Genomic DNA, 72,089 nt, shown 5'->3' with positions numbered 1-72,089 from the left:
TCTGTACCTCGAGCCTAATCATCGTTCTACGTATCGTTCTATCTACTTTATCTTCGTTCTACATATCGTTCTACATCGATTATCTTCACTCGACATGGCGATTATGTAATTTCTAAAGTTTTAGAGATTATGTAATCTAGTATTAACGATAAATCAAATGAGTTTAATATCTTATTGACTCATTAAATCCATGATTACATCTGAAGAAAATATATATGCAAGTATATTTTCATAAAGATTGTAATTAAAAATTCTTTCGTACAAAATGTTAATGATGAAAATATTTTAACGGGTAGGTAATACCCGAGGAATATTTAGATTTCACATTAATCAGTTACACAGTACATTCTGCGAATCTGATTCAACAGTCATTTACTATCCTACTTACATACGAACCGTTCACCACGAAATAACCATTTCCATTCAATTTCATATTGGATTTTGACTCTCAGAACCCAACAAGTGGCATAACGAAGAAAACATTGGACAAAATAAAAAGTGTTAGAAACAAACAAATTAACTATGATGAATTTTGTTAAGATTCCACGCTAACTGTTCCCAGCTAACTGTTCCTAGCTAACTGGTTACATTTTATTTAATTATCGCAATTTTATTTATCGTCATTTAATTTCTGTTATTTACTTTTACGCACTTTAAATCGGGACATATGTACACAATACGTCGGATTAATTCTGAGACAATACGTTGTACACGGGTCATGATATATATTTATTTATTTTACGCACTCTAAATAACGGGACACGTATACAAGGTTTCGACCTATCATATCGACCCATCTATATATATATTTCGGAGCAACCATAGACACTCTATATGTGAATGTTGGAGTTGGCTATACAGGGTTGAGGTTGATTCCAAGATATATATATGGTTCGAGTTGTGATCAATACTGAGACCGGTACACGGGTCACGATACGTATTAATTAATTCAAATATTATATATTAAATTATATATGAATATATTGGACTATTGGACTGCTAACTTTGGACCATTAAAATGAATTAAAATATTGATTATAACAAATGAAACTAAATAATTCTTCAAGTTTGACACTTGACTTCATCTTAAACTTCAATTGTATCTTGACGATTACGATCTGCGTTCAAACCTTTCATAATTCTTGAAAACACCTCAACCGAGAGAATGAACCAACCGTACTTCATCAACGGAAGGAAAGATTTATGCATATAGTTATGCACCTGAAAAAAAAAAACTCTCGGAAACTGAGTAAACGTTTAGCACATAGCTGTGTTAATTCCTTTAGTGTTATTATTACCCAAAATAACTCAGTAATCCCTTTTAAAGTAGCAAATTTTGTCACAACTCCAGCAAGTCAACTTCAACTTTTCAGTCGGACTAACCTTATTATAACCTTGATATATATGTGTGCTCCTTATTGTTACCGGGGAACCTTTTATATTCCACCATACTACCATAAGCGTTTAATCATCTAAAAACACAATTCTCCTGAAACCACCTCGGTTTGATAATCGATGACCCAGATCCGTTAACTTTGAAAATACTGATGAAGCAGCATGTTGTAGATGGTCTTAATGGCCAAAAGTTGATGATAAAGAAGGAAGTGTTAGGAACGCTCGATAGAAAATTTGGTACTAAAAATCGGATTGAGCACACCATGAAGGAGTCTGTAGACAAATCACCAGGATTAAACCTATACTTAACAAATCCAGACGATTCAGTATCTGACGAAATCTTTAGCTCCTTAATTAGTCTAAATCCTTGCGGACGAATTTCTTCATCATCTTCTGATCTTAAATATTTTAAATTCTAAGATATCATCGTATCTTTAGTTATAAATATCTTTGATATTTCTGAAGATACCTTCATAAATATCTTTATTAGAAAATTATCTATCTCTTCGTGCTATCCGTGTTACGTCATAAAGGAAACTATTTTAGTTTCTAAATTTCTTTAAAAATTCGAGTTTGAATTATGAATGATTTCCTAGAAAAGTGTTGGGAATTGAAGCATGAGTAGTATAATATAATGACGTCAGGCCAACGTGATTATATTACAGTAAGTCATGCTGAGTTTCTAATGAAACGTGATGATTCTCAGTACCATCATCATGTGCCATGTTACACAACTCTTTCATTCTACTTAATTTCTAAGCATATCACGGAAATATTTCCTTGATATTTCTGTTCTTCCGTAACTCCGACAATCTGCTAATAAATCGTGTGATTACATTTTATTTCTGATTAGAAGATTTCTTTAAACTCCTTGAATTCTGAAAAACAACCTTGACTATGTCAGAACTTAAGACGAACCTCTAATCACTACATTTCACTCTTTTGTGATAATTTCACTCGTACGCTTCACATGATCGAATCGTTTTATCCATATTAATCGAAAATGATAAAACTCTATTTATCCACTCATATTCGTCATGAAAACATACTTATTGTCAACCATGACGATCTCTACCAAATTTCGGGGACGAAATTTCTTTAACGGGTGGGTACTGTAACGACCCGGAAAATTTCGACTAATTTTAAACGAAACTCTCGATACGATTTAATATTCTTGACACGATAAGAGAAATCTGTTAGGTTGAGTCTCAAAAATTTTGAACCGTTTCATATATTCAATTGACCTTCGACTGCACTCGACGATTCACGAACAACTATTTGTAAATAGATACATACATACATATATATATATATATATATATATATATATATATATATATATATATATATATATATATATATATATATATATATATATATATGTGTGTGTGTGTGTGTGTGTGTGTGTATAAATGTGTATATAATTACTACCTGGAAATATATAAAAAGATATCTATATATAAAGAGATTACATATAACATATATATTTTGTAATTTTGAAGTTATTTTGTAAGCAAAGGTAACGCTCAATTTTCATTCGATTGATTGTAAACGAGTTAAAAAGGGACTTACATGATTTTTAAAATAAATGGTGATCCAAAAATGAGTTTTATAAATTGTAGGCTTTTATCCGCTATGGATTAACAACGAAACACGAAATCCAGCCCCTTTTACACTCAATTATTACGGCTGCTAAGGAATATCACATGTGTTCTCTTTGATTATTATATTTATTAATTTATATAATTAGTCATCCTAATTCTATATATATATATATATATACATATATGTATATGATAGATCACACCACCTCAATCATTTGATCTACCCTTCTCTCTCATTTTCTCTATCTCTTGCATCTGTTCTTGTTTTATGTATATCACCACCTTGCACCTACTACAACCTTCCATCTTCACCATCATTGAACCACTATCCTTTCTCTTATTCTTCTAAATCGGCCGGACCACTCAAGTCATCAAAATAACCACTTTGCAAACCTACGACCACCGTGGCATGTTATTTACGTTTTGCAACTCAAACCCATGACAACCATCACCTTCCATCTATTCCTCCCTCTTCTTTTCGTGACAAAACCGAGAACCACCTTCATTAGATCAACCATTAACCATCACTACCATCTCAATAGTATCACCTTCACCACCACCGAAGCTACCATCTCCGCCAAGTCCAACACCCAAAACTGCCACTACTGCCACCATCTTCTTCTCGTTAAACCATCATTGAAGCCATTCTATATATTTCTTTTGTTTTCGTTTGCAGCACCACCGTGACAATCATCGACTACCACCCTAGACGTCACCCAACCATCACCATGATTCAATCACATGAACACTTTATCACCTTGATCATCACCACAAAATGTCATCCCATCATCTCTCTCATCCGGTCTCTCTTCTCTCTCTCTCACTGTCTCTTCTTCTTGTTATTTTGTGAAACAGAGATCAAACCCGTTAAACTACTCGCCACCTTTCTGTTTCCATTTCTTGTTCGAACAAACTGTTACGGTACACTCAGCTGCTATGGCTTCCTGTTCTTGTAATCTTCATTACTATAGCCAAGTTATGAACACCCTTGAATAAATCGATGATGCCACAATTAGCTCATTTTCCTTTTGTCGGGCAAGATAAAGAAAAGAAATATATGTTCACTATTTTAAAAAAATTTGTCAACTTGTTATATCATTACCACATAATGGAACAAAAAGGGGGTTAAGTGGCCGACAACTTCAAATAACAAAATCCTCACTTCATTGCTTTATGTGGCTGCTAACTTTGTTTCTGTACAAATCGCAAAGCCATTGGATTCGGTTCCAACTTGGGCCGTTTATTTAATTATAGGATTGGGCTTGATTAAGTGGTTGGGCCGAAGACTAAATTTCTGTTGGGCCAAGAACATAATAACGTCTCACTAAATTTTTTTTATTTCCCTTCTGAATTCCGAAGCTGTATATGATGATGATGAATTGATGTTAATTGAATGGTGATTTGATAATGATATATGATATGATGATGACGAGATGAGAGTTTAGGAAAATTATGATTATTATGATTCCATGATGATGATGATCGATTAATTTTAGAGAAGAAGAAGATGAATACATAAATCGGGTTAAATAAAATTAAGTATGTTATTAATTCAGAAAAACCAAGATAGATGAGTGGTTTGTGTATGTGCCGGGTTAATGAGAGGTCGCGGGTTCGAGCCCCATCTCGGGCAGTTAATTCTTTTTAAATGCTAAAAAGGTATAATTTGATATTATTATTATTATTATTATTATTATTATTATTATTATTATTATTATTATTATTATTATTATTATTATTATTATTATTATTATTATTATTATTATTATTATTATTATTATTATTATTATTATTATTATTATTATTATTATTATTATTATTATTATTATAGTTACTATCATTATTACTAAAAGTATAATTATTTTTTTTAAAAACTATCATTTTAATTAAAATAATATTATTATTAAAATTAACATTTACATTAAAAATTATCAATTTTATTATCATTTCTAACACTAGTATTATTATTTTTTATCATTATTAGTATCATTAATTTATCAAATAAAGATTTTCTATATAAAAATATATTTATGACATGAAACATAACTACATTAATATCAACATTACATTACATATTATATTAAATGATAATTTAATGAGTAATTTTTATATTAAAATTTAATATGTTAAGTATTAGTTATATAACATATATAGATATAGATTAGAAATAAATTTATCTATATAATATATAATATAACAAGTATGTTAATAATAATAATATATATAAACTTGTTCGATTGCTATTTTGTGTTAATATACATACATGATATAGGTTCGTGAATCCGAGGCCAACCCTATACTTGTTCAATGTCGTTCTATGTATTTTTACTACAAAATACATTAGGTGAGTTTCATTTGCTCCCTTTTTATTTGCTTTTGCAATATATATATATTTTTGGGCTGAGAATACATGCGCTGCTTTTATAATTGTTTACGAAATAGACACAAGTACTTAAAAATATATTCTACGTTGAGTTGTACCACTGGCATACTTCCCTGTAGCTTGGTAACTACTATTTACATGTGGTATTGTAAACGCGAATCCTGTTGATAGATCTATCGGGCCTGACAACCCCAACCGGACTGGACGACCAGTATTCAACGGTTGCACAGTACTTCGTTTCGGTGACTACTCTTGGTACGGTGTAGTGAGATTTCATAATAAAGGGAATATGCGACGTGATTAAATGTTAAGTATGGTTACCAAGTGCTCAACCACTTAGAATGCTTTACATACACTTGCGAGTGTATTATGTTTATGATTATGAAATCTTGTGGTCTATTAATATATTGAAATAATTGATACGATAAACCTATGAACTCACCAACTTTTTGGTTGACACTTTTAAGCATGTTTATTCTCAGGTGCGAATTAAGTCTTCCGCTGTGCATTTGCTCATTTTAAGGACATTACTTGGAGTCGATCATCGCAATGGGACCAAATGTTGATGACTTTGTCCAGATGGATTAGGACGGGTCGTTTCATGTTGTTTGATGAAAGAGCAAAGTCTCTATGAATAAAGGCAAAGAAAAACTTGAGAAGTTACCCTGAAGAAGGATACCGGAAGAGCTAAAGAAAATTTTAGACAAAGTCTTAGCAAAATCCGCCTCTTTCGAAGAAAACTTTTACGGATTCCAAGCTGCCCTCTATTCAAAAATAGATACTCTAAAGAATCAAAGTCTATCAATTCTCTCAAAATCAAAAGATCTGGATTCCTTTCACCAATCCATAAATTTCCCGACCAAACCCTACAACCCATCTTCCTCTTGAAAGAATGGCTAGGAAGAAGATCAGTGCCGTCCTTACTTAACCGGTGGTGATATCGATGCTTTACCAAGCCTATGATGAGAACTGTTACACGACTGGCTTCTGAGCGACAATACAATGAGAATAGGACACCCTAAACACTTAAGTGATATGAGTGATCCGCTAGTGAGGAGCCTGATCATGTATATTCTACATCTGAGAGTTGGAAAGTACGCCTTTTTCACTATGGACGCAATTGAAATCTAGCGACCAAATCATCGAAGCTAGATTCGAAAGATGTAACGACTTCTGATGAAGGCATAATAGAAAGATCTACGGGTGGGGCAAGAGAGAATCTATTAGGAAGAACCTTATATTCCCGCTTTTTGCTTGAGGACAAGCAAAGCGAAGTGTGGGGTATTTGATATCAGCCAAAAAGTCACATTTTTACCCCCAATATTAAGCCCTATGTCATACCCCCAAATAGGGCCGGGGAAATACGACTTCACAATATCACAACACAAGTATGTATAAACGAGAACGACTCTATATGAGATGTTTTAATTGATAACCAATGTATTAAAGCAGCGAAAAGTATTATGTCATTACAATTGAATTTAAATGTTTTAATGCAATAGTATGAATATATAAATGCGAACTCCAAAAGCAGCCAAGTCCAAAAAGCAAATAATCTTTAGCAATCTTCACCTGAGACAAAACATGCTTAAAGTGTCAACCAAAAAGGTTGAGTGAACAACATAGGTTTAATATATATAGTTTTGGACCACAAGATTTAGTTATCAAAAGTAAATGCTGAAGTTATGATATCGAAACATAAACAAAGTTACCCCTGGACACCTTGAACTGTCAGTGTCGTAATCATTATTATGTAACCAAAGACCAACGGTCAAATGGTTAGAGACGTCACTCTCAATAGCGCTATTCACAATAACTAAGCTTACCAAAATTCCAGTAATTAACGATATCATGGTAGGGATTTAGCATGAATCAAAGCATGTCAGCACAGTTAAACAGTTTTCAGGTACTTGTGTCTAAGCGTAAAACAGTTTGAAAGCAAGCATGTGTCTCACCCCAAAGTTTATAAAACAGTTAAGTAAAAGTAAAAAGTGGGGCTATGAAGTTCACCTTAATAGCAGATAGATATTCCACGCAAGTTATATGATCGGAGTGTTGAACACAGAGATCTCAACCTAGAGATATCATGTTTGATTAGTTAATGTCTAATAGACATAAAGTTTGTTTATTAATATAGTAAACTATATTAACAGTGACCGTTTTCGAGAAAAGTTATATTTATATAAGTGATAATATACTTAGTGTACTTAAGTGTTACTATATAAATAAGTGTATAGGTTATACTAATAAGAGTATCATTAGTCTTTAATTATTCAACTATTATGTAAACTTATCATCACGTTACATGAATAAACATATCTATGTGATACATACATATATATTCTTTATTATTATTATTATTCATGCATGTGTTCATAACTATACAATATATTTATATATACATTAAGTGTTACATATAGATAGGTGTAAGATGATACATATATATATACTCATTACTTTTTATTATTAAGTTTACTAACTTATGTATCTTACATAATGCACATTCATACATACATTCACACGTACATATACATACTTATATATATACATACATATACACGTATGCGTATATTTACATATACACACACATATACATACAGTGTATACATGTACATACGTACGTATGCATACATGCATGCACGTACACCATGATCATAACTATGTTACGAAACCACAATCATAACCTAATTCTTTTGATCACAATCTTTATAACTTAACATAAAATCATAGGTTTTTAACTTAATAACTAGTAGTCTTTCTAACCAATATCAATTTATAATCTCTAACTATCTTTTCTAACTAATTAACCACCTTTCACATAAAATGATAACCATTATTATTATTACTAATCAACTTTAATTAACCTACTTAACCTTTTAATCACAACATCATTAACCATATTCCTACATAAAATCATACTATCTATTAACATAAAATCATAATCATTCATCTTTTATTAACTAGCTTGTTGTTAACCAATAACCCTAATCATTATCCTTTTAATCTTGATCATCTCCATAACATTCATAATTCTTTATTAACTTATTATAATACTTGATCAAAATCATACTTCATATTCATAATCTTTATTCATACTTACTAGTTATCTCATAAAATCATAACTAATTATAATACTTGATCCAATTTTTAACTTTTAACAACATCATTAATCTTTATCTAATTTAAACATACTTATTATTCATCTCATAACACAACATAAAATCATAACCTTTTATCTTAATACTTATATTTATTATCTAATAGATTTAAGTAGGAATTAACTAGGGATTATAGACTACCTTAGGCAAGATTGAGAGGATGATGATGATGCGAAACAAAACCAGAAACTGAAGCAGACTGCAGCAACAATGTCGACCCAATGATGGGTTCGTTTGGGTCTGATCAAGCACGACAGAAACAGCAGTAGTACAGCAACAACGGCTCGCTAATGGGGCTTTCCCTGGGCTGTTTGATCGACAGAAAGACAGGAAGTGCAGCAGCAGCAAAACAGACGAATGATGGCTAATTGTTGATGGTAATTGGCGATTGCACAGCAAGAGAAGAAGCTGGACAGAAAACGATTTGTAGGAAGGGTTTTGTGAGGTTTGGTGGTCGACAATGCAGGCTAGGTTGCAGGTTTATAATCGACAAAAACTTGAGGGAAAGCAGATGATTATGATCGACTAAATTTGCAGGAGTATACGTGGTGATTTATTCTGGAAAAATCACGATGGTTATATAAATAGATTGGGTTTCCTTAATGCACTCTAATTCTTGGGGATTAAGTATACTAATTAGAGTTTAGCTAGGATTAATTATCTTAGGGCTCAAGTTCATGAATCCTTCTTTTTTTTCCTACTCGCCGATGTATGATGCATATGATCTATCTTTCTTTTTTTTATACGGTATATCCTATTTATTTATATATATATATATATATATATATATATATAGATATATATATATATATTATTAATATTAGGTTTGTATTATTTTAATTACATTTTTATTTATTTATTAGTCCCTAATCTTGTATTAGTTGTCTTAAGTTCCAATTTGTTTGTATTAATTTTTATAGTTTTAAAATGTCTCATTTAATTTATGATGTATTGTTTATATTATTTATTTAGTATTAAGGTTAGGGTTTTAATATTCAATATTAAATGGGGTTAGGGTTTAGTAGTTAATAGATATGGTTAGGTTTAGGGTTTTATATCATATTAGGGTTTTATAATAATTACGATCATCTAATGAAAGTATAAATGTTCGTTTGTCGAAATGGATAACAACCCTAATGTTGATGCACAGAATATGACGTTGAAACCCTAAGGACAACTTGGTAAATTCGGAAGGGAAAAGTGAGGGTTGTTATACCCTAGAACAATAAAGATTCAAAATTTTTCGGCAAAATTATCGCTTTTTTGGTTGATTTTGTAGATTAAGTAATTACAAAGGCGATACAAAAAGAATCAAGTAAAACGGAGCTAAAACGAAGATTCTAGAGCGAAAACAGTGAAAGACAAGAAATCAAGTTACGATCCAGTGAAATCAGCTGACCAGGCAGACCAAACGGCTTGCCAAACGGTCTTTCTGGCTCACAAACTGCCTGCCAAACAGCCACAGCAAACGGGCACCTTAAACGGCTTGACTTGCCAAACGGCCTCTACAAACGGCCTGCCAAATTGCCTGCCAAATGACCTGCCAGCCGTTTGCAGGCAAAAATCAAGTCTATTTAAAGGGCTTTCTCCATCCATTTCAACACACACTCAATTTGTAATTCACTTTATATTTTCAAGCTTTTAGTTAGTTTTTAGTAGTAGTTAGCTTAGCTTTTATCTTCCGGAGGATATCCCAGCGAGTCCCTGCGATCTCGGGCATATTTCTTCGGCCTTTTCAGGTTTTTATCCGAAACGCTTGTCTTTTGTATTAAACATGTGTTCATACTTTTTATGTTTAATAATGCATTTCGATATTACCATGATAGCTTAATTAATCTGTATGTTGTTATAATAGAAGTTTGGGTTAGCGTAATTATGTTAATTTAGTACGATTACTGTTATAATACTGAACTAGGAAGTCTGATAGATTTGTAGGCTAGCATCTTAAGGATTGACCAACCTAGGTTGTGATCAAGACTTGTTCACCTAAATGAAATTAGCTACTTCATAGGATTAAGACCATTGGTTATACTGTATCTGAAGATTCTATGAACTCGGTATGGCCGGAGTTCTCGAGAGGCATTTAATTCGCTTTTAGGACACGAAACTTAGGAATTGAGACATGAATGACCTAGTATGCCTATTGATTGTTCCAAAGAGACCTCTTAGGAGCTGTTAAGATCTAGTTAGTGCCTTTACTGTGTGACCCAAGCCTATTGCATGTTCTTGTTTGATTGTTGCCTTAGGACTTAGCCATATCAACTGTTTAGGTACTCATTAGGTTTCTATCTGCTTTACTATCAGTATATCAACTGTAATACTGTATAATGTTTGAATTGATATGATCTCATTAGTATGATGGAATGGTTGCTAGTTTTCACTTAAAGTTTTACCAACTTAAACCGACGGATTCCTTCCGTTTGTGATCAGTGTTCAATCAACACGGCACGTTGTTATTCAGTTAACTAAACTGATAACGAGGGTTAGGATTAGAGCTCAACTCACTAATAAACCTAGTACTTTATCGAGGATAACTTTTGAGGTACAGCTACCTTTCAATTATACGACCAAGTGACATACTTCTCACTGCTCAAAGAGAACTCCGAGAGTTCAGAGATAAGTAGGTCTATGTAATTGGCTCATCCAACCAGATCTACATCATTTCAAGCATAGTTTTAACATAAGCATAATTACCTTTCCCTAACCCAACACTGATATCTTGGTCAACATTTCCCTGATCTGCAAACTCCGGATATCCTTCCACTTATTTACTTTTCCGCACTTAGGACTTTTAGCTTAAACCAACTACTATCCTTTAACTAGGTATTTTAACTAAAATACAATTATCCACTTGATCTTCAATTCGTTAATCCATAAAAAAATACGACACTAGGTTAACTTACACCTTCTACACTTTAGAAAGTAAAAGTAAATTTAGGCCCCGCACAATATAAATAAACAAAACTACTGTGTGCTACTTTGTTCCACTGAACCAGACATTCTGCGGCCTATCGACACCGCACGAATAAAACCGTCCGTTAGTAGCATATCAATGTCTCTTGTAAAAAACGTTGCTTACAATTCTATTAACGAGAAGACTACGTTTGGGTGCATTAACACACTTACAAACATGCATGAGAAACCTAATGCTGCTAATAAGGTTTTTCTCATGCGTCAATTGTTCAGCCAAAAGATGAAGGAGGGTGCTAGTTCTACAGATCATATCAATGATTTTAACAATATCATCTCAAGACTTGCTTCGGTAGAGATTTTATTTGATGATGAACTTCAGGTACTGATCTTGCTTTCGTCTTTGCCTGAAAGTTGGTCGAGTACCGTTACGGGGTTAGTAGTTCTACGGGAACTTCTAAACTCAAGTTTCAGGGGATTCGGGATTTTATTCTTGGAGAAGATACTCGTAGGAGGAATTCTGGGGAATCGTCAGGGTCACTCTTAAATACTAACAATAGGGGCAGGAAGAACGATAAGGGTACGAAGAAGGGTAATAAATTCAAGAAGAGGTATAATCTAGGGACCGAGAATAGACGGTTTGTTGGAATTGCCATCAAAAGGGTCACTTTAGAACTCAATGTAAGAATCCGGCTAGGGTGATGTTTACTTCTGGAGATACGGATGACGCTTTGGTGTGTTGTGTTGAAAATTCGGTTGAAGCTTGGATCATGGATTCGGGTGCATCATTCCACGCTAGTCCTAGTAAGGAGATGATGAAGAATTTTAAACCGTATCGGGGGAAGGTAAGATTGGCGGATGACAAACGCCTAGACATAAGCGGCATTGGAGACGTGATATTAAAGACATCCCAAGGATCAGATTGGACGTTGAAAGATGTAAGGTACATTCCGAATTTAAAATGGAAGCTTATCTCAGTTGGTCAATTGGATGAAGAAGGCAATCACACTATCTTTGGTGATCGCAAGTGGCAAGTTAAAAGGGATGGTAGTATCGTCGCATTGAGACATAGAAGGGGAACTTTATACATGGTGGAGGTATTCGATGATGATGAGGTTAACGTGACGAGTAATGTAGGGGCCGATTCTACTCTATGGCACAGTCGTTTAGGGCATATGAGTGAGAAGAGGATGAAGTTGCTAGTTTCTAATGGACAGATGCCGGATTTTAAGAAAGTGAATATCGGATTTTGCGAACCATGTTCCCTAGGGAAGCAAAAAAAAGTGTCTTTTGGGAAATCGGGAATTGCGCCAAAGAAGGAGAAGCTTGAACTTATTCATTCCGATGTTTATGGACCTACAATGGTCGAATCACACGGTGGTTCTCGCTACTATGTCACCTTCATTGATGACTCCACAAGAAGGTATGGGTTTACTTTCTTAAGGCTAAATCTGATGTATTTGCTACTTTTAAAGTGTGGAGAGCTGCTGTTGAAAACGAGACTAACTTGAAAGTTAAGTACTTGAAATCTGATAATGGAGGAGAATACAGCAGCAAAGAGTTTAAAGACTATTGTGTTGAACATGGTATTCGTATGTTAAAAACAGTTCTGGAAACACCGCAGCACAATGGGGTTGCCAAACGCATGAATCGAAAGCTCAATGAGCGGGCTAGGAGTATGCGGTTACATGCGAGTCTACCAAAGATGTTTTGGAAAGATTCCGTGAACACGAGAGCTTATTTGATTAATAGGGGACCCTTGACACCATTAGAGTTTCGAATTCCTAAAGAAGAATGGACCGGTAAAAAGGTGAGTTTGGCTCACTTAAGGGTTTTCTGTTTTAATGTTTATGTGAAGACCAAAGACATTGACAAAGACAAGCTTGATGCAAAATCAAGAAGATTTATCGGGTATGGTTTGGATGACATGGGTTATAGGTGTTGGGACAATGAGGCGAAGAAGGTGATTCGTAGTCAAGATGTTATATTTGATGAAAACTTGTTATATTGCACTAAGGTAACGGTTAATTCCAATGATAATCTGGTTATGTTTGATGAGTTTGTTGATGTGAATACAGGTTCTAGTGGGAGTTTGGAAACTATTGAATTGTCGATTAACGGTGAGGATCAAAACGAGGGGATGATTCGGAGAGTGGTGAAAGCTCCGAAAGTAGTGGGAGCTCTAATGGTGGAGATAGTGGCGATGTAACTCAATCACCACAACCTGTTATGCGACCATTGAGATGCTCAAGTTGAACTCCCGAACCTAATGATAGGTTTTCTCCATCGGCAAACTATTACTCTATACCAAAAATGGTGAACCCGCGAGTTATTTTGAAGTAAGACATTCTAAAGAATCCATACAATGGGAGCTTGCTATGAAAGAAGAGATGGGGTCACTAATAAAGAACAAGACAAGGTCACTAGTGAAATTACCTCCAAATAAAAAGGCGTTTCACAATAAATGGGTCTTTCGGGTCAAAGATGAGTAAGACGGGAAAAAGCAGTACAAGGCTCGGTTGGTAGTTAAAGGATTTCAAAAGGAGGGGGTCAATTTTGAAGAGATTTTCTCGCCGGTTGTGAAGATGACTACTATTCGGTTGGTTTTGAGTATTTGTAATGACCCGGAATTTTCCGACCAAATTATACTTATGAGATTAATATTTACATAAATTAAACCATACCAACATGATAAGCAATCCAAATTGTTGAGACTTGTGTTTTTGAAAAGAGTTTTACACAACGTTTGACCGTCCAATATGACCGATGATATCACGAACTATATAACATACGATAATTATACGTTTGTGTATATATATATATGTATTTATATATATTTAACATGATCTAAGGATGGTTTAACATCTCATTGTGTACTAATGACAATGAGTTATAAGTATATTTTGAAAGTACTAACTTAACTTTTCAAAACGATAACTATACGTAACATTCTTTGATATATATACTTATAATCTATAATGCTTATACATGTATCGTATATATAATGTATTTAATCACTTTTTAAGGACTTAAATACATAAAACAATATAAGTATATTCACAAAAGATAGCTATATTTGAATTCTCATTCCGTTTCCTCAAGATTTCTATACGTATATCTAGGGTATATGTACCCGTATCATACCCAGCTTCTATACGTATTTACTATTGGTATATACACATCAAATCAACATCCTAATCAACATTATTACTGCCCTAGATATGAGGTAACTAGAATTTGTCAAGTAGTATGATTTATTAGTAAGAAAACAAAATTAGGAATCCTTTTCTTTCTTTATAAACTAAAAATGTTTTTATAAATGAACACCATTTCTTCACTCCATTTTCTCATACCTACATCCTCATTTCTCTCTCAAAATACTCCTAACTTCATACTTGATCATCTCCAAGCATTTTCCCCATCATTTAGCTTCAATTACAAGCCTTAAACACCATAAGAAAACTCTTTCAAGAACATATCAAAATAACCACCCATTTGAAGAAGTTTACTTCTAACCTTTTGATCTAACTCCACCACTCTTTGATTCCAAGATTATTTCTTATCTTTTGCAGTAACTTTTTCCAAGTAACTTGAGGTAGTAACCTTTTTCATAATCTTATTCAATTCATATTCATATAGCTATCTTATTTTGTGGTATAAAATTTTAACAACAAGAACATAGTTTGAATGATTTCAAACTTGTTCGCAAACTAAATAGATCCTTCTAACTTGACTTTTAAAACACTTCAAGACCTGTAATATATCATAATGATATGCTAACCTAACAAGATATAACTTGGTTTTACAAAGAACATCTTAAAAACCGAATCTACGTCATCGGAGTGCAACCGGGGGCTGTTTTGGGTTGGATAATTAAAAACCATCTTGAACTTTGAATTGGAAGTTCATGTTCTGGAAAAATGATATTTCTTATGAATATGTTAACACATAAAAATTCATAGTTTAACTCAAAGTGTAAGTATTTTTAGAAAAATGATCATTAAATGTTGTTTTTATGATGGAAAATGATCACTTTCATAAGTTTCACCAAAGTTTGACCTATAATCTATGATTTCGAATACAAACTAAGGTATTTTCAGTTCATATTCTTAAAATTTGACTCGATTCAAGGAAGTGGCAAGTTGAACCAACAAAAACGGAGTTGTAATGAAGAAACTACGACTAAAACAAGATTGGGTATCCGAAGCTAGTTTAGCTACGAAAATATTTGGAGAAAAAGTAAATTAATCATATCTTTTCTAATTAATATGATATTTTATATATAATTACTTATGATTTAATTTTATATATTTTAGGACCACCCGTAAACAACACGAGAAGATTAATCATAAGACCTCATGATTGTACGCAACACGTCATTTGACAACACGGTACTTTATGTACGCAACACGTCATTTGACAACATGGTACCATGGGTCGAGATTAATTCTGATCAATACGAATACGATGGGGTCTTTATTTATTTTATTTAAGCAACTAATTGTGGACCACTAACATCGGACTGCTAAATACGGACTAAGAAAATATTAAAAGTATTAAAAGTATATATATATGTAACGATTACTTAAAAAGAAAATATGTTGATATATTATATATATGGTTAGGTTCGTGATATCTATCGGAGACCAAGTCGAATTAAATACCTTCAAGGCAAAAGTGAGTTTCATTTGCTCCCTTTTTAATTGCTTTTGCAATATATATTTTTGGGCTGAGAATACATGCACTGCTTTTATAAATGTTTACGAAATAGACACAAGTACTTAAAATATATTCTACGTTGAGTTGTACCACCCTGCATATCTTCCCTAATAGCTTGGTAACTACTATTTACATGTGGTATTGTAAACGCGAATCCTGTTGATAGATCTATCGGGCCTGACAACCCCAACCGGACTGGACGACCAGTATTCAACGGTTGCACAGTACTTCGTTTCGTGACTACACTTGGTACGGTGTAGTGAGATTTCATAATAAAGGGAATATGCGACGTTGATTAAATGTTAAGTATGGTTACCAAGTGCTCAACCACTTAGAATGCTTTACATACACTTGCGAGTGTATTATGTTTATGATTATGAAATCTTGTGGTCTATTAACATATTGAAATGATTGTTATGATAAACCTATGAACTCACCAACCTTTTGGTTGACACTTTAAAGCATGTTTATTATCAGGTACGAATTAAGTCTTCCGCTGTGCATTTGCTCAATATAAGGACATTACTTGGAGCCGATCATCGCAATGGGACCAAATGTTGATGACTTCGTCCAGGTGGATTAGGACGGGTCCTTTCAGTATTTGTAACAACCCAAACCAAACCACGACAATTCCCGTTAAATTTCACAACATAAAAAAAAAAATTCTGGTGCAGTTCATTTGCGCGGCGCGCCAGGTGGGTGCGCGGCGCGCCAAACCACCTGGACAGCCCGCCGTCCCCGGAAGTCAATTTAACGAAAATGTTTGACTAGTTCCCGACATTTTTAGCCAAAACGCTTTTAACCATAAATTCATATATATAAAACTAGCACGTTTAATTAATAAAATTGAGTTTACGAAGCGGGTCCCACAACGACCCATTTTACCACCTTAAGTACCGAAATACAATATTTGACCAAAAGACTTTTAATACAACAAAGCCGAGCATGGCGATTGGGAATACGCTACCCAATCCTAAATGATCCAAAAGTAAGTCACTAAAGCAACTATGCACGTCTTCTAGTCCTCGCGCTTACCCGAGCCACCAATCCACATGCGATCTATAAAAAGAGTCAACAACGAGAGGGTAAGCTAATGCTTAGTGAATGATAATATACTACATACATATATATGTATAAAATGAATACGCCACACAAAACAAATACCGCATACCGAAGCATCCAAGTATAAAGCGTCTACACTAAGCATACCGTACGATCTAAGCAACGAGCTAAAGATACAACACAAAAGATAGTCCATCAACGACAAAGTAAACATCGCCAAATAGCTACACCCGGAGGGTTAGCTACAACACAACAACACATTAATATATATATATAACAATATAAACGAACAAGGTTAACCCCTTAACCTCAAACACACGAACATTGGCCGAACAACCCGAGCCTTGTGAATTCGCACAACCCGAAATTCACTTCTCAACCATAAGATGACCGAACAACCCGAGTCATCATGAATCCGCACTACCCGAGATTCATTACCTCCAATAAGGTGACCGAACAACCCGAGTCACCATGAATCCGCACTACCCGAGATTCATTTCACAATACTAAAACCCACGGTCACGGGATTATAAAATCCACCACACAACCATATCAACCCTTCGCCATTAGGGTTATAACAACCAAATCACAACCAAGTGTGATAACGTGCACACAAACGTGTACTTCGCCAAAGATGGTCAACCAAGACGCACAAACGTGCCAATTGGACTCATACACAAGTCCTTCAAATCCACCTATATGTGAAGTGAGCTCTATAACCGAGAATCACCTCACCCGACCCGCACCCATCCTACACATACATATGCATATAGGATATTATCACTCACCTTGAAGTCTTGAAGAAAGCTTCCAAGTAAACCGCAACTCGCCGATGGAAAATACCTATTCCATTATCACAAATACCACAACACAATTAGATTGGATTCACAAATTAACCCAATTCGTCACTTAGTGCCATTTCGACCCAAATGCACTTCCAAGCACAAACCGTACCCAAACTAACCAATAATCACTAACACAAGTGAGAATGGTCCTAATATGCCAATTAAACCCGAACTCAAGTGTTAAACACGTGTCATACCCATTTTGACACTTAAACCCTAATTTTGACCCATAAAGGTCAAAATCTCATCCTTTACAAGTTTTGCCACCAAAACACATTTAACTCGGTCTTATACTTCAACTTAATCCATTTTAAGTTTATAAACCTCATTAATTCGCCAATCGGGTCATAATTACCACCAGACCCTAATTTGACCCAAAGTCACAATTAGTCACCCAAATACCCTAAAATGGTTTCCAATACTTCCATAATCACTAATCCAAGTGATTAAACTCATAATCAAAGCCTAGTCAAGGCCAAACCGCCAACCAACCCAAAACCCACCAACAATAACTATAAGATCCGATTACTAGCTTCACTTAACCCATTTCATCACTTAAAAGGGTTTTACAACTAATTAACTCAAAACCCTAACTTGAATATCAAATTAAATAAATGAAATTCGGAGTTTGAGCTTACCAATACTATCACCGCGTAGCCGAGAACGAAAGGAACAACTTTAAAACCCGAGCTTTTGCGAGAAATCCACTCCTTCTTCCCCAATCAAGCTCTCTCTCTCTAAACTCCCTTCTCTCTCTCTAGATGTAAGTGTGTGAGTGAAAGAGGTGAAAATGAAGATAAGATTGCCCATGGATCAGTTTTGTGGCTCAAAACCCGGCCACCAAGTGAAATACCCATTTTACCCTTTTTAAAACACTTAAAAGAAAAAAAAGGGTCTGCCAGCTCGATTCTGCGCGGCGCGCACCAGGACCGCGCGGCGCGCAACATGCCTGTTCCAGCTTCTTTTGCTTTTTAACTAATACAAATAGCCAATGCAACCAGAACTCGAATGTTATAAGTACATAAGTATGTAATATAAATATTTGGGTCTTACAACTCTCCCCCACTTAGACTCGATCACGTCCTCGTGATCCTCGTCACTTAACCCAACGGACCTCACCTCACGGTCCTCGACGTAAGTCCCAAACCGACTTTCCTAAGCATTTCTTTCCAACGAATCGCCTTCTACAACTTAATCGTCACCCGCGATTTCTCAAGTTCACAACCCGAGCACTAAACCATGCTCATTCCCCAACATCGAGGAAAACTCAACTAATCTCGTACCGGGATGTCAATCCCTTAGTATACTAATACCGAGTACAACTCTAAAAGCAACCAAGTCTCAACCTAAGGTCAACGACCCGAAACAATGAAGACCGAACCAAAAGAATCCTTACGGATACCACCAATCACGAATCATCCATTGTAGTGCGCAATACGACCCATACGCAACTACCGTAACAACACAATCCACGGTTAGAAACCGATAGCGCCCAAAGCGGCTATGGGAACACAAATCCCAAGGTGTACGAAATCATCCATCGTTACACCCGTAACAAACATGTGAGCGAAACACGGCTATCGCATCACTAATCATACCACATGGTCCTCACGACCCCACCATCGACGCATAAAACGACCGATAGTTCCCACAACATGGTCCTTACGACCCCACCATTGGTGTATCAAACAACCAATAGATTACAACTCAACATGGCCGAAACAACCCGAGCCAAAACACATATGGAGGATGGTCGAAACAACCCGAACCTTAGTGAATTCGCACAACCCGAAATCCACCAACCCAATCCATATATCTCACAACGAAATGACCGCACAACCCGAGTCATCGTGAATACGCGCAAACCGATATTCACTACCACCGCCACATAGTATAACCGAGGATGGCCGTACAACCCGAGCCTTAGTGAATCCGAACTACCCGACATTCACTACCTCAAACTATGAGCCCAACCAACAGGGACATTCGTACTACCCGAAATATTGTGAATACGAACAACCCGATATTCACGTCCCACAACACAACCCTCTTGATGAAGTCAGCGGACCCCGAAGGTCATGCTCCACCAATCTCAATATCGGATGAAGTCAGCGGACCCGAAGATCATGCTTCACCGATCTCAACACCACGCTCATGACGAAGTCAGCGGACCCTAAAGATCATGCTCCATCAATCACGTACTCCCATGATGAAGTCAGCGGACCCTAAAGATCATGCTCCATCATGCAACCATACTATAATGAAGTCAGCGGACCCCGAAAGTCTTGCTTCATTAATCATCAATACCACGATGAAGTCAGCGGACCCCGAAGGTCATGCTTCATCAACTACATACCATAATCGAGCAAGAACCACCTATATCAAACATAGGTACCGAACAAGAATTCTCCAAAAGAGAACCCGACACACACCTTCCTTAACCGAAGGATTTCACCTTGCTCACCAAACACGTCCATTATCTCTCAACGAGATTTACCACATTACCGCCTCGGTGGGATTCCAATCCAAACCATAAATACAATTTATCCGAAATCGCACTCTACCACGAGTCGACCCAAAACTAGGTCTCGGTAAAAATTCCAGATCTACCAAAATCATCATCCGAAATATCACACTAACACTTTCCTCGCGCAGGAGTGCGACTCCCCCACTTGGAAACACGTTCCTATATCACAACTCGTACACCCGTACGATGCTACCAAAGGTAGACTTTACCAACAATTGGGTACACACGACCCATCACCACACCTTGCTCTAACCTTGAGCACACGAAGGATTTCAATCAATCCTTAAACACTTTGAACGAAAAGTGTACCACGATTACACAAACCATACCCTCGCAATTATCCAATTGCTTTAGTTTGTCAAGTTTCACCTAGTCACTCATGTACCTACGGGTTTCTCCCGGGACCCTAAGTACAATGTAACCACAACACAATCGGAGTCGACACCACGCTAGTAGGTATAAAAGAGGCACCTAATGTCGCGTCATAAAGACTCCATTACCAACACACATCGAGATTTTAAACACTCGATCTCAAAGGTTCCAATCACCCGGCGAACCTCATGGTTCATCACTTCAACACCAAAAGCGAACACGCGCTTAACAATCGAACACCAAAACCATTTCCGTGGTTTGTAGAAACATTCCCCAAATACTAAGGAATGCTTGGTTACACCAAGTCTTACGCCCTTCGTCCAACAACCAAACATCACCATAGGGTACTTCCGTTAGGAACGTCACCCTTAACCATAACATGCAAATCACTATGCAATTAACAAGTCCGAACATAAACGCCACATAAATAAATATTCAAAGACATATTTATCAAAACGAAACGTACCTCAACGTCTCCTTGCGGCATTCGTCGCCTCCAACTCGGGACAATCCGGCTTGCGATGTCCCTCTTTATGACAATAGTAGCACATTCCGCCTTCACTTCTCGGCATCGTGCATTCCCACAACTTGTGACCCCTAACGCCACAATTGAAACATCTAGGCGCACGAGATTCCACCGCGCCCTTTACCACTTTACTCGTACTCGCACTCGGACCCTTAGTCCTCTTACTCGGAGCACCATAAGAAACAACCCTTCTCTCAATTGAAGGTTCGCCCTTTTTCGATCGCGTATAAGACTCGAAACCTCTAGCCACCGCAAATAACTCCGCAAACGACTTCGCGTAACCCCGGCTAATTTTGCTTTTCAAGTCATCGCTCAAAGTTCGATAGAAATCCTCCATCAACAAACGATCGTTCCCCAAATATTCCGGGCAAAAACGAGCCTTCGACATAAAAGTCGTCTTTAAAGTATTCAAGTCCATAGAACCCTGTTGCAAATTTCGCAACTCACAACGCAATTCCGATAAATCGGCTGAAGTTCGGAACTCCTCGAAGAATTCCTCCTTAAATTCGTCCCAAGATAACGTCATAAACGTTTCACCACCGACAAGATCAATCTTGCCATCCAACCAATCCTTTGCCCTACCCCGCAACAAACTAGTAGCGAGTCTCGTCTTTTTCTCGGGAGGGCATTCCATAGTACGAAAACACCCTTCGACATCCGAAACCCAAGTCGTACTCACCAAAGGATCCGGTTTCCCATCATACATCGGGGGTCTAGTCCTCATGAAGCTCTTAAGACAACGCTCCATTTCACCCCTATTTTGGAATTCGGAATACTTCCCATCCATTTCTTCTCGAAACGCTCTCATTTGCTCCGCAACGGCGGCCGCAACTCTAGCGTTAAATTCCGTGTCATTCGTCTCGGTCTCGTTTCGCGTCGTCATTCTAAAGAATGCAAAACGGTTAGTCCACGCACGTATAAAACGACACGCACAACACCACCCCATCTTGCTAAACACTCGTCGTACATCACTTGTTAGACACGATTTGCACCCGTAATAAGGTCTGCAAGTTCTTATTACGCACGCACGCCGCATCGACTCGTTAGTACAACGACCGCCTCGCTCGATGCTATAAACAAACACAAACAAAATTCTACGCGATAGAAGCACACGCGAGAATTACCCCACAACACAAATAATATATTAATAATATCCGCATTACTAATATAAACGTTAGTCAACCTATAAACAAGGCACTAACTAAACCCGTTCCTGACCCGTAATCCTACAAGTCCCGCAACAAATTACGCGCACACAAAAGTCTAAGTCTAGGCACTTATCTCAAGTCACCTAAATCCCTTAGACCATGCTCTGATACCACTTGTAACAACCCAAACCAAACCACGACAATTCCCGTTAAATTTCACAACATAAAAAAAAATTTCTGGTGCAGTTCATTTGCGCGGCGCGCCAGGTGGGTGCGCGGCGCGCCAAACCACCTGGACAGCCCGCTGTCCCCGGAAGTCAATTTAACGAAAATGTTTGACTAGTTCCCGACATTTTTAGCCAAAACGCTTTTAACCATAAATTCATATATATAAAACTAGCACGTTTAATTAATAAAATTGAGTTTACGAAGCGGGTCCCACAACGACCCATTTTACCACCTTAAGTACCGAAATACAATATTTGACCAAAAGACTTTTAATACAACAAAGCCGAGCATGGCGATTGGGAATACGCTACCCAATCCTAAATGATCCAAAAGTAAGTCACTAAAGCAACTATGCACGTCTTCTAGTCCTCGCGCTTACCCGAGCCACCAATCCACATGCGATCTATAAAAAGAGTCAACAACGAGAGGGTAAGCTAATGCTTAGTGAATGATAATATACTACATACATATATATGTATAAAATGAATACGCCACACAAAACAAATACCGCATACCGAAGCATCCAAGTATAAAGCGTCTACACTAAGCATACCGTACGATCTAAGCAACGAGCTAAAGATACAACACAAAAGATAGTCCATCAATGACAAAGTAAACATCGCCAAATAGCTACACCCGGAGGGTTAGCTACAACACAACAACACATTAATATATATATAACAATATAAACGAACAAGGTTAACCCCTTAACCTCAAACACACGAACATTGGCCGAACAACCCGAGCCTTGTGAATTCGCACAACCCGAAATTAACTTCTCAACCATAAGATGACCGAACAACCCGAGTCATCATGAATCCGCACTACCCGAGATTCATTACCTCCAATAAGGTGACCGAACAACCCGAGTCACCATGAATCCGCACTACCCGAGATTCATTTCACAATACTAAAACCCACGGTCACGGGATTATAAAATCCACCACACAACCATATCAACCCTTCGCCATTAGGGTTATAACAACCAAATCACAACCAAGTGTGATAACGTGCACACAAACGTGTACTTCGCCAAAGATGGTCAACCAAGATGCACAAACGTGCCAATTGGACTCATACACAAGTCCTTCAAATCCACCTATATGTGAAGTGAGCTCTATAACCGAGAATCACCTCACCCGACCCGCACCCATCCTACACATACATATGCATATAGGATATTATCACTCACCTTGAAGTCTTGAAGAAAGCTTCCAAGTAAACCGCAACTCGCCGATGGAAAATACCTATTCCATTATCACAAATACCACAACACAATTAGATTGGATTCACAAATTAACCCAATTCGTCACTTAGTGCCATTTCGACCCAAATGCACTTCCAAGCACAAACCGTACCCAAACTAACCAATAATCACTAACACAAGTGAGAATGGTCCTAATATGCCAATTAAACCCGAACTCAAGTGTTAAACACGTGTCATACCCATTTTGACACTTAAACCCTAATTTTGACCCATAAAGGTCAAAATCTCATCCTTTACAAGTTTTGCCACCAAAACACATTTAACTCGGTCTTATACTTCAACTTAGTCCATTTTAAGTTTATAAACCTCATTAATTCGCCAATCGGGTCATAATTACCACCAGACCCTAATTTGACCCAAAGTCACAATTAGTCACCCAAATACCCTAAAATGGTTTCCAATACTTCCATAATCACTAATCCAAGTGATTAAACTCATAATCAAAGCCTAGTCAAGGCCAAACCGCCAACCAACCCAAAACCCACCAACAATAACTATAAGATCCGATTACTAGCTTCACTTAACCCATTTCATCACTTAAAAGGGTTTTACAACTAATTAACTCAAAACCCTAACTTGAATATCAAATTAAATAAATGAAATTCGGAGTTTGAGCTTACCAATACTATCACCGCGTAGCCGAGAACGAAAGGAACAACTTTAAAACCCGAGCTTTTGCGAGAAATCCACTCCTTCTTCCCCAATCAAGCTCTCTCTCTCTAAACTCCCTTCTCTCTCTCTAGATGTAAGTGTGTGAGTGAAAGAGGTGAAAATGAAGATAAGATTGCCCATGGATCAGTTTTGTGGCTCAAAACCCGGCCACCAAGTGAAATACCCATTTTACCCTTTTTAAAACACTTAAAAGAAAAAAAAGGGTCTGCCAGCTCGATTCTGCGCGGCGCGCACCAGGACCGCGCGGCGCGCAACATGCCTGTTCCAGCTTCTTTTGCTTTTTAACTAATACAAATAGCCAATGCAACCAGAACTCGAATGTTATAAGTACATAAGTATGTAATATAAATATTTGGGTCTTACAGTATTGTTGCTGCTGATGACTTACATGTAGAACAGTTAGATGTCAAGACCGCATTTTTACATGGGGATCTTAATGAAGAGATTTACATGATGCAACTTATGGGCTTCGAGGTAGTTGGTAAAGAGAAGTGGGTTTTTAAGTTAAAGAAAAGTCTATATGGGTTGAAACAAGCACCTCGGGAATGGTACTTGAATTTCGATGACTTTATGACTAGGAAAGGCTTCATGAGAAGCAATTCGGATCATTGTTGTTACTTGAAGAAATTTAAGTCCTCCTATGTTATATTGTTACTATATGTTGATGATATGTTGATTGCAGGATTGGACATGTCAAAGATCAATAAGTTGAAGAGACAATTATCTCTTGAGTTCGAAATGAAAGATTTGGGTGCTGCTGAACAGATACTCGGGATGAGTATTACAAGAAATCAAGTTGAAGGTACTTTAACTTTGTCTCAAACCAAGTATATTGAGAACGTGTTAGAGCGGTTCAACATGGAAGATTCAAAGGCACGATCCCTGACTTTAGGCGGTACTTTGAAGTTATCGAAGAGTCAATGTAACATCCTGATGACGGGCCTAGTTGGAATTTACCCTTTTGCCCTTTTTTCCGTTATATGTTTTAAAGTGTGTTTTTGTGAATTAATTAATTAATAATTGTTTTTATTAATTATCAGTCCAGTAGATGCGTTTTGTGACAAGTGTCACATAATTATTTTATTTATTAATTTTGGACCTCGTTTGGTTTGGCGAAAGAGGTGCGTAGCGTTACTGAAAACTAATAAATACCCGTGTGTCATACAGAGTGGGTATTAAACCCACTAAATAAAACAAAAGGATGGAAAAAAGGGATTTACTCCCCCTGTTTTCTTCGAATCATGACACACGCACACACACATATGAATCAACAACAAACCCTAAATTAATTTGACGAACATGAATATAAAATTGAAGATTAAATTCGCGGGTTTGTTCTTCCCTCTCCCTATCGTTCTCGTTCTCAGCCATGACCCATCCATCACCACCATAAAAATCTAGCTTTTTGATGAGGAAGATGATGATGAAATTGGAAGCTTACACTTATGGATTATTGCTTCCTTTAACATCTAGCTTCAAGGTTTGTTCATAAGTTGTAATAAATTCTTGTTTATTTAAGGTTTTGTTAGATGTTTTTAAATGATGAAAATGGGTGCTTGAATCTTGATTTTTAGTGATGAAATTGTTTGAGAAATGTTAGATTTAAGTTAGATAATTGCTAGTAAACAATTGTGGGTTTGAATATTACTTGAAAATGCAAGAAATAACAAACTTGGGGTCACCATATGGAAGGCAGCAGCCGTAGCTGCTGCTACTATTTTGGGGTGGCTCTCGCCGCTGTTACTGGCGGCCAGTGGTGGCGGTTGGCGGTGTTTGTTGATTTTTGGTGCACGGGTCAGTTTAATTAGATTGTTTCGAACTTGACCCATTAGTATTAACTATGTTTGATTTGATTTTATATCATGACCCATTTTGTTAGTTTATTTTAGATAGTAATTGGTATAGATGGATTTTTGTATAAAATGGTTTGATGTTTGGATAGATGGATTTTTGGATAGTGCTCCTTAAATGATACTTATATGGTCATGAATGGTTTGATGTTTACTTGCCATTTTGCCATGACCCATTTGGATGAATTTGATAATAAGTGTATATTTAAATCGTTGGATCGCCCGTTTGGACCCCGTGACCCAATTCTAGTATGACTTGGGTTTTAAAATATTTAAGTTTGACGAATTGTATATTTTATGTCGAATAAAGTTTAGTTTACTTTATATTAGAGGTAAGACCCGCTCATTTGGACGAAATGCGTATACAAATGTACATATATAGATATGGGGTGCATATATGGGTATATATATATACATGTATGTATATATTTAAGTATATATATATATATATATATATATATATATATATATATATATATATATATATATATATATATATATATATATATATATATATATTTATTTATTTATTTATTTATTTATTTGTTTATTTATATGCAAGTGTATATATATGTATATGTATATAAGAAGAATATATGTATATGCATAAATATGTAATCGCCCGTTTGACGTTGACTATTTGTTGATTGATGAGCGAGTTGATTCGCAAGTGTGTATATATATATTTATGTACATGTAAGTGTGTATATATTGATATATAAGTATATGTATATATGAAAAATATATAACTGCGTGTATATATTTAAGTATATATATATATATATATGTGCAAATATGTGTGTATATATATATATATATATATATATATATATATATATACATACATACATACATATAAGAGCATTCAAATGAGAACATTCTCATTTTATATAAGTGGTGTAAACAATTATTGGCCACACAATTTTAAAACTAACTAACAAAAAGTGTAACCTCCTTATTAATCGGAAAACGATTTCAAGGGTAAACAGGGAAATGAAATATTCTCAATTTTTTGAATTAAATGTACTCCTATTACACTTGCATCGTAAATAATAAATTAATAGTGGTTAAATTTTACACACTTGCACTGTAATAGATCATAAATTAATAATTGGTTATATTTTTGTCTTTCCATGGCATCCCATTAACTGGTTATCGATGTATTATATATTATATGCATCCCTTTATTATTACTAATATATAAATATATAATGTGTGTAATATATGTAAACGTAAAACGTATGGATCGTCGTTGTGAAAGTGATGCATGGCTAGGTAAACATTTAGAATCATATGTATGCATCCTTATCGACTTGTCGTTGTAGAATCTCTTGGAGTAAATGAATTAAATTAATTGACCCACTAATATTATAAATTTCAATATTTCTTAATTTGTTATCGCATCCCTTTTTCGTATAATGAAAAATCATATATATGCATCCTTATCGACTTGTTGTTGTCACTGTAATAGATCAAGGACAACAACAGCTAAATCATAGAACTGCATCTAGACAAGACAGACAGAGATACTAATGAGAAAACAATTAGCTCTGCTCAAAAGTCTAAAACGTAGCTGATCAAGCATAGAATAATCGGGTCGGGTTCGGTCTATGCTTGACATCAAAGAAGGGGGATTTAAGGTTCAATTGGGTTTAACTCTCCGGTCCCGAGTACCGCGAATAACCCCTCACGAGATGATAATCTCTGTAGGGGTGGTTAAACATAGACCCACCATCGACGGGTTGTCCGGTTAATGATGGCTCGCGCGGGGAATAGGGTTTATGTTCATAGAATGTTACCTGTATATCGAGAGTGTCTAGTGATATGCTGTGAGTCCGGTAGCGCGGGTAGATAGGGCGCTATATAGATAGCGCAGTTAGTCCGTACGTGGGTACTAAAAATAGTATGTGTGTAACTTCCCAAAAAACGGATCCTTTTCCTTGTGATTCGAGTCCGTTATTTATAGCTACAGTGCCGTTTACTTATTGGAGCCACGTGTTCCACGTTGCTTTCTTGTCTGTACTACCTGGTCGTTCGGTGGAGGGGAACAGGGAACAATACTGTTACTCTTTGCTAGCTGCCGGTCCTTTTACGAACGGGACACGTCATCTTCATGTAGCGCTCTATCCTAACCTGGAGGACGCTAGCGCACATTTACTTGCACCTGAAGTGCCAGAGCACGAGGGATATGCACATATGGTGTAAGTGTGATGCGCAACACGAGCCAATCGGGTATGCGTATCATTAAGTCCCCCCAATTCGATATTATGTGCAAGTATTGCGCATGGTGTCGAACTCAACTACTATTAACTCCATAGCAGGTGTGACGTGACAGCCGTCACACCACCTGTTCCGTTGCATTAAATTCTAACCTTTTTCCCTGTACGTGTTCTGACACGTGCACGGTTAAGATCATTTACAACCATCCTTTCCCCTTCTATAAATAGAGCTTTCTTCATTCATCTTTCACTTTTCCTGCTTTTTCATGTCTGACATGGCTCACTGCGCTGATTTTTCCAATGTTGGTTCTATTCCTTCTTCCATCTCACCCGGATATGTAGTGTATATCGCGAAGCGCTATCCTCCCATGAGATGATTTTAACCCATTGTTCCTGGTCATTTAGATCGAGCTAACCATTCCCCTGATGGGAAGGTGACCGTATAGAGCGTATTTTCGAGTGGGGGAATATGCGCATTCCTCCCACGAATTTCATTTTGCGCGTACTTTCTCATTTCAACATTGGTATGGGTCAGCTAGACCCTGATAGTGCTTGTCGCCTCGTTGTGTTCTAGATGTGGTGTAGGGCGAATGATTTCATACTGTATTCTAGATGTGGTGTAGGGCGAATGATTTCATACCTACAGTGAACTTGTTCAAGAATATATTTTTCTTTGAACGGCTCGATACGGGTTGGTTCGCTTTTCGCAATAACGTCCGCTTTACTGGTGAACAAATAGAGGAAAATCCACCAGACTGGAAAGAGCGCTACTTCTTTGTGAATGATACCTTCATCCCTATAGAATTTTCGAACGTGCGTTCATGGCAATATGGTTTCGACGGGAGCAACAACGTGTGGGTCGCGTTCTTCCCTTACGTGCGTATAGCAACAACGTGTTGTATGCCGGCGGGATATCCAAGCATTGACCAAATCCCAGCTATTATCCTCACTTCAGTCGACATCTTCAAGGTATATAGAACTTTCAACTTTCTCCACTTTTACTCCTTTCTTAACGTCTTTGTCTTATGTTGATACCAATTCCATTTTCCGAGTATCTTGAATTCTATTCTTCCGCGTATGTGGCGGTGGACCGCATGTCTTTGGGGAAAGGCTTCTCGGCTAAGCGCCCTGTTACCGCAGCCTCTACGTCTGGTTCTTCACATAGGAATAAGAAGAAGAAGGTTGTGGCACAGTATACTGATTTACCCAAGCGGTGTCCTCGTAGGAAACTTGTTCCATCACATAGTGATGCACCTGTTCAAAAGAAGTGTAAAAGACCGACCGCTTCCTCCTCGTCAAAGCGCGCTCATACTGGTATGTTCCGCGTTTGTTTTGTTACGTATTATGCTTATGCGTTGACTCTACTCATCATTACTACTTCTACCCAGATGACGGGCGCGTGCCTACTGCAAGAGGGGGCGTGAATAAACCTCACCCGTCCCCTATTCAGGTCGATAGCAATTCCTCCGTCGAAAAACAACTTCCTAATTTGACGAGTTCTGCTAAAGGTGAGAGCGTCCAGGGTCCCGGGCCGAGCAGTGGGTCTTCTGGCGATGAAATGTCTATAATGAGGGACACCATAATGAGTCTTTGCGGTAGGCTTGATAATGCGCAACAGGCCAATAAAAAGATACATGTGCAACTAGATTGTGCTAATCGCCAGAATAGTGACCATGAGGAAACTATTCGAGCGCTAAAGGTACAGTGCGCTGAATCAGAGCGGCGGGCGAAGTTAGCTGTTCATGAGTTAGGGGTGTTATAGGCGGGTCTTCCTCGCATAGTGGATCATGCTTTAAATAGTGATGCTGTAAATGATCGCTATGAGGTTGCTTTGAAAGCCATACAGGATGTATCCATTTTGGGACATTGTGAAGAAGCATATTCAGGTGCCCACCATTCTTCCTAAAGCTATCCTAGATTGCCTTATTCCTGAGGCACGCGAAGCTGCCAGGGAGGCTTGCAGAGCCTTGCACCACATTCCTATTCCTCGGCTTGAGGAGTTGTTACGCGATTCACGAGTGACGGCGCAAGATTTGGTGGACTCTAAGTTGTAGGTTTACTTTGCAATGTCATAATGCGTTATGGCGAGTGTAATATTTTGTAACATGTGTAATTTTTGAAAATAAAAATATACCATTGTGATGTAAGTTTGTGATATATTGACTCCTCATATTATTGCTTTGTTATCAATAACGTTGTTAATTTCACTCTTGGCGTGCCATCGCTAATCTTTATGTGCATTGATGTGCACTCAACACACACTTAGATCGTGTGCTTGTAATTGCGTCTAAGAGTCTTCCAAACGCTAGTTTGGGACTGTGGTCAAGCGCGGCCAACGCTTTTTCATTTATAGTCTTGACTTGCAGATCCCTAGGTCTGCTCGGGTGGAACTAGGTCAACCCAATGACTGTCACTCTCTGGTAAATAGTCTAGTCTGTCGCTAAACAGACTTCTGCCGCGCGGGAGCTAGGGAAAATCATCCCTTAAAGAGGCAGGAATACGTTAGTATATTACCGTGCGCGTGCAGTTTAAGTCAAATAGCTATTCTGCTTCTAAAGGCATGAGAAATAATTGACTGAAAATGATTCATTGCTTTAATATAATCGAAAAAATGACTTTACAATAACGCAGTACACGGTCGTCCTACAAAGGCGCGTGGTTTAGTAATTACATGTAAATCTATACAAAGTAGGTGAGTGATCAATTCTCCTAATTCCTATATTACATGTAACATTTCTTAAGCGCGGTAGCATGCCAGGTCCGCTTGATTGGATTGTCCTTAAGCTCTGCCAGTTTGTAAGCTCCGGTGTTACTGATCTCAATGACCTTATACGGTCCCTCCCAGTTTGGCCCCAACTTCCCAGTGTTTTGGGCCCTGCTTGCTTGGTTGTTACGCCACACAAGATCTCCTACCTTGTATGTCCTTGCTCGCACGCGCTTGTCGTAATATTTTGCTATGCGCTGCTTGTTGGTGGCTTCGCGGATTGCCGCCATTTCCTTGCGCTCCTCGGCATAATTCATATTGGTACGCAGCCTTACGTCGTTTTCACCCTCACTGTATGACAGAGTCCTTTCTGTTGGGACGGTTATTTCTGCTGGAATCACTGCCTCCGAACCGTATACCAAACTGAACGATATTTCTCCTGTGCTGTTCTTTTGCGTCGTTCTGTGCGCCCATAGGACTTTGGGTAACTCATCCACCCATCCACTGTGCTTCATTCCTAACCTTGCTTTAATGGCGTGCACAATGTCTCTATTAGTAACCTCACATTCACCATTAGCCTGAGGGTGTGCAACGGAGGTGACACATTGTTTGATGTTCAAATCCTGGAACCAGCTGCGGAAGGGGTTGCCTTCGAATTGTGTGCCGTTGTCGCTGACAATCTCGTTAGGTATTCCGAACCTGCATACAATGCTTTCCTAGAAAAAATCTCTGATCTGCTTATTATTAATGGTGCGCAGGGGTTTCGCTTCCACCCATTTGGTAAAGAAGTCGATAGCAACCACTAGGTATTCAGCGTTCTATGCGCCCTTTGGGAAAGATCCCACTATGTCTATAGCCTATTTTCAGAACGGACATGGCGACGTGATGGGTATCATAGGGTACTGTGGCGCTCTACTAACGGGTGCGTGCAATTTTTATTCTTGGCAAACTATTATCCTTTCTGCCGCATCAGCGTACATTCGGGGTCAATAATACCCTAGTCGCTTGATTCTCTCGGTGACTGTCCTCGACCCCGAATGTAACCCGCAAGATCCTTTGTGGATCTCGTCAATAATCGTAGCGGCCTCTTTAGGTCCTACGCAGTGTAGGGACGCGCCTAAATAAGATTTTCGATATAGGATTTCTCCTCGTAGTTCGTAATTTAGAGCTTTCACCCTAATCTTCGTTGCTTCCTTCTCTTCTTCAGGTAAAGACCCAGCCCACAAGAATTCTATGATGTCTGTCATCCAAGTAGCTTCTTCCTCTTCGACAGATGCAACCGTTATCTCCGGCTCGGTGGATTTCTTGAAAACTTGCTCCACTAGTATATTTTTTTTTCCAAATCGTTGAAGGTGAGAGCTGCCAGCTTACTGAGTACATCCGTTTATTTGTTCTGACTCCTGAGGATTTGACTGATTCTGAAGTCAGCGAATGTATCAGCTAGAGAGTGGACCAGAGCCAGGTATGATTGCATGGATTTGTCGTTGGCGTCGAACGTGCCATTTATCTGATTAGCGACTAATTGCGAATCTACATAGGCTTGTAGCTTTTCTACTCCTAACTCCCGGGCTATACACATCCCTGCTAGTAGTGCCTCATATTCTTCCTCGTTGTTTGTCACCTTAAAGTTGAACCGCAACGCGTATGTATGCTCTTCCTGATGCGGACCTGTGAGGATTAAACCTGCTCCAGCGCCCTCAGAGCTTGCTGCGCCATTAGTATAGAGTTCCCGTAGCTCAGGGGAAGGCGCGGGGAGTTGTTCAGGATTGCAGATTACTGGCATATCGGTGGCTGTTTCGGCCAGATAGTCTGCCATCACCTGTCCTTTAATAGCGCTTCTATAGCAGTATGCGATTTCATGCTCGCCTAGATCTATCACCCATTTGGTTAGTCTTCCCGATATCTCTGGCTTGTAGAGTAGTTGTCGAATAGGTTGGTCAGTGAGTACCGTAATTGAATGTGCTTGGAAGTACCTGCGTAGACGGCGGGAAGTGACAACGAGCGCGTATATGAGCTTTTCTATGGGGAGGTAGTTTAACTCGCTTCCTGACAAGGCTTTGCTGATGAAGTATATTGGCATTTGGGCGTCTCCTCTTTCAGCTACAAGGACAGAACTAATAGCTTCTTTAGACACCGCAAGGTAGAGTATCAGGGTTTCACCCGCTATTGGCGCTATTAACGTCGAGAGATCTTTGAGGAGCGCCTTCATCTCTTGGAATACTTATTCTGCCTCTTTAGTCCATTTGAAATCTGACTTTTTAGTGCAGTCTTTCAAGGTGTGAAAGAATGGAAGCGATCTTTCAGAGGCCTTAGACAGGAATCGCGTTAATGCGGCCAATTTCCCATTGAGACTTTGGACTTGCTTTTTTGTTTTAGTAAAGGGTATTTTCTCAATTGCTTCTATTTTCTTTGGGCTCGCTTTGATTCCACGTAGAGTTACGATGTGCCCTAAGAAGTTTCCCTCTTCTTCTCCAAAGCTACACTTAGCGGGCTTGAGCTTCATATTGATGCTTCTGAGCGTGTTAAACGTATCGAGAATATCTACTAGCAATTGCTCCTCGGTGTTGCTTTTAATGACGAGGTCATCGACATACGCCTCAAGATTGCGCCCAATTTGTTTAGCGAACGCTGTATCTATGGTGCGCTGATATGTAGCACCTGCATTTTTCAGTCCAAAGGGCATTTTAGTGTAACAGTATATCCCCTGGTCTGTGTGGAACGCGGTCTTTTCTTCGTCTTCTTCAGCTATTTGTATTTGGTGATACGCTTTGTAGGCGTCTAGGAAACATTTAAATCTAAAACCTACGAGCGACTCGACTTTCCAGTCTATCTCTGGCAATGGATAATTGTCCTTGGGGCAGGCTTTGTTGATATCTTTAAAATCGATGCAAAGCCACCACTTTCCATCGGACTTGGCTACCAACACGGTGTTAGCCACCCAGGTCTGGTAGTTCACTTTGTACAGTATATTAGCCTTTACCAGCTTGTCAACTTCCCTGCGCAACCATTAACTTTTTTTGGGCGCCATCGGTCGCTTTTTCTGTTTGAAAGGGGTCAAATTTGTACTAGCGCGGAGATAATGCTGCGCTATCTCTCGCGGTACTCCAGTCATGTCGGCATCACGCCAGCAGAACACGTCGGAATTAGAAATGAGTATATTCCTCAGTTTCTCCTCAGTCTCGCGTGTGAGACTCCCCATATCTTTACCTTTTGTTCCTGATATTCGGGAATAACTACAACCCATCATTCATTCGCGCCTTTTTCTTCAGGAGTAGTGCTTTCTTTATCGGTAACAGACGCGCATAAAACATCCAGCGGCGTCGATTTGAGGGTGGCGACTCCTTGCTCTGTTGGGAACCGGACCATCCTGTGGATTGTGGATGGTATAGAGCTGAATTTTTGAATGGAGGTTCTCCCCAGTATAGCATTGTATCTAGAATACGAGCGCACTATACAAAATTCTATGCTCTCAGTGCGCTTTTTTAATTTATCCTTGTTGTCTCTCAGCTCCAGCCTCAAGTCTAGAATTCTAATGGGCCATGCTGATTCTCCTGAAAACCCAGACAAGGCTGTGGTTGGAGGCTTGATGGTCCGCCTTGTCGGTGTGGGCAACTGTCGGAAGTGATGTTCATACATGATGTCAAAACTACTACCATTGTTCATATGAAGGTGCTTCACACCACGACCTAACTCGGGTAAGTATCCCTGCACTACAAGGGGCACGTAGGAAGTGTCGAACGTTTGGATGGCGGGGAATGATATCTCTGTCGCCTCCGAGCTTCTGCCAGTGCCGACTTTACGCTTAGTTCCTAGCTGTTGTCGGCAGTTGGTCATCGAATGCACTTACCTTTTCATAACAGATGCCTGTATAGAAAAAATAAATGAGTGATGAACATATAGAGAAAAGATCAAATCAAAATCTTTTAACTTGTATGTCCCACGGATGGCGCCAAATGATCAAGCATAGAATAATCGGGTCGGGTTCGGTTCATGCTTGACATCAAAGAAGGGGGGATTTAAGGGTCAATTAGGTTTAACTCTCTGGTCTGGAGTACCGTGAATAACCCCTCACGAGATGATGATCTCTGCAGGGGTGGTTAAACAAAGACCCACCATCGACGGGTTGTCCGGCTAATGATGGCTCGCGTGGGGAATAGGGTTTATGTTCATAGAACGTTACCTGTATATCGAGAGTGTCTAGTGATATGCTGTGAGTCTGGTAGCGCGGGTAGAGAGGGCGCTATATAGATAGTGCAGTTAGTCCGTGGGTACTAAAAATAGTATGTGTGTAACTTCTCAAAAAATGGATCCTTTGCCTTGTGATTCGAGTCCGTTATTTATAGCTACAGTGCCGTTTACTTATTAAAGCCACATGTTCCACGTTGCTTTCTTGTCAGTACTACCTGGTCATTCGGTGGAGGGGACCAAGGAACAATACTGTTACTCTTTGCTAGCTGCCGGTCCTTTTTACAGAGATTGTGGTAAGTACAGGACACATCATCTTCATGTAGCGCTCTATCCTAACCTGGCGCATATTAGCGCACATTTACTTGTGTCTGAAGTGCCAGAGCGCGAGGTATATGCACATATGGTGCAAGTGTGATGCGCAACACGAGCCAATCGAGTATGCGTATCATTAATGAGGTAATATGATGAGTAATGTAGGGGCCGATTCTACTCTATGACACCGTCGTTTAGGGCATATGAGTGAGAAGGGGATGAAGTTGATAGTTTCTAATGGGCAGATTCCGGATTTTAAGAAAGTGAATATCGATTTTGCGAACCATGTACCTTAGAGAAGCAAAAAAAGTGTCTTTTGGGAAATCGGGAATTGCGCCAAAGAAGGAGAAGCTTGAACTTATTCATTCTGATGTTTATAGACCTACAACGGTCGAATCACATGGTGGTTCTCGCTACTATGTTACCTTCATTGATGACTCCACAAGGAAGGTATGGGTTTACTTTCTTAAGGCTAAATATGATGTATTTGCTACTTTTAAAGTGTGGAGAGTTGCTGTTGAAAACGAGACTAACTTGAAAGTTAAGTGCTTGAAATCTGACAATGGAGGAGAATAAAGCAGTAAAGAGTTTAAAGACTATTGTGCGGAACATCGTATTCGTATGTTAAAAACAGTTTCGGAAACACTGCAGCACAATGGGGTTGCCAAACGCGTGAACCAGAAGCTCAATGAGCGTGCTAGGAGTATGCGGTTACATGCGGGTCTACCAAAGATGTTTTGGGAAGATGTCGTGAACACGAGAGCTTATTTGATTAATAGGGGACCCTCGACACCATTAGAGTTTCGAATTCCTGAAGAAGAATGGACCGGTAAAAAGGTGAGTTGCAACATCCTCAATCGGGCCTAGTTGTAAGATTACTATTTTGCCCTTAAGTTAGTGTTGCGTTATTATATGCTTTTAATTTTTATTTAATATTTATTATTATTTAATGATGTGGTTAGGACCAGTTTGTGACAAGGGTCACAGAACATGTTTGTTTATTTAATTTGGACTTCGTTTGGGTTGTCAAATGATGTACGAAAGATATCAGATAACTGATAAATACCCGTGTGTTGCACAGTGTGGGAATTAAACCCAAGTAAGATGACTAGTGCAGTCTTTTTCTCTCACTTTCCAGATTATTTCCAAACATACTCGTTCCTCATCTCCTTCACCTACCTCAAACCCTAATTCTTAATCCTTGTTCTAGAGCTCAAATCATTCATATCTTTGTGTTCCTTGTGATTTACTGATTCTATTAAGGTAAGATTTGTAGCATTTCATGCTCTAATCTTTGAGAAAATTGGGTTTTTGTGTTAGTTTTTACAAAGTGAGTAATTTGAGTCAAAATGGTTAGATTTGATGTTGTTTGAGTCCATATCTTGTGGGTTTATGTCTCTACATGTTTAGTGTCTTTGATTTGGTCAGTTTTGAGGTCGTAATCGAGCTCTAGAGAAAGAATTGGGCAATTTTGGGTGAAACCCGTCACTTTGTCTTTAGCTTCTGCAGATAAACACAGTCGGCCTAGTGTCTCAAGACACTCGACTGACCGACTCGACCATCGACCGAGTGTGTAAGACCCACGGCCGAGTGTGTCTGTGAGAGACCATCGACCGAGTGACTAGACACTCGGCCGAGTGAGTGTAGACAGTCGGCCGACTATCTATGACAGTCGACCGAGTGTCTTTGGCAGTGAAATATTTTACCAAGTATTGATTTTTAGCCGTTATGTTGCCCGTTTGTATTTTGATGTTCAGGATGTAAATTTTGAAAGTGCACAAGTGTTAAGCAAAAATTTTTAGCAGACGCTTTTTGATACAAAAATTTATATATTGTGTTATTTGGTCTCAATGGACAGTAACTAATTTGATTTGCCTTATGTTCAGGTGAAAAAAATAAGGAAGCCGCTCAGTAGTAGATTATCTGAGCTGGTTGCTGGTATTTGGTGAGTGGGACTAACTGGAGAATATAGTATATAGAAGCATGTTATATTATGATTGCCATGCTTGTTAGATATACTTATTGTTGTGGTTAGTTAGTACTTTGTGATGACTGCATGTTAGTTGATGCTTGTCTGCTGGAGCCCAGTGCGTCCCTATTGTGTGGTAGCCTCGGTAGGAGAGATCAACCTGCGGGTTGAGTTCCTCTGTGGTAGCCTAGACAACCGTGGTGTATATATGTGTGAATGACGCGTCCGTCGCGTGTGGATTATGTATATACATACGGTGGTGGAGGAACTTCTGGTAAGCCCCAGTCCAATCAGCTGGTGGTTAATGGTTTGGCCGAACCGCCAGAGTCTCTATAGACAACACTTGGGTGATGTTTGTGTGTTAGACTATGTGACATGACTAGTATAACACTTATGTATGCTATGGCCTGTAGTTAGTCGTACTCACTTAGCTTCGTGCTAAATCCCCTCCATCTCCTCCCTGCAGGTTATTAGCTTTTGTAGATATCGTGTTTTGGGGAGCAGAAGGACATGGTGATGTTATGTTTGACAATGAAGAAACTCTGATGTGTCTTTTCTGTTAAAACTAAATTTGGTTGTAATGTCATGTGACACTAGATGTAATAGTTTAATACTAGCTGTAAAATGATTTGGTTATGTAATCATTATATGTTTTTGTTATTATAATGGTTTAATTAATATTAATGCTTCCGCCTCGTTTAAAAAAAAAAAATGTACGGTGTCACATGAGTTTGGCTCACTTAAGGGTTTTCGGTTTTAATTTTTATGTGAAGACCAAAGACATTGACAAAGACAAGCTTGATTCAAAATTAAGAAGATGTACATTTATCGGGAATGGTTTGGATGACATGGGTTATAAGTGTTGGGACAATGAGGCGAGGAAGGTGATTCGTAGTCGAGATGTTATCTTTGATGAAAACTTGTTGTATGGCACTAAGGTAATGGTTAATTCCAATGATAATCCGGTTATGTTTGATGAGTTTGTTGATGTGAATACAGGTTCTAGTGGGAGTTTTGAAACTATTAAATTGCCGATTAACGGTGAGGATCAAAACGATGGGGATGATTCGGAGAGTGGTGAAAGCTCCGAAAGTAGTGGGAGCTCTAATGGTGGAGATAGTGGCGATGTAACTCAATCACCACAACCCGTTACGCCACCATTGAGACGCTCAAGTAGAACTCCCGAACTTAATGATAGGTTTTCTCTATCGGCAAACTATTACTCTATACCGAAAATGGTGAACCCGCGAGTTATTTTGAAGTAAGACATTATAAAGAATCCATACAATGGGAGCTTGCTATGAAAAAAGAGATGGGGTCACTAATAAAGAATAAGACATGGTCACTAGTGAAATTACCTCTAAATAAAAAGGTGTTTCACAATAAATGGGTCTTTCGGGTCAAAGATGAGTAAGACGGAAAAAGCAGTACAAGGCTTGGTTGGTAGTTAAATGATTTTAAAAGGAGGGGGTCGATTTTAAAGAGATTTTCTCGGCGGTTGTGAAGATGACTACAATTCGGTTGGTTTTGAGTATTATTGCTGCTGATTACTTACATCTAGAACAGTTAGATGTCAATACCGCGTTTTTACATGGGGATCTTAATGAAGAGATTTACATGATGCAACTTATGGGCTTCGAGGTAGTTGGTAAAGAGAAGTGGGTTTTTAAGTTAAAGAAAAGTCTGTACGGGTTGAAACAAACACCTCAGCAATGGTACTTGAAGTTCGATGACTTTATGACTAGGAAAGGCTTCATGAGAAGCAATTCGGATCATTGTTGTTACTTGAAAAAAATTCAAGTCCTCCTATGTTATATTGTTACTATATGTTGATGATATGTTGATTGCAGGATTGGACATGTCGAAGATCAATAAGTTGAAGAGACAATTATCTCTTGAGTTCGAAATGAAAGATTTGGGTGCTGCTGAACAGATACTCGGGATGAGTATTACAAGAAATCAAGTTGAAGGTACTTTAACTTTGTCTCAAACCAAGTATATTGAGAACGTGTTAGAGCGGTTCAACATGGAAGATTCAAAGGCACGATCCCTGCCTTTAGGCGGTACTTTGAAGTTATCGAAGAGTCAATGTAACATCTTGATGACGGGCCTAGTTGGAATTTACCCTTTTGCCCTTTTTGTCTGTTATATGTTTTAAAGTGTGTTTTTGTGAATTAATTAATTAATAATTGTTTTTATTAATTATCAGTCCAGTAGATGCGTTTTGTGACAAGGGTCACAGAATTATTTTATTTATTAATTTTGGACCTCGTTTGGTTTGGCGAAAGAGGTACGTAGCATTACTGAAAACTGATAAATACCCGTGTGTCATACAGAGTGGGTATTAAACCCACTAAATAAAACAAAAGGCTGGAAAAAAGAGATTTACTCCCCCTGTTTTCTTCAAATCACGACACACGCACACACACATATGAATCAACAACAAACCCTAAATTAATTTGATGAACATGAATATGAGATTGAAGATTAAATTCGCGGGTTTGTTCTACCCTCTCCCTATCGTTCTCGTTCTCAGTCGTGACCCATCCATCTCCACCATGAAAATCTAGCATTTTGATGAGGAAGATGATGATGAAATTGGAAGCTTACACTTATGGATTATTGCTTCCTTTAACATCTAGCTTCAAGATTTGTTCATAAATTGTACTAAATTCTTGTTTATTTAAGGTTTTGCTAGTTGTTTTTAAATGATGAAAATGGGTGCTTGAATCTTGATTTTTAGTGATGAAATTGCTTGAGAAATGTTAGATTTAAGTTAGATAATTGCTAGTAAACAATTGTAGGTTTGAATATTACTTGAAAATGCAAGAAATAACAAACTTGGGGGTCACCATATGGAAGGCAGCAGCCGTAGCTGCTGTTACTATTTTGGGGTGGCTACCGCCGCCGCTACTGACGGCCAGTGGTGGCGATTGGCGGTGTTTGTCGATTTTTGGTGCATGGAACGGTTTAATTTGATTGTTTCGAACTTGATCCGTTAGTATTAACTATGTTTGATTTGATTTTATAACATGACCCATTTTGTTAGTTTATTTTGGATAGTAATTGGTATATATGGATTTTTGTATAAAATGGTTTGATGTTTGGATAGATGGATTTTTGGATAGTGCTCCTTTAATCATACTTATATGGTCATAAATGGTTTGATGTTTACTTGCCATTTTGCCATGACCCATTTGGATGAATTTGATAATAAGTGTATGTTTAAATCGTTGGATCGCCCGTTTGGACCCCGTGACCCAATTCTAGTTTGACTTGGGTTTTAAAATATTTAAGTTTGACGAATTGTATATTTTATGTCCAATAAAGTTTACTTTGTATTAGAGGTAAGACCCGCTCATTTGGACGAAATGCGTATACAACTGTACATATATAGATATATATTATCATATACATGTGTGTACATATATGGGTATATATATATATATATATATATATATATATATATATATATATATATATATATATATATATATATATATATATATATATTTGTTTATTTATATGCAAGTGTATATATATGTACATGTATATAAGAAAAATATATGTATATTTTAAGAAAAATATATGTATATGCATAAATATATATATGTACATTTAAGTGTGTATATATTGATATATATAAGTATATGTATATATGAAAAATATATAACTGCATTAAGTATATATATGTGCAAATGTGTGTGTGTATATATATATATATAAAGACAATTCAATTAGAACATTCTCATTTTATATAAATGGTGTGAACAATTATTGGCCACACAATTTTAAAACTAACACATAAAGTGTAACCTCCTTATTAATAGGAAAACAGTTTCACGAGTAAATAGGAAAATGAATTATTCTCACTTTTTTGAATTAAACGTAACTCCTATTACACTTGCATCGTAAATAATAAATTAATAGTGGTTAACTTTTACACACTTGCACTGTAATAGATAATAAATTAATAATTGGTTATATTTTTGTCTTTCCATAGCATCCCATTAACTGGTTACCGATGTATTATATATTATATGCATCCCTTTATTATTACTAATATATAATGTGTGTAATATATGTAAACGTAAAACGTATGGATCGTCGTTGTGAAAGTGATGCATGGCTGGGTAAACATTTAAAATCATATATATGCATCCTTATCGACTTGTCGTTGTAGAATCTCTTGGTGCAACTGAATTAAATTAATTGACCCACTAATATTATAAATTCCTATATTTCTTAATTTGTTATTGCATCCCTTTTTCGTCTTATCTGCATCACGAATTAGTTATAGGTGTGACAACCCGGAAATTTCCAACCAAATTTAAACTTTAATCTTTATATGTTTCCGACACGATAAGCAATATTGTTAAGTTAAATTTCAAGAATTTTAAACTAAGTTCATACATTCATTCAACCTCGACCAAGTTCCAACGATTCACGAACCATTAAACGAATATGATTATATATGTATATGTGTATATATATTATAACTTGAAACGTAAAGAAAATATTAGATTAAATACTTTATATGATTGTATCTGTTTCAATATGTTTATCAATGGAATTAGAAGATAAGATCAAATGATTGAATTATCATATATATTAAATTATGATTACAAGTCTCTGTTGAAAGGCCCACGTTGATTTGAGAAATCTTTCCATTTTAACAATATTCGGAAAATGGTAAAGTGATTTATAAATAAGAACAAATTGTCAATCATTAAGAACTAGACAAAGGATAGTGGAAAATTGAATCTCATAAAGACTCGATTGTTCTATTTAGTTTCAAACGTACAAAAACGTTTTCAGTTTAAAAAGAACTTTATTATTAAAACGTATATAACTTTTATAAATATCTAGAACCACTTTTGACAACTCATTACTTAACTAGTATGATAAAGATAACGATATTTATATTTTATTTTATTAAATATATATAACGATTTAAATTAATATTATATATATTTATACGCGTATTATACGTACATAGTTTTATACTTTTACTATACTTAAACTTTACCTTTACTTTACTTTAACTTTAATAATTCACTTTAATAATTCATACTTTAATAATTCACTTTAATAATTCACACTTTAATAATTCACTTTAATAATTCATACTTTAATAATTCACTTTAATAATTCAAAAATCTATTATAAATAGAATTCAATAGGTTTTATTATTTCATAGAAAATTGAAAATATTTTTCTCTAAACTCTCTCAATCGATTTACACACATATATATATATATATATATATATATATATATATATATATATATATATATATATATATATATATATATATATATATATATATTTACTCCGTATTATTTCAAGATATTATTAGTATACATAAAATATTACGACGGAGTGCTGTCCGAGTGATTTCGAAATTGTTTTTCGAGTGGGATAGGATTAAGGAAATTATGGGTTATAGCTATGGAGGTGATTGAGTATGGTTCATGGGTATGCTCGTGAGGTCAATATAGTGTTTATCATTTCCGTTGCGTCTACGTACCTTTCCTGCAATATTGAATCTCAATATTGATACGTGAGTACTCATAATTTAACTTTTACATACTAATAGTGTATCCCTGACTAGTACTCGAGTATTTAGGATTATGCATTCTTGTACTTTTGATATTGCCCTTAGACAGGTTAGGTTGAATGTTGAATTAGTTACACTTGCGGTTGAGATAAGGTATAAGATATGCATGTCCTTGGAAAGCTAGCAAAAAAAATTAAGAAATTTTCCTTTAGATATCGAATGGTTTCGATGAACGGATTAGAATTTATAATCAATTGAATTTTTGATATTTTTATTAAAAATGATTATTATTATTGTCGTTTTTATCGTCGTTCTAGTTTTATCTTATTATTATCATTATTATTATCTTTATCAATAAAAGGGATTTATTATTAAAAAAATGTTATTTTTTTTATTATTACTATCGTTATTATCATTAAATTTATAATTAGTATTATTATTATTATCCAATTAATATTATTATTATTATTATTATTATTATTATTATTATTATTATTATTATTATTATTATTATTATTATTATTATTATTATTATTATTATTATTATTATTATTATTATTATTATTATTATTATTATTATTATTATTGGTATTATTATTATTATTATTATCATTATTAATATATATATATTATTATTTAAAAATAGTTATTGTTATTGTTATTGTTATTATTATTATTACTATATTATCATTAAGATAATTATTATTATTATCGTTAATAATGTTATAGTAACTATCATTATTAATATTAGTGTAATTAAAACAAATATTTGTAACACCTAATTATTTTGATTACTATTATTATCATTATTATGACCACGATATAAAAGACGATTAAAAGCTATTAAACGAAACGATTAGGAAATAATGGGTAAGAGTATCATGATGAAATTAAAATATTATAAGATATTGATTTAGATAAAATTATCGTTCTTATTATTTTTATCATTACTATTATTATTAAAAGTATCGTTAGTATTAAAACTATCATTTTAACAAAAATTATCATTTTAATAGAAATGTCATTGTTACTATAAAATATCATTATTATTATTATTTTAAATAGAATTATTATTTTAAAGATAATATTAAAAATTATCGTAAATATTAAAGTTATCATAATTAGAATTATCGTTTTATCATAATGTCATCTTAATAATTATAAATATTGATATTTTTATAATAATAATTATTATTACAAAATAATACAACTTTTACTTACTATCATTATAGATATGATTTTATCAAATAAATATGTGATACAAACATATTTTACTACGTGTAATAACTTACTTTAATAATACCTATCATATTATCTTTATGATATTAAATGAACCCTATAAATTTTATTACTTAATATATATAAAAGTATATTTTATTATATAAATTTAATGTAAAATTTTATTTATTAATAAATAAATTATATTATTTACTCTAATAAATCTTTTAAAAATATTTAAAAATATAAAAAAACGATATTTAAACTATATATTAATCATGTATATATTTTTGGAAATTATTTTGAGTCAAATTTACTTTTGTTGACTTTTGCATATTAGTCTCGAGCATTAGGATTGTGGTACACTATGACTTGACCTAATTTGTTAGACAAATATTGACCAACACATAAATATATATAATTAATTTAGGTTCGTGAATCCGATGCCAACCTTGCACTTGTTCAATGACGTTATATGTATTTTTACTACGAAATACAGTATGGTGAGTTTCATTTACCTTTTTACCCTTTATATTTTTGGGACTGAGAATACATGCGCTTTTATAAATGTTTGACGAAATAGACACAAGTAATTGAAACTACATTCTATGGTTGAATTATCGAAATCGAATATGCCCCTTTTTATTAAAGTCTGGTAATCTAAGAATTAGGGAACAGACACCCTAATTGACGCGAATCCTAAAGATAGATCTATTGGGCCTAACAAACCCCATCCAAAGTACCGGATGCTTTAGTACTTTGAAATTTATATCATGTCCGAAGGAGGATCCCGGAATGATAAGGGATATTCTTATATGTATCTAGTTAATGTCGGTTACCAGGTGTTCACCATATGAATGATTATTTTTGTCTCTATGCATGGGACGTATATTTATGAGAACTGGAAATGAAATTCTTGTGGTCTATTAAAATGATGGAAATAAATGATTATGATAAACTAATGAACTCACCAACCTTTTGGTTGACACTTTAAAGCATGTTTATTCTCAGGTGTTAAAGAAATCTTCCGCTGTGCATTTGCTCATTTTAAAGATATTACTTGGAGTCTTTCATAGCATATTTCGAAGAACGTTGCATTCGAGTCATTGAGTTCATCAAAGATTATTATTAAATCAATTTATAGTTGGATTGTGGAAATTATGAAATGGTATGCATGCCTGTCAATTTTCGATGTAAAGAAAGATTGTCTTTTAAAAACGAATGCAATGTTTGTAAAATGTATCATATAGAGGTCAAATACCTCGCAATGTAATCAACTATTGTGAATCGTTTATAATGTATATGAACGGGTCCTTTCAATAGGGATCCTCTCGTAATTGGGTTTGCGTCCCGTGCTGTATTTGAAATCAAGAAAATAATATGCGTTCAATTGTTATTGCATCCATTTTATGTTTTATTTGTACAGAAATAAGAAAAAGCAGGTGTATTAGGAGAAATAGAAAATTCCTTTCGTACCCTTTTTGACTTTATTCAAGTATTTTTGACCAAATAAAATGTGTGGCCAATAAGTGTTCTCATTATTCATTAAAATGAGAACATTCTCATAGGAATATATATATATATATATATATATATATATATATATATATATATATATATATACATATATATATATATACATATATATATATATATATATATGTGTGTGTGTGTGTATACATGTACATATAGACCTTGTAATATATATATATATATATATATATATATATATATATATATATATATATATATATATATATATATATATATATATATATATATATATATATATATATATATATATATATATATATATATTTGTGATGCGTGTAAGTATATGATGATTATATAAATTGAGTGTATATATGTATATATACTGTGATTGTGATATTGTTAATAATTGGGATATGATTTACTAACTTTGAGGTATTGTTCTCAGGTGATACAGACAAGGAGAAGACTCGGTGACATTAGACTACCGAGTGATGCCGGTATCGGTGAGTGGGACTAACTATAGATTGATAGTATAGTGTAACTTGTTATTCTAAGATTTTCATGCTTGTTAGAATTAACATGCTAATACTGTTAGTTATGACTGTGATGACTCCATGTTAGTTGTTGCTTGTTGATAGAGCCCAGTGCGTCCCTATCTTGTGGTAGCCTAATTTTATAGGAGAAATCAACCTGCGGGCTGGGTTCCTCTTGTGATAGCCTAATTAGCATCTGTGTGGTATATGTTTGAATAACGCGTTCGTCGCGTGTGAATGATATATGCAGCACGGTATGTAGGAGGAACTTTTGGTAAACCCCAGTCCAATCAACTGGTGGTTAATGGTTCGACCGGACCGCCGAAGTCTCTGTTGACTGAACTACTGGGTGATGCTTATGTGTTAGACTAAGCAACATGATTAGTATGACAGTTTCTTTATGCTATTACCTGTAGTTAGTTGCACTCACTTAGCTTCGTGCTAACCCCTCCTCTTCCCTGCAAGTTGACTGTTACATGCTTGATAGATTCCAGGGAGACGGATTGTTGGGAGATATGTTTGACTAGTCGGAACTCTGATGTCGATACTTTTCTATTAAAGCTGTATGAATGTTTTAATATAACACCCGGTCATTTATTTATTAACATGTTTATTATTAAGTAGATTATATATATACATGTTTATATTATGTATCCGATAAATTGGCCCTCCGCTGTATTTAAAAAGAAAATCTGGGGTGTTATAGTTAATCACCTACAAAGGATAAAGAGAAAGAGGCAGTGGCTCAAGTCCCTTATGCATTTGTGGTTGGAAGTGTTATGTATGCTATGGTATGTACAAGACCCGACATAGCTCATGCAGGTGGAGTTGTGAGTCGGTTGTGATAACCCAGAAATTTCTAACCAAATTTAAACTTTATCTTTATATTATTACGACACGATAAGCAAAAGTTGTTGAGTTGAATCTCAAGAAGTGTAAACTGTATTCATGCATTCATTTAACCTTGACCAAACCCTAATGATTCACGAACCATTATAATTAGATTGGAAAATATACGTATTTATATATATATATTTTTACAAAAATATAATATTAACTTAGTCATAAAACGTCCTGATTTAAAATAATATATTTTGATAAACAACGAGTCACTGATTTATAGAAGCAAATGACCACAACGCTCAATTTTATAAGTTACATTTTTTTATAAGATAATTTATTGATGAGTAAGTCAAATTATTAATAAGGGTACACGTCGCGTAACGTAAAAGGCTAGTTTTCTAAACGTACAAAAGTGCGCTCGAAAAATCGAAAGTGGTACATGAGTCGAGTGACAACATACGAGTCATTTGAACAAAAATTACATTTTTACTACGCACGTAAATATAATATAATATTTAATTAATTCTAAAGATCAAATATATTATATATATATATATATATATATATATATATATATATATATATATATATATATATATATATATATATATATATATGTTATATGTAGCAAATGGGTGTCGGCAAGGAGAATTATGGATACCAGCTGTCCAATGTCTTCACGCGATCGCATGAATTGTCTCCACAAACCCCATGCGATCGCATGGCGTGTGGTTGGCCAAAATGTGTATAAAGCTCGACGTGTTTTAGTTTCTGATTCATTTCTTCTATCCCTCTCGATCTCTCTCAATATATATATTATTTATATTATTATTATTATTATTATTATTATTATTATTATTATTATTATTATTATTATTATTATTATTATTATTATTATTATTATTATTATTATTATTATTATTATTATTATTATTATTAATCATATGATTATTATTAGTAGTATTAGGAGCGATATTATTAGTATTTATACATAAAATACTACAATGGGGTGCTGATCGAGTAATTTAAAAAATGGGTTTTCGAGTGGAATAGGGCTAAGGAAAATATGGGTTATAACTTTGGAGGTTATGGGTATGGTTCATGGGTATGCTTGTGAGTCAAACCTAGTGTTTATCATCTCTGTTGCGTCTACGTACCTTTCTTGCAATATTGAATCTCAATATTGATACGTGAGTACTCGTAATTTAATTTTTATATATTAATAGTGTATCCCTGACTAGTGCTCGAGTAATTTAATAGGATTATGCATGCTTGTACTTTTGATATTGTCATTAGATAGGTTATGTTGAATCCTGAATTAGTTACATATGCGTTTGAGATAAGGTATAAGATATGCATGTCGTTGGAAAGCTAGCGAAAAATTATTAACTTTTCATTTAGAAATCGCGTGATTTCGATGAACGGATTAAAAGATATGGTCAACTGAATTATGGTTAACGTTAAATGAAATTGTGTTTGAAACTGTAAATTAATATTTAAACAACTTGTCTATGAGATTGATAAATTAAATTTTTAAATATTACTAATCGAGTAAATGAATTTCTATATAAGGCACGTGTCGTCTTGTTGAGCAATTGTCAAAGTTGACTGTCTTATCATGTTATAAATCTTTATAAACACTACAATCTGATTTTACAAGTATTGGAAAACTATGTGAAATAATAAAATATGTTCGATGGCCATGATTATTCAAATATAATATAGCTCCTGAAATAAATAATATATTTTGAGTTTGATAAACTATAAATTCATTCAATTATCAAGACTTATATTATGTTAATAGCATGTATAGATTTAAAGATCATATTGGATAAGGTTAACTTTTGAGATGACTTTTGTTAACTTTTGTATGTCGGTCTCGAGCATTAGGATTGTGATACACTATGACCAGACCAAATTTGTTAGACATGTATTGACCAATATATGTTCTGTAGGTTGAGATCTACAGTTATTTTACATTCCGAGTTTCGGTCACATTCCGGTGAATTACTTTATGTGCTGTTAAGGTGAGTTTCATTTGCTCCCTTTTTAAATGCTTTTGCAATCTATATTTTTGGGCTGAGAATACATGCACTTTATTTTAAACAAAATGGATACAAGTACATACTAAACTCTACACTGAGTTTGAACCGAAAATCCCTTAGCTTTGGTAACTAGTAACTGCCAGTTATAAGAACTGGTGGATGCGAGTAGTTATATCTGGATCCATAGGGCTTGATATCCCCGTCCGAGCTAGAGCACTAGCCTTTTAACGGACGTATGCTATTTGAGAAGCGTACACGTTGGTTTGCGTGTATTATTAAGATAATTATACAAAGGGTATAAATTATATATACGTTAAGTTTAGTTACCAGGGTGCTCAATTTCGTAGAATATTTTGATAAACGTTTCTGGATGAAACAACTGAAAACTTGTGATTCACCTTTATATACAGATGATGCGCAACATTAAAACTATGAACTCACCAACCTTTGTGTTGACACTTTTAAGCATGTTTATTCTCAGGTTTATAGAAGTCTTCCACTGTTTGCTTATATGTGATACAAGCTATGTGCATGGAGTCATATATGCTTTACTCAAGAAAACTTTGCATTCACAAAATCATCACCGTGTATCTTATTTTAACTGCATTGTCAACGAATGTATTATGGTAAACTATTATTTATGGTGATTGTCTATATGTAGAAATCATCAAACGTTGAAAACCTTAGAAATTGATATTCATTTATTGTGTACCTTTTGAAAAGAATGCAATGTTTACAAAACGTATCATATAGAGGTCAAAACTTCACTATGAAATCAATGAATGATGTATTCGTCTAAAGGGATTTGGGAGGATCGTCACAGTTGGTATCAGAGCTGGAATAACGCCGTTCATGTGTGGCAGGTTAGTCATAAAGGAGGTTCTCACAGTGTGACCTGTGGCGAAGCATTGGCTCTTACTCCTTGCGATCCCTTACGAGGGTTGGTAGTAGTCGAGAGGCAGGCCCTAAAATTAGTATCTGAGGTACACTCAGTGGTCACCAGGCGGTTAGCTGGGAAGGCACTGGGTGGGACGGTGGTTGTCCCCACTGTCTTTCAGTTGGTTTCAGAGCTTGAGGTCATAGGGAACCAGAATTTGCATTAGTGTGTTTAACTGGTAATTGTTAGGATGCATTAGTGAGTCTGGACTATGACCGTATCTGTTTTTATCGAGTTTTGCTTATTATTTCTTGTCAGAAATTACATGTTATTATCTTAAGCCTAAGACACGTTTTACTGCATTGATTGCATAGATAGTGTATGGACAAATTTCGTATCTTAAGCATATCTATTACAGTAAACTATGTCTTACACTTTCCGAAAATTTCTCCGTAACTTATGGGATTTTGGTATTATATATACATATGTAAATTATGTATCGAAGAATACCAAACTAAATCCTATAATCTATCTCATATCAAAATCAATTCCCTGATTATACAAAATGGATCACGTATCTAGTGAATATTCCTTAAACTCCGACAGCTATTCCGATATGGATATTCACCTGAACTCCGAAGACAGTGTAACCGGAATGGATCAACCAATTAGCCATCATCTATTTTGGATGAATTAGGGATGGGTTTGTAGTCTAGTTAATCATTGGAGACAAGAAGACGGTGATCACTTCCATCCACTACATTTCCCTCTTGGCAAAGAACCTGAAGCACTTACAGGCGAACCTGTTCATAATACCATTTTCTCTCTCATTTCTAGAGTATCTCATCATTATTATATACTATCTCACATTCTAGATCTCATTCATCCGCTCATCCGAACCGACAATCATCCCGGTGTAATAGAAGAAGTCAACGAGCTTCGTGCTCGGGTTGTGGCTTTGGAGAATATGGTACAAAGATTACAAGCACCAGCAGCATCACTGGCATCAGCAGTACCACCATCATCAACACCAACAGTATCATTACCACCACCAACAACAACATCCGCATCCCACACCTCAACATCACAATCTGTACCTCGAACATCAACATCATACGCACCATAGATAACAAGGAATACCAACAATAACAAACGATGAAGTATATATTCATAACTTCATCGAAGAAATATTCTGCAGAGAAGATGTAGTTTCTAAAAGTTTTAGAGATTACTTATTCTAGTTCTAATTGTAAACCAGATTAGTGAGCGAATAGGAATGATGAAATAAAACCCTGATCGGAATGGTGCACGATTTACAAGCTAGATCTGTTTTACCAACAGCATCAACAGTACCGTCAGCATCACCAGCACTGTCAGTACCGTCAGCATCGTCAACATCAGCAGCATCTATAACATCACAAGCTCTGCCAGATCCATAATCACCTCAAACATCATTACTAATCAAAAATGCGTATATCGTATCAACGAGTTATGAAGTATTAACTCATTCCCTCTGAACAAATTATATGTATATTTTATATATATATATGAATTTTGAGATCAAAATAAATCTGTTCGTACTAAGCTATTACGTGTGAATCTTAACTACTCGGTTAGTTCATGTTATTAAGATGCTATGATGTACATCCTTCATTAATGACTTAACAATCGTTAACTATAATCTCTGCTTCGACTTAATAGATTCCAAATCAAGTATATTATTCAAATACATGTTTTATTTTACAATTTCATTCTCGATGTACTTGAAACTTTCCAGAAAACATCATTCGTACCTTGCGAAGTTAGCAAGAGTTCCATAAGCATCAACATGATTCACTAAGGAAATATCAATAAAGCTGAATAACGAAGTATTAATTACATTAGTGAAATACTCTGCGAAGATTATTAAATCTTTAATGTTTTAGAGATTATTCATTTCTGATCCAACTGAAAATCAAATGAGCTTAATATGATATTAACTCATTAAATCTGTATTACATCTGAAGAAAAATACATACTTATATTTTCATAAAGACTGTAATAAAATTCTCGGGTACAAAATATTACTTATGAAACTTTTAATGGGTAGGTAATACCCGAAAGATATATGAATTCACAATTGATATGTTACATTATTCGATTTTGATTCAGCAAATCATCAACTATACTCACTACTTTCACAACGATATACATTCTTTCTTAGAAATCAAAACAACCATTCGCATTCAAATTTGATTACATATTCTGATTTTGAAAAATCAGAATCCAAGCTAAGATTTAACAGAAAACATCACTCTTAGATTCTTACATCTTTCAAAGCTATACTTTGACTTCAAAACTGTGCTAGAACATCACTTCTATTCATAAACCCAGAAAAAAATATTTGTATCATTCAAAATTCTAGAACATCATATGTATCTTGACAATTACAATCTTCATGCAAACCCTTCAAACTTTTGAAAACACCTCGGATTGATAACCGACGATTCGGTTATGATAACTTTGAATGCTGATGAAGCAGCAAAAACTGTAAACGACCTTAACAGCCAAAAGTTTGATGATAAAGAATAGTGTGTTGGCAAAGCTCAAAAAAAAAAGAGAAGGTTTGGAACTGGAAAATGGATTGAGCAACGTATGAAGGAGGCTGTGGATAAATCACAAAGACTAAACCTACCTTCAAAGAATCCAAATGATTCAGTATCTGCTGAAGTCATTAACGAATACGATGCTCCTGACTCTAAACCTTTACGGACAAATCTTCTTTATCATCTTTCGATATTAGAAATTCTAAGATATCATCATATCCTTCATTATAAATATCCTCGATATTTATAAAGATAGTTTCATAACTATTCTTATCTGAAATCATTTATCTCCTCGCGTTATCCGTATTACATCATAAAGGAAACTATTTAGTTTCTATATTCTGTAAACCTTCGAGTTTAAATTATGAAAATTTTTGAAACAGTGTTGGGAACTGAAGCATGAGTTAGTATAATATAATGACACTTGATCAACGTGATTATATTACAGTAAGTCATGCTGAGTTTCTAAATGGAACATGATGGTTCACAGACCATATCGTCATCATGTGCCATGTTACACGACTCTTACATTCTACCTCATCTCCAAACTTATTAAGAACATATCTTCTTGATAGTTCTATTTTTCCATATATTCTGGTAATTTGACAAATCAAGATCGTGTCATTTCAATTTCTTTCTTAGAACATTAATTATGTTCATTCCGAAATTCATATCAACAAATTCTGAACTATTATCCGATTGACTTAAAGTCGGGAAGAGAAAACAAAAGCATGAAGCTTCAAAATATCAATGGAAGTATAAATCACAGTAAATTGGAGAGAGTATTAACTGTGGATGTCAATGATTATGGAAAGACAGAAGCAGAGACATCGAAATATAAGGGAAGATATAAAACCCAACAACCACCCAGAAATTATAAACCGTATATATCGATGAATATAGCAATATAAAGACAAGGGAGGACTAAAAATACTATAAAACCAAGAGTATAGTAAAAGTGAATAGATTCTTCTGGCGGCAGATGGAAAAGAAGAATGACGGATATGAAGGTTAGAAGTATATCAAGAATCAGAACGGGATAGAGCATATTGACGAATGCTTTAAAATATGAATTGAGGGAGAAAGAATAAAAGGTATGAGCTGTGGAAAATAAGGAAACGAAGGGGGTAGATTTATAGTATAAAATCAGACAGGAAAATCAAGACAAATCATCGCATTAAATCGAAGAGGATCATAATTTCCTTAAGTACCGAAGAATCAAATCCTATTACAAAGATTTTCTCCAAATCCCCTTAATTCCAGAAATCAACTGTGACTACGTCACCAGTTAAGACAAACCTTCATTTACTCATTTCACTCTTTTGTGATAGCTTCACTCGTACTCTTCACAAAAATCAAATTGTTTCATCTATATTATTTAATGATGATAAAACTTTAATTTTCAGCTTGTATGCGTCATGAAAACATACTTATTGTCATCCATGACCATCCCAACCAAATTTCAGGACGAAATTTCTTTAACGGGTAGGTACTGTGATAACCCGAAAATTTCTAACCAAATTTAAACTTTATCTTTATATTATTCCGACACGATAAGCAAAAGTTGTTGAGTTGAATCTCAAGAAGTGTAAACTGTATTCATGCATTCATTTAACCTTGACCAAACCCTGACGATTCACGAACCATTATAATTGGATTGGAAAATATACGTATTTATATATATATATATATATATATATATATATATATATATATATATATATATATATATATATATATATATATATATATATATATATATATATATTTACAAAAATATAATATTAACTTAGTCATAAAACGTCCTGATTTAAAATAATATATTTTGATAAACAACGAGTCACTGATTTATAGAAGCAAATGACCACAACGCTCAATTTTATAAGTTACATTTTTTTATAAGATAATTTATTGATGAGTAAGTCAAATTATTAATAAGGGTACACGTCGCGTAACGTAAAAGTCTAGTTTTCTAAACGTACGAAAGTGCGCTCAAAAACCGAAAGTGGTACATGAGTCGAGTGATAACGTACTAGTCATTTGAACAAAAATTACATTTTTACTACGCACGTAAATATAATATAATATTTAATTAATTCTAAAGATTAAATATATTATATATTAAATAATATATATATATATATATATATATATATATATATATATATATATATATATATATATATATATATATATATATATATATATATATATATATATATGTAGCAAATGGGTGTCAGCAAGGAGAATTATGGATACCAGCTGTCCAATGTCTTCATGCGATTGCATGAATTGTCTCCACAAACCCCATGCGATCGCATGGGGTGTGGTTGGCCAAAATGTGTATAATGCTCGACGTGTTTTACTTTCTGATTCATTTCTTCTATCCCTCTCGATCTCTCTCAATATATATATATATATATATATATATATATATATATATATATATATATATATATACTATTTATATATTATTATTATTATTATTATTATTATTATTATATTATTATTATTATTATTATTATTATTATTATTATTATTATTATTATTATTAATCATATGATTATTATTAGTAGTATTAGGAGCGATATTATTAGTATTTATACATAAAATACTACGATGGAGTGTTGATCGAGTAATTTAAAAAATGGGTTTTCGAGTGGGATAGGGCTAAGAAAAATATGGGTTATAGCTTTGGAGGTTATGGGTATGATTCATGGTTATGCTCGTGAGTCAAACCTAGTGTTTATCATCTCTGTTGCGTCTACATACATTTCCTGCAATATTTAATCTCAATATTGATACGTGAGTACTCGTAATTTAATTTTTATATATTAATAGTGTATCCCTGACTAGTGCTCGAGTATATAGGATTATGCATGCTTGTACTTTTGATATTGTCATTAGATAGGTTATGTTGAATCCTGAATTAGTTACATATGCGGTTGAGATAAGGTATAAGATATGCATGTCGTTGGAAAGCTAGCGAAAAATTATTAACTTTTCATTTAGAAATCGCGTGATTTCGATGAACGGATTAAAAGATATGGTCAACTGAATTATGGTTAACGTTTAATGAAATTGTGTTTGAAACTGTAAATTAATATTTAAACAACTTGTCTATGAGATTGATAAATTAAATTTTTAAATATTACTAATCGAGTAAATGAATTTCTATATAAGGCACGTCTCGTCTTGTTGAGCAATTGTCAAAGTTGACTGTCTTATCATGTTATAAATCTTTATAAACACTACAATCTGATTTTACAAGTATTGGAAAACTATGTGAAATAATAAAATATGTTCGATGGCCATGATTATTCAAATATAATATAGCTCCTGAAATAAATAATATATTTTGAGTTTGATAAACTATAAATTCGTTCAATTATCAAGACTTATATTATGTTAATAGCATGTATAGATTTAAAGATCATATTGGATAAGGTTAACTTTTGAGATGACTTTTGTTAACTTTTGTATGTCGGTCTCGAGCATTAGGATTGTGATACACTATGACCAGACCAAATTTGTTAGACATGTATTGACCAACATATGTTCTGTAGGTTGAGATCTACAGTTATTTTACATTCCGAGTTTCGGTCACATTCCGGTGAATTACTTTATGTGCTGTTAAGGTGAGTTTCATTTGCCCCCTTTTTAAATGCTTTTGCAATCTATATTTTTGGGCTGAGAATACATGCACTTTATTTTAAACGCAATGGATACAAGTACATACTAAATTCTACACTGAGTTTGAACCGAAAATCCCTTAGCTTTGGTAACTAGTAACTGCCAGTTATAAGAACTGGTGGGCGCGAGTAGTTATATATGGATCCATAGAGCTTGATATCCCCGTCCGAGCTAGAGCACTAGCCTTTTAACGGACGTATGCTATTTGAGAAGCGTAAACGTTAGTTTGCGTGTATTATTAAGATGATTATACAAAGGGTATAAATTATATATACGTTAAGTTTAGTTACCAGGGTGCTCAATTTCGTAGAATATTTTGATAAACGTTTCTGGATGAAACAACTGAAAACTTGTGATTCACCTTTATATATAGATTATGCGCAACATTAAAACTATGAACTCACCAACCTTTGTGTTGACACTTTTAAGCATGTTTATTCTCAGGTTTATAGAAGTCTTCCGCTTTTTACTTATATGTGATACAAGCTATGTGCATGGAGTCATACATGCTTTATTCAAGAAAACTTTGCATTCACAAAATCATCACCGTGTATCTTATTTTGACTGCATTGTCAACGAATGTATTATGGTAAACTATTATTCATGGTGATTGTCTATATGTAGAAATCATCAAACGTTGAAAACCATAGAAATTGATATTCATTTATTGTGTACCTTTTGAAAAGAATGCAATGTTTACAAAACGTATCATATAGAGGTCAAAACCTCACTATGAAATCAATGAATGATGTATTCGTCCAAAGGGATTTGGAAGGATCGTCACATCGGTTTATGTCAAATCTGGGTATTGAGCATTGGGAAGGAATGAAGTGGCTTTTGCGCTACTTAAAAGGTACTTCTAAAATGGGGTTGCAATTCACTAAAGGTGATTCCATTTTAAGAGAGTACGTTGATGCTGACTTGGGTGGATGTGATGATTCGGGGAAAAGCACTACGGGTTATGTTTTCACGGTTGGATGCGGTTAGTTGCTTGTCTAGACTCCAAAGATGTGTTGCATTATCAACAACAGAGGCTGAATATATGGCCGCCACCGAAGCAAGCAAAGAAATAGTTTGATTGAAGAATTTTATGATGGAGTTGGGGCGAGTTCAACAAAATTGGGTCCTTTACTGTAATAATCAAAGTGCTATCCATTTAGGGAAGAACACGGTGTTTTATGGTCGTACGAAACACATAAAGCTAAGGTATCATAAAATTCGCGAACTCACTGAAGATGGTACTTTAGTTGTTATGAAAATTCCTAGTACTGAGAATCCTGCTGATATGTGTACTAAGGTGGTTATGATTGGGAAGTTGAAATTTTGCATAACTTCAACTGGTCTTCTTGTTAACTGAAAATAGAAGAAATCGACTAGAGTGATAAAGGGTTATTGATGTTGGATTTTGACAAGTAGTGTTGAAGACCTTGTATCGAAAGTCTGCTCTTCCTGCGATGTTGAGTTTGCATGTCCCATGTTTTATTGGCGATATAAAAAGATGGTTCGACGTTCTTGGTCGAAATGGTTAGCTTTGGGTTATTGTTTTGACTATCTTCAAGTGGGAGATTGTAAGATGTGTGAAGGATATCAAAACAAAGGAGGAAATTCGGATACACTTCAAGGCGCGCCGCGACCCTACCTGGCACGACGTGGCCTAACACACGTACATAGGTTCAAGTTTAAAGAAAGCTTCTGTTTCGAGTTTACACTTGAAGGCGCGCCACGGCTTTATCTGGTGCGCCGCGACCTTGGTCTGACTGGAAGGAAACTTCCAGAATTGTTTTTTGTTGCTCCTTAAGTTATTTTGTACCTATAAATACATCCTATTGTAACCCTAAAGTAGATATATGAAAATATTAATAAAAATCACTCTAGTTGGCCGTGGACTAAAGCAATCTAATCGATTGCATATAATCACGTAATTTCTTGTGTCGTTTTCTCTACTTTTCTTTATTATCGTTCGTTTGTAGTTTGTGGGATCACCACATCTGAATTAGTGATTGTTGTTTGGGTCCATAAATTCCTAACAGATCTAAAGGCAAAATTTGATAGAACGACGGTTAATCGAGTTACGGGCCATTATCGGGATCAAAATAGCCAAACCTAGACTTCTAGCTATGTAAATCGGCGGGTTGGAGGTAGGAGACGATTATAGAGCAACTTTGGTCGATTAGGGTTAATGGAATACGTAACCTAAGAATGAAACAAGAAACCCGTATATATACTTCCTTCACGGACAGTCGGTCGACTGACCTTGTTAGTTGTTCGACTGTCCGAATTAGTCAATCGTTGATCAACTTACACGGACCTATCACTGTCGGTCGACAGAGAACACAGTCGATCGACACACAACGTCTGTCGGTTAACTGTCACGTCCGTTTAACCATTGACTAAAACATTCACAAACAATATCAAACATTCAATAGTCACAAATGTTATTACATGATCAAGTATATAAGAGTTAATTATATCATAACATATATCGAACTAGGAATTAACAATATGCACCAACAAACTCCCCCTTAGGCATAGTTCCAGATATTTCTTCAGTCTGCATCATCACCATTCAATCATCATATGGATCTGTCACCAAGTTATTCAAGAAGTAGAGTTTTGAAACATGAACATACTGCTCTGCTTGAACACGGTTTTCCTCTCTAAACAACATCCGATTGTAATACAGAGTAAAGATGTCGGCATTGTAGCAATTCCTCAGCCACACTGGATCTAATACTCATATTGAATCTTCATCACTTTTCTTAGTCTTCTCCAAAACAATGACTGCTTCTTCTGAGCATTCATCATAAAACTAATAACGAAAATGAGGGTTGAAACTTTGAGGTATTTTCCTAACTGGAACCTTCCTAATGTATTTCACATGTTCGTATCTTACGATCTTTCGTCTGTTGCCCGTTTTCTTGTTTGTACAACAAGGAATCTTTGGAAAGTGTGGTCGAAAGAATAATCACATCATCCACATATAATAAATGAGAAACCTTGACGTGCGGATTACTATTCGGCCTCACTACTTTGCAACTCCCACAATCCCACCTCCCTAGCTAATTTCATTTTCTGTCACCTCACCATCCAACATCACTCTGTCACCATCATTAAGTACAACGGAAGGTCGGAAGGTGAGAAAATAGGAGGATACACCAAATTATGATCTTTCTCAAATATAGATTTATAAAACTTAAAAAATGCCTTTTTAACCAACGCAGGTTTCGTTACCCACTCTCTGTCTACATGGATACCACTAATCATTTGTTTAGCCTTTTTTGTTTAAGAACAACATGAAAAAAATTTCAAATTCTCATCCCCTTCTACATCTCATTTAACTCTAGCTTTTTGTAATGCCTCCAAGTCTTTTTTTTTTTTCAATCTTGTCAAGCTGTTGAGATAAATCTCTTCGTTCAGCAATATCAGATTCAACCACCAACAGATCATCTATATTGGAATCTATCTGGTTTATTCTTGTCATAATATTAGTAGCCCTTCTCTTCTCAATAGACCATGCTTTGATCTTTAATTTCAGTGCCTTTAATTTATCATGAAACACTACTTCCTCTTTAGACCATCTGTCACGAACAAGACCATCAAACTCTAAGAAAGAAAGCCAAGAGTTAGAAAATCTAAATGGTAAGGGTCCAAAGTCATTCGTCTTCACCAACAACGGGGAGTGATCCGACCACCGTCTATTTAACGCTACCAACTAAGGATCTGAGAATATATTAACAACATTCACAGACAACATAACGCGGTCTAAACGACTCATCTTAGACGGGGACTTATTCATCTATGTAAATCGACAACCATCCAACGGAAGCTCAACCAAACTCGATTCATGAATGAAAGAGTCAAAATCCGAGGCAGCATCTTGATTAAAAAAATACTACCAAATCTTTCACTAGATTCATGGACCGCATTCCAATCTCCGAACATCACATACTCCCCTTCGTGATCATCCATAAATGATTTCATTTGAATCCACAAGTTTACTTTATCTTACCATTTATGCGGACTGTAAATATTCACCATAAAAAACCAAGTATCCAAGTTCACCCATTTACCCTTTACAATAACGAAGTTCGCTTCGCCCCAAATCTCTTCTTTAACAAACTAATTGAAATGCCACACCAATACAATATCACCCGACAAGCCTCTTGATAGGCTACACGCATAATCAAATTTAAAACTACCCCGCATTGACTTGATACGAAAAAGTTCTAGTCGATGCATTTTTGTTACTTGAATCCCTAGAAATTGATCTTATTAGAAATTGATCTTATTGGAATAACATAGTTCTTTTATCCCCGTATATTAATCGATAATAGCTTCATTGACTTGTCCCCGCGATGGTAGCTTAGTGGTTGGGGGACATGCAGCATATCGCGGTGGTCATGGGTTCAATCCCTACCCATGTCCCTTTAAGCATGAGTTACACGATTTTCCTCTCACATGTTGACCGTGGGACCGGTCGGTGTGGGGCCGTCAGAGGGTCGATTTTTACCCTTTTAATAGCTTCATTGACCTCTTGTTAACACACCAATTTGATTGACAAGTTGAACATACAATTCTTTAAGTCTACCTTCATTCATGCCCACAATAGTGTTAGATATTGGGGTTGTTAAACCTTCGTGTCTGAAAAGGTAATGACTCCGAATTGATCTTTGAATCGTGTGAACATTTTCCTAATCGAATATTTCGACCCTATTAGCCACGGGTTACACGTAGTTTTGATTGGAATAAGACAAAGACAAGATTTTCGTCTTGGCTAAAAGATAACAATCAAACAATTGCAGAGATGTATCTTCTAATTGTTTGAAATTGAAAGTGAGTAAAAGGATCAAAATTCTGGAACCCTTTTCAAATACACAAAGGGTGTATTTATAATGGGTCAAAAAGTTTCTTGAAAAGTCACAACCTGTGATTCACACCCATTAGTGACTTGGAAGTTTACATTCATGTATTTAGACTTTAAATGGTCTAAAAGCATGAAAAAACGCAGTTTAAATGCTCTGGAACAACCCCAAAATGTTTGGGGTTCGAATGTGCCTTTTGAGTTGAAAAGGCACCTTTCAGCGACTCAATGTTAAGCCGCGCTGCGGGCCCAAGAGCCGCGCCGCGGGCTAAAAAAGGATCAGACTTCAAAACATGCAAAAAGTCTCGACATGAAAATCATGCCTTAAGCCGCGCCGCCTGAGCCCGCGGCGCGGCTTAAAGTACTGCACACCAAACTTGATTTTAAGCTTATTTTCAAGTGTGTTTAGCCTTTCAAGTTGCGTTTCGCATTCCTTAAGTTCCAAACATTATTACCAAGTCCAAAATAAAGCCTCAAACCACCTCACATTTTACTAACGTGTACTCCACACTCTCCGAATTCGTGTAACGTATCAATGGTTCGAAAACACTTTCAACATAGTAATCCAATCAACTAAATTGACGTTGGACATGCTAAAATCACCAACAATTTCCCCCCCCCCCCATTTTAGTATGATCCTTGATTACTAAAATACCAACAATTAGAAACTAATGCATAAGTGTAAATGTCACATGGATTGAATTTACACATAGTATATTACACGTGCAAGAATTCGAAAATCAGGGTGCTCTAATAGTTTGAACCCATCAATTCATTTGAAAACCTGTCGATAATATACACATTAGTTCCACACTCTCTAACAATTAACCCGACACTATTATAAGCCTTGTGTCCCAATCCTCTCATGAACATATCAAAAGCTAAGTCCCAAGCTTTCTTGAGGCGGCTTAACCTCATGTTCACATAGGTAGTTTTCTTTTAATCTTGTACTCGCGATGCAATTTTTCAAGAAAACTATTAAGAAGTATCAAACGTCAACCTCCTTTATCTCACGGGTCTGAACACATACTTTGGGTTCATATATTAAATGTGTTCCAATCTTCAGATAGTAGGCTTTCCTCATTGAATTCAGCTCATAGCGTTGTACTAGAAGGGAATTGGGTATCCCACTATGAAAGATCTAAATGGACTTCAATCCCACAACATTAGCCAACTTTTACGCGCTTTCGGCTAATGCTTTAGTCAAGTGATTTAGTCAAACTTTGTTGTGACCCAACAAAATTCACATACATCACTTCATTCGTGATAAACCTCACGAAACACTGTTTGTCTAAGGCATAAGTGTCTAGACTTTTACTTGTTTCAAATACATGCCTTAGTCAAAGACATCCCATCACTAGGGATCACCACGAACTTTCATCTTATTCATTATAACTTCAATCAATTTCCATTCTTTTGCAATCCTTTAAACCAAGGATTTACCAAGTCCTTATTTTACCATAAGAAACTTGTGAGTACTCAAACCAATTGATTGATTAGTCCTTGTATATGTCCACTTTTCACCAGTCACCAGTGTAAACATATAATTTATACACCCTTGATAATGTATCCCCATTATCCTTGTGTACACAATTATTACCATTACATTAGCAATGAGATTATAATTATAAACATACCCTAGTCAATCCACTTCTAAAACTAAGAAGTAATGACAACAAGTTTATGATATCCATAATCTCAACTTCAACCTTTTGATTCAAGATACCCAATCTATACTAAGTGTTAAAATCTAACAACTTGTAGATGTACAAACCACTTGATTAAAAGTAAACTCAAAATAATTTAATATGCTTTAAGGATTCACATTGTGAATTAAAACCATAGTCTGGTTGGCTTTCACAAGTATTAAAATACTTAAGTCCCATCACAATGAATTCCACTAGATTGTGCTTAATCTTTCCGTCACCATGCTATATTGGTCATTTGATGTAATCACATACACCATACCACCAATTTCCAATGCATACCGATACTCGAAAACAATTAAGCAACATCTAATCCTTCATATTAAAACATATTAGTTTCACTAACTAGTACCATTTTGATAAATCATCAAATGGTTATGGACATACTTCACCAATGAATAAAAACTTCATGGATATTTTACTTGGTAACAAAACAATCACTTCACAATTATGAAGATTGTTTTATGAATCGTCCAACTGATTATCACCACCCGTTATGTAGCCTAACAATTGTTGCCCTTAGTCTTACCAACAAGCACAATTATCAACAACTCATGAGGGGGTTTCATGTCAATATCCAAAAGAATATATTAGCAACCTTCTTTTATTGACACCACTCATCCATGTATAATTGTACCAACTTATGCCCAACATATTATTTCATATTGTTATCGGTGGAACACAACTCTCTGTTTATCACCATACATATATATATATATATATAAGTAATACAAATATTATTTATATATATGATACAAGTTAACCGTTGTGTATTTTTTAATAGTTATGGCTTTCTTCACTAAGCATCAAATACCCTAGTGATTGTTACTCAATAAACCATTGTGACTTAACAACAATCACAACCTTTAACATCCCATAACTACCATTAAGTAACACAAAATAACCACCGATAACTACCATCATGTAAATGTTCCCGGGCAGACCACATGTATATGATTGGAAATTTTACACTCCATATTTTAAATCCACAGCAATTCAATGACTTTGTACTATGATTTATGGAATTCATATCATGGTCATAATACCCATATGCCATCACATACATAATTGTGATTACAATCACAAAACTAATGCCATTTTATGACAAAGAATGACACCCAGTAACAACGTGGCAAGGATCCACTCATTTTCAAACATTTATGCATGCCAAACACTTGCATATGTGTCCATTGATTAAAGATACTTACATCACAAGACTGATATTTGTAAATTCGTATTATCCCGAATAATCACAAATAAATCATTTATTCAAAATTCAAATAAGTAAGTAAATAGCCATGCACACCCAATTAGAGGATCCTTAATCATGCAATTGTTCTTTCCAGATTCGATTATAAGCATTATAATGCATCCCAAGCCCACGTAAAATTTTAATATATATATATATATATATATATATATATATATATATATATATATATATATATATATATATATATATATAGTGGCATGATCAATGGGGAAGTAACACTTTGGGGGGAAGCGGGGGGAAGCGATCTCAACCATTCATCTTAAAAATCAAGTGCTAGTCCATCATATTCCCATGTTCCGCGATTTATATTGTTGGAAATTAATAAGGGTATTATTATCCTTTAACATTTAATAAAGATTACACATATTAATTTACATTTTCAAATTTAATAACTTAACACCACCATCCACCACCACTCACCACCCACCACCACCACCACAACCACCCACCACCTACCACCATCACCTACCACCACCACCAATTACCACCCACCACCACCTACCACCACCACCACCCACCACCTACCACCACCAACCACCACCAACCACCCACCACCACCACCACCAACCACCACCACCCACCCACGCACCTATCACCACCAATCACTACCACCACCAACACCCACCCACCTACTACCACCAACCACCATCACCATCCACCACCATCAACCACCACCACACCAACCACCACCACCAACCACCACCTACCACCACCACCCACCACTACCCACCACTACCTACCACCACCACCACCCACCACCACCACTAACCACCACCATCACTCACTACCACCACCAACCACCCACCCACCTATCACCACCAACCACTACCACCACCACCCACCCACCTACTACCACCAACCACCACCACCAACAACCAACATCACTCACTACCACCACCATCCACCACCATCAACCACCACCACCACCAACCACCACCTACCACCACCACCCACCACTACCCACCACTACCTACCACCACCACCACCCACCACCCACCACCACCAACCACCACCATCACTCACTACCATCACCATCCACCACCATCAACCACCACCACCACCAACTACCACCATTACCCACCACTACCTGCCACCACCTACCACCACCATCTACCATTACCACCACCAACCACCACCACCACCAACCACCAACCACCATCACCAACCACCCACAACCACCACCACCTACCACAACCTCCACCACCAACCACCACCACCAACCACCAACACTAACCACCACCACCCATCACCACCACCAACCACCACCACCACCACCTACCACCACCACCAACCAGCTACCACTACCAACCACCACCACCAACCACCACCACCTACCACTACCACCAACCACCCACAACCACCATCACCAACCACCCACAACCACCACCACATACCACAACCTCCATCACCCACCGCCACTACCAACCACCACCACCCATCACCACTACCACCACCACTCACCACCTACAACCAACCACCATCAACCACCACCACCACCCACTACCACCAACCACCACCAACCATAACCATCAACCACCACTAACCACCACCATCAACCACCTACTACCACCACCTACCACCATAAACCACCTATCACCACCACAAACCACCTACCACCACCTACTACCACCACCTACCACCACCACCAACCACCCATAACCACCACCACCTACCACAACCTCCACCACCCACCACCTAGCACCACCACCAACCACCACCACAAACAACCACCACTAACCACCACCAACAACCACCACCACCACCACCACCACCAACCACCATTACAACCAACCACCATCAACACCCACTACCGCACACTACAACCAACCACCATCAACACCCACTACCACCAACCACAGCTTACCACAACCACCAACTAACCACCACCAACCATCACCACCCACCACCACCACCCACCACCTACTACCACCACCATCAACCACCACCACCTCCTACCACCTCCCACCACCACCAACCACCAACAATACTATTCTTTTAGAAGAATACTATTGTTTCAAAAGAATACTATTGTTTCAAAGAATACTATTGTTTCAAAAGAATACTATTGTTTCAAAAGAATACTATTCTTTCAAAAAAATATTTAATAATTTCGATTAATGTTCATTATTTTTTTTCCTAGAAAAATATTTATGAAGAATGTTAATCAATTTCACCCTATTATCCTTTCAAAAAAATGAAATTCATCCACCACCGCCACCATCACTACCGACCGACCACAAAACCACCACGAGCCACCACAAAATTAATATTCTTTTCAAAGAATAATATTTTTTTCCTAAAAATATCACTATTATTCTAGGAAAGTATACACACAAAATTACTTGGTTATGTCATCTACAATTTACTACATTTGTTACTTTGGGATGTACAAATCTATAAAATTTTTTTGGATATGTAAGGATATATAATTGAATTAAACATGAAGTGGTTATGTCTTCTTCAACGTTCATCTGTACGAATAAATTTTGCCCTAAAAAATTAATATTCTTTTCCAAGAATAATATTGTTACCGAAAAATATTACTAATTTTTATTATAGAAAGTTACTCGTAATATTACTTATTATATTGCTAAAAAACAATATCTGTTAAATATTGTTTTGAAAGAACACTATTTTTACAAAGAATACGACATTCATATATGAATACAAAAACAATATGTACATCCAATATACATATATCACTATATTCATTTGTTATAGTTATTACTTCTTATGTTATTAAAAAATATATGTTGGATATTTGTTAAAAAAATACTATTATTCCAAAAGAATATTGTGTTCTTATTAAATATGCAATTGTTCATTTAGAAAAATATTAATATTGATTGCTTAGAAAATTAATATTCTTTTCAAACAATAATATTCTTATCTAAGAATATTACTAATTTATGCCTAAAGTAAATATAATTTTTTAAGAACAGTTTTCTTATCGAAGAATATTACTAATTTTAATCCAGAAAGTTAACATTCTTGCAAAAATATATTATTAGTTTTGGCCATGAATATTAATATTCTTAGCGATCAATAATATTGTTGTTGAACAATAGATACATCTAGTATAGTATACATACATTCTATTATGTTTTTATAAACAATATATGATAAATAATATTTGAAAAGAATAAAACTGAATAGATATATATGCGTTTAAAAGAATACTATGTTTTAATACATATAAAAGCACAATTAGTTGTCATAAAATCAAATTATCAAAATGTGTTTGATACTTATACAAATCACAGATACAAAACTCATATATATGAATATAAAATAATATGTACATCATGCAGGATAGAAAAATAAACTTCATTCAATATTCATCCACAACTTTTTAAACCTCATACTCAAAAAATCAACACAATTTAAATAAAGTTTGTAACAGAACTACAAAATTTGTTTAATTAGCAATTAGCTATACAAATCTTCAGTCAACATACATACTATTTTAAACATACCAAATTTCTCAAGCATTTTGAACTCTAATAATATACAAACACTTAAAATTCTTGAACTAAATACATGTGCACTTTCTAATACTCCAATTCCACCAACATCTAACCTTCATTCTAGTCTTCTTTTCGTCCCTATAAAAAACTAAAATACATTAATCATCAACCAATTCTTGTCTTGGTTGGCAAATTAACATCATACGATTTTGACAAATTATTCTACCTTAATTTCAATGAACGTATCTTGCCTCTTTGCCATTAGTACCTTCCAAAGTTAAATTAAAATTTCTAAACTATTAACAGTATGAACTCACAAAAATATCTATAGTAATACGAATTGAAACCTACCGATGTAACTCGAAACAATCAGTTAAGAATCATCGAAAACAAACCGATTGAGATAGCGGCCGTTCTCAACAGATCTGGCGGTTTCTTCCACATATATGACAGTCTATTTCACGAATTCGAGTGTTTCTCAATCGCCGGCGATCGGTGTATAATCGTTCACAATTATCGTTCGTTCAGATCGGCGGACTTTTCGGCGACTGAACTCCGTATCTATTGCAGCCACAAGCGTGAATCGATGATCGATGTCGAGTAAAGATGGAGAAAAGGGAGAAATCACTGATTGTAAAATTTGTGGTGGAGTAGGAAGTGGTGGTGACCGCAATTGTTCATGGAGTAAATAATTTTGTTTCAAAGTTAGAAAGATTGAAGACTGCTGGCAGTGAAAACGTATTTGGAAAATGAATTGTTGAGTTGTGTTGATTTTACGGCGTAGAAAGATCAGGAACCATAAAAGATAAATTGACTAAAGTACCCCTCCACCTCAAATCTGGCCAGATCTAATCTCAGCCCTTGGATTGCTTCCCCCCGCTTCCCCCCAAAGTGTTACTTCCCTCTTGATCCTGCCACTATATATATATATATATATATATATATATATATATATATATATATATATATATATATATATATATATAAAATTCGTATCTGGAAGATGAAACCAAGAACATTCTCCATGTCTATGAATCTTCCTATACACTTCCAATATGAATCCCATAGTTTTATAAAAATTCTACCATCAACACAATTCAATTCCTTCACACTTCACATCAGATTTGAAGTCATTTCTCCCACCGTTCTCCTGGCATAGAAATCACAATATTTGATTAGATTGTTAGATATCGGGGTTGTTAAACCTTCGTTCCTGAAACGGTAATGACTCCGGATTGATCTTTGAATCGTGTGAACACTTTCCCAATCGAATATTTCGACCCTATTAGCCACGGGTTACACGAAGTTTTGATTGGGATAAGACAAAGACAAGATTGTCGTCCTGGCTAAAAGATAACAATCAAACAATTGCAGAGATGTATCTTCTAATTGTTTGAAATTGAAAGTGTGTAAAAGGATCAAAATTCTGAAACCCTTTTCAAATACACAAAGGGTGTATTTATAATGGGTCAAAAGGTTTCTTGAAAAGTCATAACTTTTGATTCACACCCATTAGTGACTTGGAAGTCTACATTCATGTATTTAGACTTTAAATGGTCTAAAAGCATGAAAAAATGCAGTTTAAATGCTCTGGAACAACCCCAAAACGTTTGGGGTTCGAATGTGCCTTTTGGGTTGAAATGACACCTTTCAGCGACTCAGTGTTAAGCCGCACTGCGGGCCCAAGAGCCGCGCCGATGGCTAACAAAGGACCAGGCTTCAAAATATGCAAAAAGTGTCGACATGAAAATCATGCCTTAAGCCGCGCCGCGGGTCCAGGAGCCGCGCTGCGGCTTAAAGCTACTGCACACCAAACTTGATTTTAAGCTTATTTTCAAGTGTGTTTAGCCTTTCAAGTCGCGTTTCGTATTCTTTTAAGTCGCGTTTCGCATTCCTTAAGTTCCAAACATTATTACCAAGTCCAAAATTAAGCCTCAAATCACCTCACATTTTACGAACGTGTACTCCACACTCTTCGAATTCGTGTAACGTATCCATGGTTCGAAAACACTTTCAACATAGTAATCTTATCAACTAAAATGACGTTGAATCATGCTAAAATCACCAACAAATAGCCCCTGCCTTAGCTACCTCATCGATTTCACGCATAAATACATGGGAATAAACATTATTAATTCATTACCTTTGGATTGAAGAGAGCTGTGGGGTCCATAGTTATGTTGCTGCTGCTCAGCTTCCTCATTTGCACATTTTCACTAACAGCCGGTGGTGCATCATATTTAACCTCCTCTTTTTACTCTAACTTAACTTTCACGTCATCTCCATTAATACCTGCACCACTTCAACCATGTGTACCGACTCACTATCTGATTCGTTGTCCGAATCCTCATCCTCTTCAAGTTTCACGTTCCAAGTTAATATTTCTAACTTTGAAAAACCGTCCATCTTCATCCTTGCGGCATGTAGTTCCTCGTCCCATTCCTGAAATTACCTTTGTGATCGGGAAACGGCAATCCAAGGAGATCGGAGTGCCGCTGCAGTTTTAGGGTTTTTAATAATTTTTTGAGATAAACACTGTTGTACTGTTACATGTTTTCTAGAAGCTTTTATGCAGATTTGATATATGTGTTACTATACGAATTTAGATGGCCTAGATAAAAATTTCTTGAAATGAATGTGCTATATAAATTTATTATAAATATAAATAAATTATAAATTTGAGTGGTCTCTTAATGCATAATACGAAGCAAGGTTGCAAAATTCGCTATTCGGGAATTAATTGGTCAGGACTTTGGAAGGATTAATCAGCAATTCGAGGATTAATCGAGGATTAATTAATCGGATTGTGCTTTATGCATTCAATACTAAATTTCAAAAATTATATTTGTAAATACAGAAGAAAATCATATATATATATATATATATATATATATATATATATATATATATATATATATATATATATATATATATATATATATATATATATAAATTTTAACATAATTGTCTAAATTTGTTCATTTTATTCAAAAACTCTAAATTTATAGTTTAAATTCATGTTAAAATGCTGATCAATTTTGACTTTCACCGAATTTGATTACCAAATTTGATTTTGACCAATTAATTGACGTTGACCGATTAATTAAAAGGATTTTAAAAAATCGGAACAGATTGCTCTTAAAAATGATTAATCGGGGATTAATCAGCGAGTAATCGAGTTTTTTACAACACTGATACGAAGTATTCAAATATAATCTATTTTCTATAGTATTTTTATGATATGTACCTCTATTTTTTCGGAAGGCAAATATATAACATTGACAGATAAAACCTAGCTAGATGGTATAGATTACAAGCATACCAACATAACAATCTCAACCAATTTCTACCGACTTGTATATATAGTTATAGTAATTTACACACCAAAGTCAGAATCTATCTAAACAGTACTTATGCAATTATGAAGATTTTTTATCATATATAAAATTATCAATCCGTTTTTTTCTGGTGTTTGGTGGCGAACGATGTGTGGATATCGATGGCTTATGCGACTTCTCTTCATGGTCGGATTGGATCGATTGGTTTCACTCGTGGCACGATTCTTTCGTTTCAAAGATTTAGTTGTACGTAATTGTGGCTTAATTTTTATGGCGCAACTGAATATATCGCAACATCTAGTCCAGTTCGCGTTCGTCGAAGATGGATATGTTTGTCATTTTTTCTTTATTTGGCATTGTAGTAGAGGAAAGTTATGTTTCCTCTCTAGCTACTTGCTAGAAATGTTTTATTAATAAAATTTTAATTTGCTGATAAAAAATAAAAAATAAAAGACTACGGAGTACTGCACAACATAGCTGATGATCAACTGATAGTTGAAGTGTTAACCCGGCTATAAAGCCTAATTTTCATTGTTTA

The 72,089-nt window shown here is 35.7% G+C and overlaps 1 protein-coding gene across 1 annotated transcript; it reads right to left on the bottom strand.

Annotated features, from left to right (window-relative positions):
* Positions 1–31,606: 31,606 nt before the first annotated feature.
* Positions 31,607–33,798, bottom strand: LOC139889887 (uncharacterized). The gene is made up of 3 exons (XM_071872801.1): positions 33,003–33,798; positions 32,586–32,910; positions 31,607–32,288 (listed from the first exon to the last, which is right to left on the bottom strand). Exons 1-3 carry the CDS (start codon positions 33,796–33,798, stop codon positions 31,607–31,609), a joined length of 1,803 nt encoding a protein of 600 aa, XP_071728902.1.
* Between the last annotated feature and the right edge of the window lie 38,291 nt (positions 33,799–72,089).

Source organism: Rutidosis leptorrhynchoides, chromosome 2 (genome assembly GCF_046630445.1).
Source record: "Rutidosis leptorrhynchoides isolate AG116_Rl617_1_P2 chromosome 2, CSIRO_AGI_Rlap_v1, whole genome shotgun sequence".
Lineage (NCBI taxonomy): Eukaryota > Viridiplantae > Streptophyta > Magnoliopsida > Asterales > Asteraceae > Rutidosis > Rutidosis leptorrhynchoides.
This window is presented reverse-complemented; position numbering and strand designations above follow the sequence as displayed.

Excerpts from the sequence above, each read along its gene's own strand:
- LOC139889887 (XM_071872801.1), bottom strand. The coding sequence starts at position 33,798 with ATGAAGGCGCTCCTCAAAGATCTCTCGACGTTAATAGCGCCAATAGCG. Across the intron at positions 32,911-33,002 it reads ATTCGCTGACTTCAGAATCA|TGGAGCAAGTTTTCAAGAAA; the intron begins GTCAAATCCTCA and ends AAAATATACTAG. Across the intron at positions 32,289-32,585 it reads GAGAGAATCAAGCGACTAGG|GTTCGGAATACCTAACGAGA; the intron begins GTATTATTGACC and ends CATTGTATGCAG.